The 60,948-nt window shown below is 37.7% G+C and overlaps 3 protein-coding genes across 4 annotated transcripts; 1 reads left to right on the plus strand and 2 right to left on the minus strand.

Moving 5' to 3' along the window:
* Positions 1 to 9,891: 9,891 nt before the first annotated feature.
* LOC113304551 (auxin-induced protein AUX22-like) lies at positions 9,892 to 10,896 on the minus strand. Its single transcript, XM_026553691.1, has one exon. It carries the CDS (start codon positions 10,699 to 10,701, stop codon positions 10,144 to 10,146), a length of 558 nt encoding a protein of 185 aa, XP_026409476.1. The 5' UTR covers positions 10,702 to 10,896; the 3' UTR covers positions 9,892 to 10,143.
* A 22,173-nt stretch (positions 10,897 to 33,069) lies between these two features.
* Positions 33,070 to 36,761, minus strand: LOC113303650 (pre-mRNA-processing factor 17-like). 2 transcript variants are annotated; one of them, XM_026552697.1, is made up of 2 exons: positions 34,960 to 36,761; positions 33,070 to 33,476 (listed from the first exon to the last, which is right to left on the minus strand). In XM_026552697.1, exons 1-2 carry the CDS (start codon positions 36,717 to 36,719, stop codon positions 33,470 to 33,472), a joined length of 1,767 nt encoding a protein of 588 aa, XP_026408482.1. In that variant the 5' UTR covers positions 36,720 to 36,761; the 3' UTR covers positions 33,070 to 33,469. The 2 variants fall into 2 exon arrangements, with proteins under 2 accessions (XP_026408482.1, XP_026408483.1); XM_026552698.1 differs by lacking the exon at positions 33,070 to 33,476 and having other exon boundaries at positions 34,956 to 36,761.
* Positions 36,762 to 37,280: 519 nt separating this feature from the next.
* On the plus strand, positions 37,281 to 39,443 carry LOC113306280. Its single transcript, XM_026555236.1, has 4 exons — positions 37,281 to 37,525; positions 37,647 to 37,977; positions 38,071 to 38,244; positions 38,676 to 39,443. Exons 1-4 carry the CDS (start codon positions 37,281 to 37,283, stop codon positions 39,441 to 39,443), a joined length of 1,518 nt encoding a protein of 505 aa, XP_026411021.1.
* Positions 39,444 to 60,948: the final 21,505 nt, after the last annotated feature.

The following is a 60,948-nucleotide window of genomic DNA, read 5'->3' on the forward strand; positions in this document are numbered from 1 at the left end:
TGGAACTTCATCGACAAAAAGTACGTGGTAACTTAAACTCATTTATCACTTGGAAATTTTATTTCTACTCTATCTCCTATATTGAGACATAAGTCGTGTTACGATATAGTTTTCTCTATACACATTTGAGATTTCGAGCTAAGTATATCTCGCTTACATATTTCTCGAAATATGTGTTGGTAAACTTTCACTTCGGCCAAGTTCATCCTATATCATGAGAAAACTTCCGAGTAACATCTTACATGGTTTGTGTGATACAATCACTTGGTGTAAGACTTGGAATGTTTCGATAATCATTATTTCAATATCTTGAAAATTTCTTTGATGTTAATAGTGTGTGAAAACGGCTATTGTCATTATAGAGGAATGTTTCAATGATTGAGATAAAGAGTTTAGAATCTTGTAACCATCTTTGAATATAAGCATAGTGTGTTCACACATTAGTGTATAAGTCCAAAAACAAGAGCTTAAAGTATGCATACTTGTGTGTATACAAAAAGATTGTAGGGCGGAGGTTCACGTCCGTGAATTTCTGCTGAGTTTGAAAACCAAAACCAAACTCATCCGGTTCACTAAAGTACGCGTACCCGTATGCATACTGGTGGAAAGTTCACGTCCGTGAATTTATGCCGAGTTTGAAAACTAAAACAAACTCAAATCTGATTACTTAAGTACGCATACCCGTAAGCATACTTGGTAGGCTTTTAAGGATGTAAGAAATAAGAGTAAGAGGAAGCCTACTTGTTAACCGCAAGTGCACGGTGTCGATTGTAGCTTGTGCAAGAACGGGTCATTTCCACAGGGACTAGGGTGTGTAATTCCTAAGCTAAGATTATACTAAACAGTGACAGTAAACAAGAATGTGAAAACTAACAGTGAATTGAACTAACAGAATTAAACAAGACACTAACAGGACATGAAACAGCAAACTAAATGAAGATGAAAGAAGTTGTGGATTAAGAAGATCAGTGAAATAAGGGGTTTGATTTCACCCTAGTTCATGCTATGCATTCTCTTATTGAAATGTTAAACACAACTATAGTTCTTTCCAAAGTACTAGTTGTCTTTTTAAGGTACAACTAGTCAAAGGTATGTGAATTCAGCATGAAGTTGCAGCTTAAACTAAGTTCAAGTGTTCCTAAACTTGTTTAACATTCTAAGGCTTTTGTCAAATTATTACACAGCAGGGCTAGGGCAAATGAGACTATCCTAAGAACAAATCATAAGAACAAAACATAACATAAACATGAACATGAGCTTGATGTAAATTGTAACAATCACACAATCAAATTCAATACATGTTGGAGTTCTGAACAGCTAAAATTAACAATGCATTTGAATTGAGAATCATGGAATTGAAAAGATTGATAACCCTCAAAGCTAACAGTTCATGGAAATAACAAAACTAAACTATTCTACTGATGCTCTGGCTAATCCAGGCATAGCTCTACAACAACATCCACAAGTCCTATTTATACCCAATTTACATAATTAGGGTTTACAATTTTCCCCCAAATTCAAAACAGGGCAGTTAGGGTTTATGATTTCTCACCTAATTAGATGGGACAATTGCTCCATCTCTTCGACCCACTCTTCTTCTGCTCTTCCTGCTCCTCTCCATGCCTTCCAATTACGTCTATAGACTCACCTATTTCATCAATTTCTCACCTAGGGTTTCAGGGAGAGGTGAGGTGAGAAATCGATGAAATAGATGGCTAGAGAAATAGGGTGATGATGGGTTTTAGTGGTTGGAGTGGTTGTGATGTTTCGGTGGAATTTGGTGGCTGGCAGAGACGAGGGTGTGGTGGCGATGGAGTTGGTGGATCTGTTGCAGAGGGATGGGGGAGAAGATGGAGAAGAAGGTGGTCGATGGAAAATTGGGTAAGGTCTGTTTGGCTGACGGGTATAGGTGTTAGGTGCTCGGGTGTTGGGCGGTTGTAGCAAATTGGATGAACAGCGAGGATGAGCCGTGGGATGTGGAGATGATGGATCGATCTAACGACGAGATGGAAGGAAGCGAGGAGCGACCGTTGGATGCGGAAGTACAACGAAACTGACGGCTCAAGATGGAGTTAGGTGCTATAGTGTTTTTCAGGATCTTCAGATTTTGATGCACTATGATGAAGCGACCGTACGATGCTGAGATGATCCAATCCGACGGCTGAATATGAAGGCGGGTATGGATATTTGAAATGGGTTTGGGTGAGGGTTTTGGGCCTTGGGTATGCCAAGCCCATATCTTCTTTAAGAACAATTCTTCCTCTTCAAGCCCAGTTCTAGCCTTTTGGTCTTGCGCACAACATTCTTCGCGGCTTCCTTGTGTGATTCCTCTTGGCTTCCACCACTTTTCTGCTCTTTTTGCTCCGCTATTCATCCAAACTTTATTTATTACCTAAAAATGCAAAATTAGTTAATAAAAATATTTATTCTTGAAAACCAAGAAAATACAGAATATGGGATAAAATGTAGAATTAATGCACAAAAGATGAGTTAAATGCCAACAAAAAGATATAGAAATATGCACTTTTTAGCACTCATCAATACTTAAGTAGGTTACTTTCTAAAATCGGTTGTACATGAACCTAAAACATTTATCAATAAGGAATGCAATCTTTGCAAACCGTGGCTATAATGTTCATGTATCGATTCAAGTGAATCAAACCGATTTTGATTCAATTGTGTTCTTGTATAAATCCATGAGAATATACCAATTGAACAACTCTTTAACTAGTTTCATTTGAGTCATTTGAAATAGTTATGGTTAAGATGAATACGGTTGATATGAGAGTAATCATATGGCTAACCTCGGTTAACTATTTGTGAACCAACATGGTGTACACATTTGGGTACGGTTACATAAACCTAAATGAGGGTACATTTCATTTGTGTGTAACAAGCTAAGTTTGATCTAATGGTTAAAATACATTAGCTTAGTTGAATAAGGTTTTTCATCTAACGATGGATAATGAATACTTTGTTACCAAGGTAACTTGGATTGCAAACCCTGATTTGAAAACTATATAAAGGAGAACTCTAGCAACTGGGAAACCTAATCCCCACACCTCCTGTGTGCTACTAGTTGCATAACTAGAGTCGATTCTCCTTTAACCTTAGGTTTCTTCTCGAGACCCTTTAGGTTAACGACTTGAATATTTCATTGGGATTGTGAATCCATACCCAACTATTCTCTTTGTAGTTGCATGATCTGATCTTGCCGTTTCTATCGTGATTGAGTGCAATTGTAAAATTGGCTTGAGATTTATATCTCCGATAGGAAAGATAGAAAAGTAATCACAAACACCTTCGTCTCATCGTTTGTGATTCCACAATAACTTGTTTCGCTAGTCGATTAAGTTTATTGTGAGGTGATTGATAATACTAGGCTGTTCTTCGGGAATATAAGTCCGGTTTATCAATTGTTTCATGTTCACCTTGACTTATCAAAAGACGGAATGAAACTCTTGGGTATTTTTGTGGGAGACAGATTTATTCAATCCTATAGACTTTTCTGTGTGAGACATATCTGTTTATCAAGTCTTCGACTTTGGGTCATAGCAACTCTTAGTTGTAGGTAAGATCATCTAAGGGAATCAAGTGCGTAGTATCCTGCTGGGATCAGAGACGTAAGGAGCGCAACTGTACCTTGAATCAGTGATAGATTGATTAGGGTTCAACTACAGTCCAGTCCGAAGTTAATTGGTAGTAGGATAGTGCATGTAGCGACTTAACACAGTGTGGTGTTCAATCTAGACTAGGTCCTGGGGTTTTTCTGCATTTGCGGTTTCCTCGTTAACAAAATTCTGGTGTCTGTGTTATTTCTTTTCCGCATTATATTTTGTTATATAATTGAAATATCACATGTTATGTGTTAAGATGAATTCACATAGAATATCCAACCTTTGGTTGTTGATTTACATTGATTGACACTTGAACATTGGTCTTTGGTACCGTTCAAGTAATTCCTCTTATATTCAATCGGGCTCGCAGATTTCTATTTGTTGATTGAGGATTGAATTAAGAGTTATATATATTAAACTCTTTGATATACTTTATTCTAGATTGAATCAGACTGTCTAGTTGATTCTCTAGAAAGTGTATTGGAGTAAGTCCTCTCAGATTTCCAAACGGATTGTTGGGTGTGGTTGTTAGACCCCCGCATTAAGCAAATTATGTACTTAGAGTATCAAAATGGTTTGCGTCATCTTAATTGATCCTTCTTTGTTTCCAGGATATCATACTTCTTTGAAGATAATCTTCTTTGTTTCTCTCAAGTTAATTTGTTGGAAACCTGACTAGAGACTGGATACCTATAGTCTTTCACAAAGTTACGGTAAAAGAAGAATATAATCAAATACGATTTTCCTTATTTTGACAGTTAGCTTACGATTTTCGAAAACCACTATTTTGACTCACGTCTTATAGGTTGGATCACACCAAACACAGATTGTCAGATATTATCGTGTTTTCCTGCTCTGATACCTATTAAAATGACAAGAGTATCGAGTACACCACAATATTTTTGTATCAACCTACTACAAACACAACTTGTAAAATATTAAAGAAATAATAACCGCCAAAAGGTTGCATCAACAAGATACTAACTTGGTATATAGTATAAGTTCGAAACCGAACCAACTATAGGGTCAATACCAAGTGGATTAATGTACTGGTGCATTGACCTTAATTATAAAGATAAAAATAAGTAAATTAAATCACACCGTCACAGAAGATTTTGTTAACGAGGAAAACTACAAGGCAGAATAAATCTCGGGACCTAGTATAGTTGTGATTGCTCTCAGAATTAATCCGTTATACAAATTGACTACCGCAACTTCGTATAGTCAAGACAAAGTAAAATAATCTTAGTTAACTTAGTTCCTTCATTATCCGTGCCTATAACCAATATCTAGTATATGCTACTGAATCCCAAAATAGAGTCCACTATTTCTAGTCGCTTCACCTGCTGTTAAGACTTCTTCTCTCAACTACTTTAGATCATAACCCGAAACAGTGAAGGAATAATTTATTCCAGTAAACCACCTCAATTGTGTATCTCCTAATCCAGCAATGATCAGAGATAAATCTGAGTATAAATGATCTTCCGTTTAATCAATATAAACTTCTTTTAGTCTTAAATCAAAGAAAGACAAACATTATAAAACAATCTATCTCATTGAAAAATCTATATCCAAGCAACTCTACAAGGAGAATCATCTAGAGAGTTTGTTTTATATTTCATCAAGTCTTATGTCTATCGAAATAAAAAACTTGTATGGATACCAGAGAATCAAGTGTGTGAGAAGTATAACAAGGTTCAAAAACTAAAAAGAAAAAAAATCTTTAAGTGTTCAATTATCAATCTTTAAAGTAACCGCTGCACCAAAAACTTGTTTCCTACTAATGATCAACACATATAATAGAGTTTGTTAATGTTGAATGATCACTAGTCCTATCTGAAAAAGCAGGGGTCTAACAACACCACCCAATATTTCGCTTAGCAATCTGTATGAACAAACTCGAATATACTTTTAATAGAATCAACAAGACTCAATCAATTAAAAGTATATCAACGATTTTATATCTCTCTCTTGATTTGATTTAATCAAGCAGGAACTGCGAGTTCTAACCAAATGCAAGGAATAACTTGGATGGTACCAAAGACTAATATCCAAGGATCAATCAATGACAATCGACAACTAAAGGTTGGATTACTCTAATTGATGATCTAACGCACAACCTGTATTATTTCAATTATAAAGATAAAACAATATAATGTGGAAATTGAAATAACACAGACACCAGAAATTTTGTTAACGAGGAAACTGAGAATGCAGAAAAACCCCAGGACCTAGTCCAGATTGAACACACATTGTATTAAGCCGCTACAGACACTAGCGTACTCTAAGCTAACTTCGGACTGGACTGTAGTTGAACCCCAATCAATCTCTCACCGATCCAAGGTACATTTGTACTCCCTACGCCACCGATCCCAGCAGGATACTTCGCACTTGATTCCTTTAGCTTATCTCACCCAAAACTAAGAGTTGCTACGACCCAATATCGCAGGCTTTGACAATAAATTTTTTTGTCTCCCACGGACAAGTCTATCAAAGGATCAATCTGTCTCCCACAGATAAACCCTAAAGATTTTGTTCCGTATTTTGATAATAATCAAGGTGAACAGGTACCAATTGATAATCCAGTCTTATATTCCAGAAGAACAGCCTAGAGTTATCAATCACCTCATAAAAATCATAATCGTATGGTAGAGAAACAAGATGTTGCGGAATCACAAACAATGAGACGAAGATGTTTGTGATTACTTTTTATATCTTGCCTATCAGAGATATCAATATCAAGCCAATCAATTTGATTGTACTCGTACGATAGAAGATGCAAGATCAGATCACACAACTACGATAAAATTAGTATTGGTCTGGCTTCACAATCCCAATGAAGTCTTTAAGTCGTTAACCTGGTTTTAGAAGAAGAAACCCAAAGGTTAAAGGAGAATCTACTCTAGCACGCAAACTAGTATCACACGTAAGGTGTGGGGATTAGTTTTGCATAATACTAGATGTCTCCTTTATATAGTGTTTCAAATCAGGGTTTGCAATCAATGTTATCTTAGTAACAAAGCATTCAATATTCACCGTTAGATGAAAACTTGATTTAGATTCAAGCTAATATTTCTCAACCGTTAAATCGAAAACTTAGCTTGTTACACACACTTGACAATGTACGCATCTAGGTTTGTTAACCGTACCCAAACGTATGCACTTGTTGGTTCAACAATAGTTAACCAAAAGGTTAGCCATATGAGCATTTCATATCAACCATGTTCTTCTTCACCATAACTAGTTCAAATGACTTCAAATGAACTAGTTAGAGAGTTGTTCAATTGCAAGGAAATCTTATGTACTACACAAGACACAATTGAAACAAAGATGATTTGATTCACTTGAATCGGTTCATGAACTTTTATAGCCACGGTTTGCAAACTGCATTCCTTAGTCTCTTAAGTTTAAGTTCAGAAATCATCTTCAAATATATAACCTTCTCAAGTTCGCAGACTAGGTTTGTGGACTTAAGTCACTGGGCAGAGTTTACAAACTCCAGCAGAAATTCTCGGGTTTGAGAACTTCGCCAGTTCGCAGACTGGGTTCGCAGACTTAGCTTCACGCAAGTACTCCAGCGAAAATTCTCGGGTTTGAGAACTTCATCAGTTCGCGGACTTGGCTCACGCTATTCTTCTGGTTCTCTTGATCAACAAAGTTCGCAAAATTTAGTTCAAGGAATAGGACTTATACATAAATGTTTTTCCACAATAATGCTTATGTCCAGCATTGGTTATGTAATTTAAACTCTCATTTCAATCATTGAAACATTCTTAGAGGACGTTATATAGTTGTTACACCATTTTTCGTCAAAGCAATTTTCAAGATGATTTAAACATATCATGACTTTCGTCACATGGTAAAGATAAACTTGATCGAAGCGAAATGCTTACCAACACATATTTCGAGATATAGATAGGTCAGGTATACTCGGATCGAAATACCAAATGTGTATAATTCAAGTCTATATAAATAGCATACGACTTCTTGTCTCAAAGAGTAGGAGATAGAGTAGATAGACTTTTGAGCAACAGACAAGTTCAAGTCTTCACATACCTTTTTATCGAGAAGTTCCACCGGTTCCTTGAGTAGTTCTTCTACTTGTATGATGAATCTCCATGAAGTTCTTGAGCTCAACTACATTTTTTATCCTAGTCCGAGACTTAGCTATAATAGACTAGAAATCAAGACTTATAGTTTTGATCACTAACATTGACAAACATGCTTGAGATAGCAACGCATGCGAGTTCGACCGAGCAATGCTCTAACACTATCTATAGATATTGAATCACGAGATTTGTAATAGTCAATCCTCTAACAAACTTGGACGACCTTATATCATAAGAGACGGACTGTGAAATAATTAAGTTTGATAGACCAAGGATAACTATACCGTTAGTCAATCAAATCAATAATCGAAAACCAAAATGGAAATACGGTTTAGTTTCCCACCAACAATGCAACTAAAATCTTCTTGATCCAAATTTTTTTTTTAAATGAAGGCAACGCAAAAGATTTCTCCTAATTATATTACTCTCTTTTATCAGCAAGTTGGCTTTTAACACAAAAAAGTTAGGCAGTGTCTCAAGGGATGAGTTTGTAAGAATACGATCTCCACTATTTATAGTGTTATGTCCAATTCTGAGCGGAGGACAAGGTCTTTCCATTTCCGAAATTCTCAAAGATATTTAAACAAAATTATGGAAATGAAAAAAGGAAATTCTGTTGTTGCTAACCTCGAACTGAAAGATGATGTGTTTGTTGATGCCGATACGTCTTCAGGTTCTTTACGAGTAATAAGAGATAGTCTCAAAATTTATATATCCCTCGTCTGACCTAATGAATTTGACTCTAGTTTTCAAATAAAGCATTTTCGAGTTTTGGAACTAAAATATGATACCCAAACTTGACAAACCAACACTTGGTGGTTTCAACCGAGAAATGCTCAAAATATATATGTCAGAGCATTGATCTCTTGAAAAAATAATTGGACGTATGTCAATTTTTAATTATATGACAAACCATACTGTGAGATTTTAGTAGTCTTCTTCGTCTACAAGAATATTAGGTAATAAAGTTTACTTCAGTTATGTTGAAGCTTGAGAACATGAATATTGAAGAATAACTGAAGTAAACTTTATTACCTAATGTTGAAGCTGCATGGTATCTATCCAATTCAGAATAAACTTAGTTCGATACGCAAGCAAAGCTTGGGTCTTTGCATAAAAAAGAGGATCACATGTAGTTTTTCAATTTATCCATTATCCTTACGGGAAAACTGTGTAAAAGTCGGTACCTTCATACCTGGTTTGATCTAAGACTAGAGTTAAGAAAGAAAGACTTCTCTTGTAGCATCGGGGAGCATATGTGATACCGTTAGTTCCGTTAAGACTTGTGTCGTGGAACAAAATTAACTTGGTTGCACCTAATGGGACTGAAACCCCTAAAATTATTCTAGTTCGACCAATGAGGCTTTGGAGTGGTTACTAGGAGTTAACACTAATATAGAACACCTAAAATTTGCGAAACAATGTAGCTAGCTGGAATGAGCCTCGGAGGCTAGGTGTAACAGATTTGTGAAAAGGATACGTTAAAACGCTAGTGGTATTGAAGTCATGTCGACATGCTAGAGAGCATCTCCTAGCTACAAGCAAGTGCATATAATGTGATTCAGATGCGTTCACTTGGAACAGGGTATCGCCAGAATGGGGTAACTAGAATGAGATTCTTTGAGTTAGCATTAATAGACAAAGTAGTAATATGCAATCTCTTTTCTTAGTGAGTATGAGTTCTGAAATAGATTTCAAAAGTTTTTACACTAATCGGTAATTTTCTCAAACAAATCTTTGTATCATTGTTTTTACTATTTTGGCATTGTAATTATTCTACCTTTATAATTAATTAAAGTTAATTGGTATTAGTATATTGAAACTTGTTGTACGCAATATATCTCTTTTTCCTCTCTATTTTTTAAGAGATGTGTTACACCTCTGGTTTCATATTGGTTTCAAAGGAAAGTGGATGGGATTTAACCTCTTTCAACATGTAGAATATGGTATGGTATTTTTTTGGCCCCCTAGTTATCGGGGCCGAATTTAGAACACTGCCTACGTAGGCCTTGGGCCTGCATAGCAAGAGTGGAATTCTTTTATTAATTTAAGTAATGACTAAAGAGAGATGGTTCGCCGCTTCGCCAATAATGAGGATGGTAAACCAAATCCATTTTAGTAACTCAAATTCATTGATATAAGTTGTATAAACTTTACATCCAGTGTTCAAGAAAACAACTACTAACAAGTGTTTTCAAGTATGAAGATATATATGTTTTATATAACATTGATGGACCGTATATACAGTTACAGGACGATCGAAAATCAGTTAATCATTTACATCAGGGCTCGTTAACTAATACAGTATTCTTTGGGAAACAGTAGTTAATGTCCCTATGAGCTTAATCATTAGCGGGCGCAAAGTCATTTAAGTTTCGCCTCAGCGTATGAATCAAACTCAAATCATGGCAAGTTTGTCACAACGTTAATCCGAAACCTTCCGCCTCTGATCTCTTCATAATCCTCAACCTTTTGCAAGATTCCGTAAACATTTTGTAAGGAACATCTCCTACAAGCATCCAGTCTCCATCTTTATCTTCATATATTGAAATATATTCCGAATCTTGACCAGTCCCGAAACACCCAAATAACTTTTCGAATGCAATGGCAAGTTCTGAATACCCTTTGTGAACGTTCAAATCGATTTTCCGAAGGTACGGTGCACCATCCATGGAAACTTTTATGCTTAATTTAGCAGTTGAATCAACAGTCACATCTGTTTTGGTTTTCTTTCTGTATGAACAAACTGGTGGCCATCCCACAACTTGACTGCTGTTCTTGTTCTGTTTTCTTGGATATTCTTCGGTTATGGTCGAGTTGCTTTCTTCATCGTCAACGATTTCAGAAAACGCCCTTTTCTTGTTGTTATTAGCTTTGATGATCTCTACTGATGAATTGTTAGGACAAGCACCAGGTAGACCTAAGCTCAACTCTGTGAATATGGTCTCAGACAGTAAACTTTCAATTCTTGCCATTTTCTCTTTTCAAAAAAAAATAAACGATTCTTCACGTAAATTGTGATTTTCTTTTTGTAGTTTTGGAACTTCAAAGTTGTAATGATGATGAAGATTGTTTTTGAGTTTGAAGAAATGAAGATCTCTAGTTTTTATACATGTTATGAAGAGGAGAAAATGGGACATGGAATGGACACTGTAAGGTCAACAAGGTGTCATTTGTCTGTTATTCGAGTGACAAAATATGCACCCACTTCATAATAGTACTACTTATAAAGCCTGGATGAAGTTGGAAACTAGACAAATCATATTACTGGTGGGTTTGGATATTTAAATTATTAGAAAATTATTAAATTTAGGTTCCAAACTGATTATGATGTTTGATATTGAAGCATTACATGTGATCGTGATTGCTCAATTTGGGGCCATTCCGTTTATTGTGGACGATGGACACCTTTCGTAATGTTTTCTTTTTTTAATTTTGTGCAGCACGCACAAGGAAAGACTAAATAAGTTAATGAACATCCATGCAAAGTTTGGAAATGCGAAGGAAGAAAGAAGAAAACCCATAATCTACTCCTGAAAAATAACGAGAACACTAAACGCAGTCTAAATTCATAGTCTAATCCCTCTCCCATAAGTGGCCTTCAGTACATAACCTTTTATGTGTGCAAGGAGTAAGAAAATTGATTCGCGCACGTCCAGTGGGTTGCAAAAAGAAAGGTTAGAAATGATAGCATGTAGTGTTCTGACTTCATGTACTAGGTACTGTCGTATGGGACAATGGGGTTCAATAGCCTAGAACGCCATTTCTCATCTTGAACAGCTACAATTTCCACATAGACACTCCTGCAAATTGGCCAGACTGTTACGTGGTGTTGGAACTGGGTTATAATCATATTCATGCCCACATGTATGCTAATCACTAATAAATAAGATACATATATTTATCAAAACAACACAAGAGTTGGTTGAAGCAATTTATTGTTGGAAAACGATTAATAAAAAAATATATTTTTAAAGTTTTAATAAAAATTATAATTTATTGTTTTTTTTTGAATGAAACTTTTTAGTCCCACATCGTGGAGTTTCCAATTTTTAGTAGTTTTAAAAACTATATAAACTTAGTCCCACATCGGGAGTTTCTTCTTAAGTTGTTTATTCATTATATAAAGAAATTCACTACTTTTGTAAAATCTATGGGAAAGGGGTTGCTCTATATTTTAGAGGGACCCCTAAGGGAAAATATTTTATAGCGTTTTTAAGCATTCGCGATTTTCCTTAACGGTTTTTTCGGAGTTGCCAAGCTCAAGTTGAGCATCTACTACATATGCTAGTAGTAGGTGTATTAGGGTGTTTTATCCTGGAGATATCCGTCCTGTGAGGGCTATAGCATCACTCTTGAGTGTAGCCGGGCGCTAATGTCTTAGGAGGCACGTGTTGAACACGTGACTCACTCTATTTTCCAAAGTTTTGCCTTGTTGCTGTTGCGGAGATATGGAGCTTGTTCGTTTCGTCAAAGCTCATTCCATTATAAAGGAGCTAAGTATCAATAACTTTTGCTTATTTGATTTTTCTTTGTTTTTGATTATTGCACCCAACAATCTTAAGACATTAGTATTTGTAATAATCGAAAACGATTGATTGGTTTGTGAATCATGGATGTTAATTGTGGAGTGAAAAACAAAAACGAATTTCTGGTCAGCTGTAGAGTTTCAATTTTATCTTTTAATCTAGAAGGAATTTCGATGAACCCTTTTGACACAACGTAGTAGACATCCTGATAGTTACCCGCGTAAAATTTCAGAATTTTTGGAGTTGTAAAAGTATTTTTTGATATTTTACAAAACAGAAAAACGTTTCTGAAAAATTCTGACGAGCAGAAAATTGTTGTTAACTAAATTAATTTTTGTGGGGTAACCATGAGTTTTTTGAAACGCTGATTCAAACGAAGTTTGTATATATAGATGTTATCTTCAAAACTCATATTTTACTTTCTGATTTGGAATTGTGATTTGTGAATAAAGGTGTCATCTCCGAGGGACATGGCTAATAGCCGCATGTGGTTGGAAACAAATCTTCCAAAGATGGCAAAGGTGAGAACATCGAACGCAACTCTAAGCATGGTCTTCATGATAAAGGTATATTTCGTAAACCTGAATCCGGAATTACTTTAGTTAAGGGTGAGTGTTATGTTTGTAAATTCCTGGCCACGCGGCAGTAAATTGTAGACAACATAAAAACCTTAATAAGTAGAAAGTTAATGCTAATTTAGTTGAAACAAACTAGAACGAGTTTGGTGGCATGATGTCGGAAGTTATTTTAATAACCAATGTGAGAGACCAGTAGGTGGACTCTGGAGCCACCAAGAATGTTTGTTGAAACAGAGACCTGTTCACCTCCTATCATAGGATAGGGGATGTCGAGAAACTCTTATTGAGTAACTCATATGCAATAGAGGTTGCATAAAAGGAAAAGGTCGAGCAGAAGCTCATATCTGTAATATTCTCACATTGAATGAAGTTTTCATGTTCCGAGCATATGCGAAAATCTTGTATCTTGTTCTGTTGTAGATGGAAAAATATTTAAGATCTTAATTGAATCTGGAAAACTTGTTGTAACTAGGCAGTGATTTTTTAAGCAAGAGTTATAGGACTTTGGGTCTATATAAGCTTAACGGAAAAACTGATGATGTGAACGTAGTTGATTCTTGTGATATCTTTGTGTGATTGATTGTTTTACGTGGTAGACTTGGAACCGTAAACTTATAAGTCAATGCTTAACTGGCTAGCATAGGCTTCGTACCCAAATTTAGTTTGGATTTTGAACACAAAAGTGAAATCTGTGAAGAATCAAAATATGCTATAAAATCTTTTAGCACAAATGTTCAGAGTAATTCTAAGCCTTTAGAATTAATTCAGTTAGGCCTAGTTGACATGAGTTCAACCCAAAACCACTGTGGTAAAAGATGGTTATAACTTCCGTAGATGATTGTACGAGGTACTATCTTGTATACTTGCTTAGGATAAGGATGACGCCTTAGAAGCCTTAAGATGTTAAACTTGAAGTTGGAAACCAATTAGAAGCCTTGAACATAACAACCGTATCCTTAAGGAGATGATAATTTCCATGTTGATTAGTTCAGGATTACCTGCGGCCTTGTGGGGGGAGGCAGTCCTCTTAACTAGTATATCCTGAATAAAGTACCCTTTTAAGAATCAGATGAAACTCCATATGGTTTATGGAACGGTAGATGACCTTCTTATGAATGTGTCAAAGTGTGGGGGCGTTTGACTAAGATTGTAATTCCTCTTCCTAAAAGAACTAGATTGAAACCAAAAATGTTGATTGTGTTTTCGTATAGGGTATATTGAGTATACTTCTACAAATAGATTTTTGGTTGTGTGTTCTGATTTTTTCTGACTTGGTGTGATTTTACGGAATATTACTATCTAGGGATGCTGAGTTCTTTGAACATGTTTATTCTAAACCTGTACCTCATTAGAGATGTGTTGTTGATCCCCTAGATTTATTTCAAATAGTCAGAACTTATTTTAAAGGAAGATGAAGTTGATGTTGAGCCTAAGAGAAGTAAAAAATTAGACTTGAGACTTCTTATGAAACCGACTTCATAACATGCCTAGCTTAGTCTAGCCACAGACTTGTAAAGAAGCCTTATATCTACTGAAACCCCATTCTGGTAAGAAGCTTCATTTAGTGAAATGGACTCAGTCCGTTGGAACCAGACTTGGGAGCTTTAGTTTACCTCCAGTAAGACCATGGGATGTAAATGAGTCTTTAAGAGGAAACGATAGGTAGATGAAACTGTGGAAAAATATTAAGCTAAGTTGGTAGCTAAAGGCTATAAACTAAAAGAAGGTGTAGATTTCCTTGATTCTAATTCAATTGTGACGGAAATTACTTCCGTTGAGATACTAATTGTTATTGCTGCCATAAAGAATAGAGATACATCAGATGGATGTTAAGACAGCTTTTTCTAAAACCGTGAATTAGGTAAAGAAATTTACATAGATCAACCTGAAGACTTTGTAGTGAAAGGTTGTGAATACAAAGTTTGTAATTTGAAAAATCTTTGTATGGTTTTCAAATAAGCACGTAAACAGTGACATGGAAAATTTAATCATGTGATAATGGATAGTGGATTTAAATTAATGAATCTGACAAGTATGTTACAAGTAACTTGTTAAGGATGTCTGTGTAATTGTATGCTTGTATGTTGATGATATGCTTGATACAAACATAGATGTGATCAATTCCACTAAAAACATGCACTGAATGAGAACATTGACTTGAAAGACTTGGGCCCTTTTGATGTAATCTTAGGGATGAGGATTAGAAATAATCAAACATTTAGTCTTAGTCGTTCTCATTATGTTGAGTTGTGCTTAAGAGATACAATCAGTCTGATTGTAAACCTGCTTGTACTTCGTACGATTATTCTTGTAGTCTCAAGAAAAATAAGGGTAGTGGAGTATCTTAACTTGAATACTCAAAAGTTATAGGATGTCTGATGAATTTAATGAACTGTAAGAGTCCAGACATTGCCTATATGTGAGTAAGTTAAGTGGATATAATTGTAGTCCAGAGCAAGAGAATTCAGATGCACTGAGTAGAGTATTATGGTACCTAAAATACTCTTTTGATTTATGAAAGGTATCTTGTTGTCCTTGGGACTTTATGATGCAAACTGGATAGTTGACTCAGAGGAGTCTAAGTCTACGAGTGGATATGGTTTCACTCTAACATGTGGGTTTGTTGTTGGAAGATTTCCAAACAAACATATCGCTCAATTCATTATGGAATCTGAGAGTATTGCGTTAGATAAAGCATGAGAGGGGGCCGAGTGCCTAAGATGCTTTTTAGAAGACATTCCTCTTTGGCATAGGCCTGTGCCAGCTATATCTATATACTGTGTTAGCAAGCTATAATAGCTAAAGCTAAAAATAACTAATCTCAATTGACGTTATTTCCATTGATTGGATAAAGTCCAAGGAGAATATCGCGCAACCTTTGACGAAAGGTTCATCCAAAGAGATTGTTAGAAACACATCGAAGGGGATGGGGCTTAAGCTCATAAATTAAACTTGCCATGAAGGATACTCAACCTTGCTGACTGGAGATCCCAAGATCAAGGTTTCGAATGAGACAACTAATTTATGGTGGGTAAAGGTAAACACTATCAGAGAATTTTATTCTCTGTCCCTTCCCTATGGTGTAGACGTGATAGTGTGACTGCATGTGAAGGATGACTTTTAAGAAGTCTTAATGAGTTCTATAGTTTCAATTTAAGATTGAAGTGGGGTGTAGCAGTAACACTCTTTATGGAAACTCACCTATCTGAATGAGGAAGTGGGCCGCTTCCTATGAGAATATGAGCTTTGATTCTCTAGAGCATTCTGAGAAACAGGATATGTCCAGGGCCAAATTGGACAAAACGGCACGAGCTTGGCAGCAATCTTGGAGATATCAACTGTGGTTGTTATCGCGAATTACATCAAATGCTAGCAGTTCAAGACATAGTTCACTGTCTCTAGCAAGTAATTCTGGTAATATCTCACTAAGCAAAGGTTCAAGACCTCATGGACACCTCTGCCTAAAATGGTATTTCCTGCGCTTTTTATGTGATTTTCGTTTTGATGGTTTTGGTATTACTGGAACTTAGGACCTAAAGGTCACTAAGGGTTCACTAGTTCATGCTTTTTCACTTTGGTGAAAGATACCTATAGTCTCACCATGTGAGAACTAAAGATGAAAGCTCTCAATACTATTATGATTTATGCAATCCATAGTATGACCCTGGGGTTAACACACTTTTGTGTGAGGGAGAGGACGTAGAAATGACTAGTATGATTTCAACACTTGCACGATCAGTCTTTTTGGATCGTGAGGTTCGGATGTTGATTTACCAAGATCTATCTGTGTTTTCATGTTTTATTGAGTTTTCATTCATGTGGGGGATTGTTGGAAAACGATTAATAAAAAAATATATTTTTAAAGTTTTAATAAAAAATTATAATTTATTGTTTTCTTTTTAGAATGAAACTTTTTAGTCCCACATTGTGTAGTTTCAAATTTTTAGTAGTTTTAAAAAACTATATAAACTTATTAGTCCCACATTGTGGAGTTTCCACTTCTTAAATTGTTTTATTCCATTATATAAAGAAATTCACTACTTTTGTAAAATCTATGGGAAAGGGGTTGCTCTATATTTTAGAGGGACCCCTAAGGGAAAATATTTTATAACGTTTCTTAAGAGTTCGCGATTTTCCTTAACGGTTTTTTCGGAGTTGCCAAGTTCAAGTTGAGCATCTACTACATATGCTAGTAGTAGGTGTAGTAGGGTGTTTTATCCTGAAGATATCCGTCCTGTGAGGGCTATAGCATCACTCTTGAGTGTAGCCGGGCGCTAATGTCTTAAGGGCAACGTGTTGAACACGTGACTCACTCTGTTTTTCCAAAGTTTTGCCTTGTTGCTGTTGTGGAGATATGAGAAGCTCGTTCGTTTCGTCAATCGATCAATTCCATTATAAAGGAGCTAAGTATCAATAACTTTTGCTTATTTAAATTTTCTTTGTTTTTGATTATTGCACCCAACATTTATCAAATACGTCCAACAATCTTCTTTTTCAATTTCAGCAAGCCAAAATGTCCACAATTTTACGTAATAGAAATATAAATACATTCGAGAATAACAAGGGTAATTGCTCGAGAATAACATCAGTCAATCCAATGCAATCAAGTTGCATAAACACTCTATATAAAATTAAAATAGAATTTTTATTGTGTAAAACTGAAGATTTTTCCGGTATATTTTGTAGAGTTATTTTGTAAAATGATCGTATGTTTACGGTAAAATTAGGGTCTGGATCGTGAAACATGCCATTGATGCATTAGGGTCCTAGACTGACCATTGACGGTTAGCTAACAGTTAGCTGATTTTTTTTTTTTGATTTTACTAAACCCCTTGACAATCAGTTGACTACAGTTGACCGGTTGGATATTAAGCTCTCGTCCTCTTTCGTCTTCTTTCATTTTTGTTAAATTCTTTTTTTTCTTCCGTTCTTATTGCTGAAGCCTGTGCGGTGCCAGTCTTTATTTCCGTGGACTTCCAAACATCTACCACGCCACTAAAGTAAGCCATCCAGATTAAGAACAGATACCAATTACCAAAAAGTGAAAATTGTTTGCTTAATGGCAGTACTACTTTGATGGTTAAGTGATAATCATGTTGATCTTTAGATCTGGGCAACATTTTCTGATTTTCACATGGATACTAATGGTGGTTATATATGGATCACACCTAGTTCTTTCCTTTAAGATACTAGGTTCCCTTACATTATCACATCGTTCTGGATTTTTGAGAAAATCGGTTATCAAGGTGTTAGATGAAATGTCTGTGTATAAATGGTCGAGTTAACTGGATAGTCCCAAATTTTAGATGAAATTTTGAGAAATTGATATCCATTAATTTTTAAATTTTTGGCAGCGTAACGAAAGCATATCAGGTGACGCGATTAAGGGGGCAAAATAAAGATCCTTTTACACTGTTCAAGTTGTCAACGTGGGTCTACCGGTGGTCAGGGTGTTTGGCTTAATAGAAAAAGTCAACCGATAATTTTTTAACGGTCTTCGGTCAGTCTACGAACCAAATACATCAACCGCATTTTTTACAACCGAGATCCTAATTAGGTGCTAAATGATGTTTTATATGTTGGAAATGTGATGTTTTGTTTTATTTCTTTATTTTTATAGGAAAAGAAAATTTTGTTAGAAATTAAATAAAAGTAAGAGTTATCATTCCCCAACTAGAATTGGATGGGGTGCTGCTCTTAACCAGCTATTACCAAAGTTATCGACTCTTGTATATTTTGCTAAATAATTCATTAGCATTTCCTGAGATGTAAAAAATCTTTTAAAAATCTATGAGTTTTAATCTAGCTTGACAATCATATATGATGTCGAGAATTGTCAACTATATAGTAGAAAGTTTTTCTCTGATTACCTCCCTCATATTCTTACAATCTCCTTCCAAATGAAGCTTCCACACCTTCCTTTCGATTGCCCAGTTTATAGCTTTTAGAGCTTCTTAGTCCTCTGCTCACTCCCCATCTATTGCATAGGTTGTGTCACACCTTGCTCCATCTCGGATTTCTGCAAAAAAGCCGTTGATTAGTTCTAGACCAACTAGATTAGAGTCTTTTAAAAATGAGGTATCAAAGTCGATCTTTGTTTCTTCATCCTCAGGAGGTGTCCAATGAGCTCTATTAGTGTTCAAAACTTGGTTACCTCTGCGTAACAATGAACTTTCTAGGTCACTATGGCATCTATTTATTGGGATTATTAGTCCATTTAGTTTTCACATTGTCAAACACTATAGAGCATCTTTGTTTCCATATAAACCACATAATTGGACATGAATCTAAAAGCTTTCTGATGAGAGCTACAAGAGAAATTGATAGAACCAAACAAAGAAAATAACCAATCATCAAAATTCACGTTAGTAAGTTGTTGAGCATTATCCGTGTTCAAACCAAACCCTTTTGGTTATGTGACAGTCCACAAATAAATGTTGCATTGTTTCATTTTCCTGTTGATAACGGGACGAATCATATTAATATTGTGTATTATCTTCCCTATCATGCCTCTAGTTTGAAGGCATTTGTGGACACATTTCCATAAAAATGCAACACTTTAGGTGGAAGCTGTAACTTCCGTAGATTTCCCATGGAAAGTTGAAACCTCCAGAATTTTTGCCCTGCAATTTCTTGTTTAACAAGAGACTGTAAGCATGTTCAATAGAAAATAATCCATTAGTAATATAGATGGTGGATTTTCGACAAGGGTTGAAATCGTAAAATCATAATTATACATGCTCCTGATCCAGCAATCATATGAGTATTGAGACTCATGTCTCTCATTGAAACATGAAATCTCGTGCCATTAAATCTTTGACTGAGAATACTATCTCTCAGAGTATATGTGGATGTGTAGTCTCTCAGCGGAGGAAACGACACATCTCATGAATACTGAGCAATTTCAGTAATTACTTCTATATAGAATCGAAAGATTGGACGGCTCCTAGACAGCTTGCCTGCTAGTATAGAGCAATAACGTCTTCAGGATGCAACAAGGTTTTCCCTGACTATATAAAGAAGATATGACGTTTCAACAAACTCATATTTCTCAATTCTCAGATAATTAATTCTCCTAGACAGCATGCCTGCTAGTATAGAGCCATCAATTAATTATCTCTAATTGTTAACTGAATATTCAGCAATTTTCTACGATTCTTCATAATATTTCGTCACTTCAACTTGTGGTTACTCCCAGCAGAATTCCACGGGTTAGTGATAAATATTCAACGAACGGGCATCTGAGCTGCTATCGAGTAAGACCCGACCAAAATGGCGCAAGTGTACTCAGTAATAATGCACAAATGAGCACCTGAATGCACGAACGAGCATTCCAAAACACGAAGGAACGATGAACCTATGCAAAATAGGAAGAAAATAATTAATAATAAAATATTAATTGAGGCGCAAGGGGACTGGGCCCACCGGCCGGCCGGTCGTGCCGTGGCCAGTCCCACGCACCCAATTTTATATTTTATCATATTTTATTATTTTCCTTGATCTCATGAAAATCTCTTCATTTGAGCAAATATCCTTCGTTTCATGAAAAGTCCTTAAATTCATGAAATTTCCCTCAAATCATGAAAAATAATATAAAATTAGGGAAACCCGTGGGACCGGGCCCTAGCCGTCCGGTCATTCCTTAGCCAGTCCTACATGCTCCTTTTTTTTATTATTATTTTTATGTTTCCCTCATCTCATGGAAACTCCTTGATTTCAACAAATTCATTGGTTTCAACAAACTCCTTGGTTTTATGATATTTCCCTAAAATCATGAAAAATATTATAAAATTAGAAAAAGTGCCTTGGGACCGGGCTCCTTGGCCGGCCGGCCATGCCTTGGACATAAAGGTGTTGCGGGACCGAGCTCGCTAGCTGGACGGCCATGTCCTAGCCGTGGCCGGTCCCACACCTTGCAATCCCCTATTTTATTAATTATATTTCATCATCTCATGAAGATTCCCCAGTTTCAGCAAAACCCTGAATCCTTCATATTTTCTCAAAGTGTTGCTCAAACGCGCATCAGAAAATATCGAAAATCTCAGGACTGAGACACGAACATTATAGTGACACGGGCATGTCTCTTTGACCGACCAAGGACGGCCCTAGGGATTGCAAATAGCCGGTCCCACATGTTTTAATAATTTTGACCTAATTTGCTCAATTGCTCATTTTAGGTCCAAACTCTTCTCAAACAACTGGAAGTTTGCTCAAACGACCATCAGTTGGTCCCACGACCGCCAAGAGCCGGTCCCATGACCCCTTGGTCGGTCCCTCACCTCTCCATAATCAGGTTTTACTACCTAACGCTCACATGAGCATTATTTCAATAAATGATTAAACCAGCATTTAATCATCTTTTCACCAACTAGTCTTCAAGAGACTTTGGTATTTTTCTCATTTGAGCATCTGGGCCTTACATGGTCGACTCCTCATCCCATGTATCCGGTCCCTCCTGCACCATGTGGTTGATTTTCAATAAATCATCAATTGATCAAGAAATTAGGGTTTCGAATCCAGAGCTCTGCAAAAACATAATTTTGGGCAGATTCAAACACTAATAATTTTATGTTGATCCCGTGACCAGCACTTTTACTATTATGCTCGGCCTAGCTGCCAGTATCTTAAATTAATATTTTATTTTATATGGTCCTGACACCGACAATTCATCAAGCGAGCAATATTTGCTCAGACTAAGGAATATTGGTTCAACTATCAATATTCAACAATTCAGCAACATTTTCTCACCTTAAATTATCAACATTTATTCGACAATATACCTTTATCTCAGCAGACATGTTCAATTAATGAGTCTCAGAACATTTGCAAATCACGTTCGACTCAACGATACAAGGACTCATCGTCCCATAAAGTCAGCAACTGACTCCACAATCACGAGATGTCAATCGTGTCACATGGGGGATATTAACTAGGGCTTTGGTCTGGCGGTCGATGACACGTGTGTTCATACGCACGACGAGAATATGAGCAAGTCGTGCAATCAGTTGGAGGAGTTAGCAAAGTAGTGGATGGGCAATCAACCAAGTTTCTGCACTATGAGCAACTGGTTTTGACACGACTTCCCACTTCCCCACTCTTTGACTTCAACAACTATCACACTTCATGGATCAAGGTGTTTACAATTCCATCAATATAAAAGGTCTCTGAATCATGATTGAAACAAACAAGAATTTCTCGACAAGTTCATACAGACAATATTTCGTCTGCACGAACTCATCGTCTGAGCAATCACTCTCAACTGAGTAAATTCAATCATTCAGAACTTTCTTACGCAGAATACAAAACACACCTACAATCTCGATCACCATTGATCTCACATATTTCTCAGCTTCCCTCCTACAGACTGACCTATCCTCTCTTGTGACCGAATTGATTCTATAACTCCATTGTCTTGGTTTAGGCCGGAGTCCTACAGATTGATCTCTCTAATTTAAAGCACTCCCTTCTTGCAGCATCTATGTGAGGTTGAGCATTTTCTCGGTAAGGAGTAGCTTCTGCAAGGTCATCTCCTCGATTCCGTAAAATCCAGCAAATCATTTTTCCCCATCTACAGATTGGCGACCACAGTGGGACATCATTCTCTCAGTTGCAATCTCAGTATTCACAAAGATGGCTGGTATTAGGTATGGGTTAGTTACAGGTTCCAACACAAACGACGCTAGCACTAGAAACAATAACAATGAGGATATCCCGGAAACCATTCCGGCCTCTAACACTGACGGTGGTGATGTTATTCCTCCTCACGCTAACATGGAAGGTCACCCCCTTTTCGGCCGACACCCTGAGGAAGTCAGGGGAAATCCACCACCTACCATGGATGATCTCATCAAGGTGCAAGACACTCTTGCAAAGAATCAAACTGACATGGCTGCAACACAAAAATAGTTATCCAATTATCTCAAGACTCTCACTGACAAGATGTCAGAGAAGATTCAAGGAAAAGGAAAAGAAAAGGAAACATCCTAAGATGCTGATCCTGAAGTAGTTCCAATTTATACAGTGGATAACAACGAAGTCCGCAAAGCTGCAGACGATCCATCATCGAAAGAATCATCAAATTTCATTACTCGGGAAGATTTGGAACGCCTCTTGGAGAACCATGAAAAAGACAAGGCGTCACATATCCATCGTCACCAACCTCCATACCCTGCTTCTACGATAAGGATTTCTCTTCCAAAAGGTTATACCTCTCCAACCTTCACTTTATATGACGGAACAGGCAATGCTCGGGAGCATGTTTCTCGGTTCCTGGAATCCTTGGGCGAACATGAGAATAACCATGTTGTTCGCCTCAAAGAATTTTCAAAATCCTTGAAAGGAAGGGCATACACCTGGTACAACAACATTGCACCAGGAACTATCAACAATTGGGGAGAAATGATTAACGCTTTCTACAGAAAGTACTTCTTTGTGTCAGAGCAAGTTACCCTCTCTGATCTTGGAAGAATTTTTCAGAGGAACAATGAACATCCCAATGACTACGTGAAAAGATTCATAGTCCAGGACCTGGACTGTCATGATCCAAACGTTACGGAGCAACAACTTGTAGACTTGTGTATCAACGGCATGATCCCGGTCTACAGAGCTTTGTTGGAAAATCTTCGTCTATATCCTTCAAGACTTGCAAGGCTTCCTTCTCCGTGTTCAGCTCCTCAGTCAACTTAGAAATCTTGTCTTCCTTCTCCATCACAGCATCATTGGGAAATGGTATGTTATTCTCACACGAGTTCTTGATTGCATTTATTTTCTTACGAAGTAACTTCACGTTGAAGCCAAGTCTTTCAGAATTCTCCAAGTTGAACTCCCAATCAAAGAGTACATCTAGAGTCACAGTATTTCTGGCCCTAACGCATATATCACTTACAACACGCAAGATGACACTTACTTGCATTGTTAAAGCATAAGCGCGTCCAGGGTCTCTGGTAACAATGATGTGACCAAACTTTCTCCATATCTTCTCGTACAAGCCTGCATATCCAATAGGAATGCTGAATCCACCAACTAGTTCATGATGTAGAAGTGATGCGTCAAATGGAGGATCAAAAGCAACTCTCGCACTTGTATATTCATGCACCACTATATGGTTCTCAATTACTGGAGCAACTTCTACGGTCATGGCAGCAGTTTCTTCAGTCTCCCTACTTGTGGCTCAGTTTCTTCTACTACTGGAGTAGCAACAATCGAGGTTTCCATAACTTCAGTAACAACCATCTCATGGCCTAGAAGTTCAGGGGTGGTTGTCTCTTTATCAATAAATCCAGGGCTGCTCGCGTTATCATAATTGATTTTAGTATCCTCAACTTCGGTATTTGGTACCTAATACGAAGTTTACATGAGGTTAGACCAATCTAGACATGGAAACCAAATAGGATCATAAACTACAGCATAAAAGAAGTCCAACATCATCAAGGTTCATCATTATGAACTCAAGACGCGAGCAAATAGCGTGAAAGTCATAAAAACATGCTTTGCGGCAAGCTCATCTGAAGAGATTTTACTCTGCCCTGTACAAGATAGCGAACTGGGAGCAATCTATAAGGAATCCGAGGATATGTTATATACCATTCTCTTCGTGTGGATTTTATCTACAACATATCAAAATTTCATAACAATCCGATGAACGATCAAGGAGATACGGTCAAAACATTGGACAACATACAGTCTGAAAAAGTTCTGAAAGTCTCTGGAAGTTTACTATTTTTCCTTTTTCAACCCCTAAACATGCCCAAACCTTAAAAAGCTTGAAAATTTTCCGGGCTTGAAGATACATATGCAGACCGTGAAAATCCGACTTCATATGAAGATTTTATGGCGTTTTTTGCTAAAAGACTGAGTTCTGAATTTTCTGGCGACGTATTTCAGCAAAGTTTTTCGTATATGCACATGGATTCTCGTTCACTCATTCATAAATCAACAATTTCATGTTTCTATGGGTAAAATTCAAGGGAAATACTTACTTGGGTGGTCTCTGAAATGTTCAAAGGATTGGAATTGCCCGCGTCAACATCAAGAGTCTCATTACTTCCATTCGGTTTTGAACCTTGGGAATTTTCTTTATTTCTATTCTCCGAGGATAAACGAGTATCATCACTCTCCACTTTCATGGCGACATCCTCCTGGACATATTTTCAAACCATTAGCATTTTACCTACGAAGCATCATATTTGACTATGTGGAAGAGTACTCACATCATTCTCTTCTTCAACACTCAAGTCAGAAATCGTCTTCCCAGCAGCATAAAATTGAAGACCATCAATACCTGATGGAGCAAAGTTCTGTAACCAAATAAAAAATTTTGGTTTACGATCCTAGTAATACAGATAGGAAAAAGTCACGGCAGAAAAGTATTGACAACTCACCAAGGAAACAACTTGGGACTTTATGATGTTAGGAAACAACTTACAATTCTTGTTCCTGCCTTCTCCACCGTGAATGAATGTTTCTGCCTCCGAGAAGTTTACTTCGATTCGAGGTCTCACAGCACGACCGTCCTGCAAAAGAAAATTGATGCGACAATCAAAAGAAGTTAGTTTAATCTTGTGAAGAATATGCAAAAGATGCATACTGGAGAACATCCTGGAGATTCCTTTTGCTTATCACCGCCAGAGATATGTTTCAATCTTGGTCGAGAAGTAATCATATCAGCAGAAGGATGCTTTTTCACTAAAGGTTGGCCAACCTTTACAAAATCGTGTAAACGCTTAAGCTGCGAATCCCAGAAATCTATGTAACCTGGAGTTACATATGTAATTCGTTCAGAACAAGGAAACCAGTAAGAACCTCCTTCCACACGTGTGCGGTCTAAACAGGTCTTAAGCTGTTCCACTGATGGTTTCCTTCTTCGAAAAGTTGGAACGCATTGATCCATACCCATCTGACGAGCTTCTCTATCGATGTTGTATTCCTCTACTGAAAAGTTTTTATATACTGTTGATATCAAGTGACCTGGAGTACAACTCAACATGAAGGATCTTTGCCATCGTTCAAGTCAACACCAGATTTCAAAGTCATACTTTCTTCAGTATTGAAAGTTTTCATCTGAGAAACATAAGAAGGAACTAGCACCCAGGGACGGAAACTAAACTCAGATTCATTGTCTAACATATCGATAAGACATGTCTTGGATTGAGGTTGCTTTGTGGACCAGCGCATAATCCGGGCATTATCCTTCTCAGGAAAAATACGACGAGAATCAGCATCATTTAGCCCTTGCAAGATATTACGAGGAATAAGTGCATAATTTTTGAAGCGCTCCCGCATCAAGGCCTGGAGAAACATTGTATTGGCATAGCATTCAATCTTCATAAAGCCATTCGAAACGCTGGAGTCTATAACCAAGGAGTCCAGGTTAGAGTACAAAGAACCCAAGAATGGACTACGTATGGGAAGTTTTTCACCTTGAGCCATCTTAATGGCAAAGGGGATTACAAACGGCTTTAGCAAAGTTCTGAGGACTTCAAACACGTACCTGGACAACCATAAACACAAGAAAGCAGCAATAGATAACATACTGTCAGGTTCGTCAAGACGGGTATCTCGTGTCCACCAGTGTGTTAAACAGTGGGCGTAACAACCTTTGCCAGACGCCTTATTAATTCTCTCCATCTCAACTGTCAAGATGTTGGAAACTGCTGTCTCCTCTGCTGAAATCTCTTCAGGGAAGTTACCCGTGATTGGGAGGTGCAACAAAGCAACTACATCCTCCAAAGTAATAGTAAACTCTCCCCATCTGCATATGAAGGTATGAGTTGGAATGCACCAGCGAGCAAGTAGAGCTACAATACCTCGTGCATCATGGAAAATGAACAAATCTCCAGATGCTTGGATAACCCTGGTCACCTGTGCTCTATTCAACATGGCTCTAACACGAGGAAAACCCAGCATATGTCTCGCCCACCCATAGAATTTTTCTAAAGGTCGTCGAGAAAGCTTGAATTATATAATCTACGCAAGAAAAAGTCCTCGTTCAAGACAAAATCGAATAGTTTCTCGAGGAGTCACTATTTTTTCTGAACAACTTCTATGGGATTTATCAGAATGCGAAATGCTAGATATTGAAGACGTTTTTCAGTTCCCTGTTGAACCACGAAAAATGCATCATCTATATTTGGAACGTTCTTGAGTCTAGGAGTTTCTTCTTCTTCTTCACCAGCAGAAGTCTCATCCATACATGTATCTTGTCTGGAGGCATCATTTTCCTGGGAGTCAGACATCTTTGCGAAGTAGCTGTAATGTGCGCAAATATTATTTCAGAATATTGTCATACAAGATGCAAACTTCGACAGTATGATGGAGCTATACAATCTGACAAAAAAATATTCATGCAGGCATCTACAAAAATGGTAATCCTTAACTCTTACCTTTTTTACAATTCCACTAACAGTAGTTATTGTGATACGAGAGCTAGCACTTCAAAACCTTGCTCGTTTCTTCGAATCTATAAAAGACGAACAAAACTCAGGTTTTCAAAAAATTACAAACACTTGCATCATGAGAGCATTAATCACCGGATTATAAAAAACTAAACAAATATTTCATCACAAATAATTGTTTGTTTTTAAATATTGCTCAACGTGTTTTCGAAAATATATATACATATATGTGTATAAATAAGTAAATAAATAACGTAAGTAACTCACGTAAGAAATAAAATCTGTTTTTTGACATGAACCCAGGCTCACGTGATTTTATCAAAAAAAAGAAATCTTTGTGGAGGCTCCACAATTTGATAAAAGAAAAACTTTTCCTTCGTACAATCGCCTTTCTTTGAAACGAAAGTTTATTTCGATTTTGTGAAAAGTTCACACCTTTTAAGATAAATTTTTGGTTTCCATGAAAGCTCATAAACAAAATTTTATCACAGGACACAGGTTTTATTTCAAAAAAAAAATCTCTCTCAAGGTAGGGATTATTGCTAGTCTCTTGAACTAATGATCGAATGAACATACGTTTAATAAAATAAGGGTTTTCTACAAAACTCATACTCATATATATACATATATATATATATATATATAATTTTAGCATGAAAAAATCCCCAAACTTTTGGGATTTTTTTTTTGACGTACCTGTCGGCGCCAGAGTTGGCCGGAATTTGGCCGGCGGCAGATGGCGACGGTCGGCTCCGGCGTACACACACAAAAAAAAAATTATCTGCTCGGACGTGAGGATGAAGAAGGTATGAAGGTGGTGGTCGGTCATGGGAAGAAGTAAAAAAAAAGGATTAATTCCCTTTTATATCAAATTTTATTTCTAAAACCTAATTTCACAAGGATTTCCTTATTGGGCCCGACCCGTGAATCCTAAAACGACCAAGGTTCCACCATCAAATCAACGGTTCTAAACCAATTCATGCTCATTAGACGATGCTCTATAATTCCACTGGGATCTCTGTTCAAGCCGTGGTTCGCTCGCACGATCGAAAATCCGGTAACATCTTATCTTACGACTAAGTTCAATTACTTATTTCGTTCATAACTGGAAAATCACCATTCGGTGCTGACTAAGGAACATGATTGTCCCTCACTAAGAAGGGGACTTAATGTAGATGGTGGATTACTTTGGCTCCGTGACTAAAGTTAAGGATTGGCGGCATGGCCAAGGCTAGGGCTTGGCTTCGTGGCCAAGGATAGGGCTTAGCGGCATGGCCAAGGTTAGGGTTTGGCACTGTGGCCGAAATTAGGCTCCGTGGCCAAACTGGGATTTGGTGTCGTGGCCAAAGTTTAGGGTTTGGCGGCATGGTCGCTCAAAAGTTGCCACAAGCTTGTTAGTTTGGTGGCGAACTTGGATGCCTGAGATTGCATCTCAGGAGGAAAGGTAGCCGTCGATCATGGCTACCTTTAATTAGCAGTGGTTCCTTTAACTTGCGCTAGCGGTATTGTGGAATGGTTGGAATGGCTCGTGCATGCCTTTAGCACAATTGCGCGCGTAGCCATATCCACTGAAATTTTGGCTCGTTGGTGTGGAAATCTTTCCTAAATTAGGGGTTGACTTGTCGAAACCCTAATTAGCCTATATGGAACGTCGCATGGGGTGAGTGGCCATGTTTGGCGCGTTTGGCATGTTCATCTGGCATGTGTTCCTGGTATGTGCATTTGGCATGTTTGGCATGCTTCTTGGCATGCTGGTGCGTTTTTGGGAAGCCAATTGGCTTTGCGGCCATCTGGCGTGATTTCCTTCTTTTCAACACTGTTGCGAGTTTAAAGTAACCTGATTGGTTAATGTAAGAGGGTCGTCCAGGCATGGGCGCGGCTACACTTCTGTGTGAGTGTGGCGGATTTAAAGCGACCTGATTGGTCGATGAGAAGTGGGGCCGGAAAGCTAGGGAGCGTGGCCACACTTCCAGTGCGTTGTGGCGGATTTAATCGCCTAGTTTGGCTAAGCATAGTTTTTCGACCAACGGGGTCTAGTGTACTGCGCGGGGCGCGAAACCCTAATTTTGCAATCGGGTTTATGAGTTTTTTGTGAGTTATCACAATAATTGGGTGGATTTTATATGCTGCCACAAAAATCCTTATCTACAGAATGCAGTGTGCTTTCCATCTGAGCATTTCGTGTGATGGTCTTAACTTTGGTACTTGGAGGTTCATGCTACTCCGCTGCGAGTGAACACAAATCCGTCATGCCATATCGATATTAAGGGTTCTGCCGGGGAACATAGCACAGGAAAGTACTCAGTGAGTCTTGTATTGGCGAGGTGCTGAAATTTATAGAGTGTTTGAGATGGTTGCTACATTTTCCAGTATGGATAAATTTCATGTAAATATATTGAATGGCTCAATAAATATGTTGGTGGAGAGGTTAGCACTCACGTCACCGTTTCCTTGCAGAGTGACGTCATATGAAAGGTTTTACTATTTTAACCCTAAGCTAAAAACCACCATCAACAGTCGGTTATGTATTTTTTGGTCTTATGCCCTTTTGCTAGTCGTGTTTGGTTTTTATCTTCTCTGTGCGTTAATACCCAGGCCTTTAATAACTGAAAAACTAGGGGTCAAACAACCACACCCAACTCAATCAAGGAAAATACATCCAAGAGTTATATCTCAATTTCTCAAATCAATCTGCAATCGAACAGATAGAAATCTGTGAGCCGGAATAATATGAGAAATAACTTGGATGGTACCAAAGACCAATATCCATGTGTCAATCAGTTTATATAAACAACCAAAGGTTGGATTATCTAATTGATTGAACTACGCACAACCTGTGATATTTCAATTATATAAAAATATAATGCGTAAAATAAACAACACAGACACCAAAAAATTTGTTAACGAGAAAACCCCAAATGCATAAAAACCTCGGAACCTAGTCTAGATTTGAACACCACACTGTATTAAGCCGCTACATACTCTAGCCTACTACCAATTAACTTCGGACTGGAATGTAGTTGAGGCCTAACCAATTTCACACTGATTAAGGTACAGTCGCGTTCCTTACGCCTCTTGAACCACGTCGGATTCTGCGCACTTGACCCACAACTAAGAGTTGCTACGACCCAAAGTCGAAGACTTGATAAACAAATTTGTCTCACACAGAAAAGTATATTGAATAGACAAGTATGTCTCCCACAGAAATACCTACGAGTTTTGTTCCGTCTTTTGATAAATCAAGGTGAACATGAACCAATTGATACACCAGACTTATATTCCCGAAGAACAACCTAATAATATCAATCACCTGACAATAATCTTAATCGTATGGAAGCAAAACAAGATACCGTGGAATCACAAATGATGAGACGAATATGTTTGTGACTACTTTTTATCTTACCTATTGGAGATTAAATCTCGAGTAAATCTTAGAGAATATAGTACTCAACACGATAGAACAAAGTAAGATCAGAACGCACAACTACAGAGAAAATAGTTGGGTCTGGTTTCAGAATCCCAATGACATCTTTAAGTCGTTAGCCTATAATGGTTTTAGGAAAAACCTAGGTTAAAGGAGAATCGACTCTAGTCGCAACTAGTATCACACTGAAGGTGTGGGGATTAGGTTTCCCAGTTTCTAGAGTTCTCCCTTATATAGTCTTCAAATAAGGGTTTGCAATCAATGTTACCTTGGTAACAAAGCATTCAATATTCACTGTTAGATGAAAACCTGATTAGAGTCAAGCTAATATCTTTTAACCGTTAGATCGAACTTAGCTTGTTACACACAAATGAAATGTGACTTCATTTAGGTATGAGTAACCGTACCCAAACGTGTGCACATAGTTGGCTTAACAATAGTTAACCGAAGTTATCCATATGAACACTTTCATATCAACCTTGTTCATCTTAACCATAACTAGTTCAAATGACTCAAATGAAACTAGTTCTAGAGTTGTTCAATTTTTTATATACTCATAGAAGTATACAAGACACAATTGAATCCAATTCGATTTCGATTCACTTGAATCAATTCATGAAAATTATAGCCACGGTTTGCAAAAGATTGCATTTCTTAATATATAAATGTATTAGTTCATGAACAAACTGATTTTAGAACTTAACTCACTCAAGTGTGCAAATGGGTATGCATACCTCCAAACTCAGTTGAATTACCGGACTTGAACTTTACACCGGTACACATACGGGTATGCATACTAAGTTCCCGGACTTTCAACTACCAAACCAGTACGCATACCGGTATGCATACTATGGTTCCCGGACTTTGAATAACTTGCAACAGTTAGCATACAAGTACGCATATTGTGCTATATTCAATCAATGGTTAATCGTCCTAAACTCCATCTTAATCATTGAAACATTCTTTGAAAACGAGAATAGTTGTCTCACAGAAACTATTAGCTTCAAAGCAATTTTCAAGTGATCAATAGATCAATACGAAACATTCTGAGTCTACATCCAATGTCTGTCTCACACAAATCATGTAAGATGTTACCAGGCGATTTTCACATGATCATCTTTTGACTTTCGTCAAGAATAAAGATGAACTTGGTTAAAGTGAAAGCTTACCAACACATTTTTCGAGAAATATGTAAGCGAGTTAAACTCAGCTCGAAACATCAAATGTGTATACTATAAAGTCTATATAGCTATACGACTTTTTTCTCAATAGGTTATGGAATAAAAATAGACTTCTGAGTGGTAGATGAGTTCAAATCTCCAGATAACTTTTGTTGATAAAGTTCCACAAGCTCCCCTTAGTAGTTCTTCGTCTTCATTTGATGAACGTCGTGAAGTCTAATGCTCAACTACACATTATATCCTAATCCGAGACATAGCTATAAATAGAAATCAAGACTTATAGTTTTGGCAACTAAACTTGACAACAAGCTTGAGATAATAACGCTTGCAAGTTCGACCGAGCAGTGCTCTAACAATAACAAAGCCTTTTTTGAGTGGTTGATGTTCTGGCTAACTGATCCTAATACTAAACTGCCTGATGAATCCCAGTGTTTGTTTGTTGCCATTAATGAATCCCATTTAGTTGTCCTAAACGTGCTAGAGCTATGTTGTTAACCAGAAAACCCAGAATACATATTATCCCTTCTATACCTATTGGTTTACTGGACAAATGGATGATCCCACCTTCTGGATGGATAAAATGCAATACTGATGGAGCCTTTGATGATTCTTTTTTGGACAATGGAGCAAGCTATGTGATGAGAGACTTTACAAGTAAAGCTTCCTTTTGTGATGCTATGGTTTTCGAAGTGGAATCTGCTGAAGAGGCTGAAGCTAGAGCTATCTGGGTGGTGTTAAAGAAAGCAGTGGAACAGAATTTTTCACATATCATTGTTGAGTGGAACACAATTTTCACATATCATTATTGAAAGTGATGCTCAAGATCTCATCAATCGTTTTTCTTCTGGGAATTTTGATGGACAAATGCTATTTTCAAAGACATTAAGTTATTTGCTTCTAGTTTAAATGCTTGTATTTTCTCGTTTCAACCTAGAATTTGTAATTCTGTTGCACATGACCTAGCTCAATGGGAAAAAAACATAAGTCTACTATGTACTGGCCTATTCCTCCAATTTGGCTATTTTCAGTTGTTGAGGGAGATCATTAGCCTTTTTTTGAAGGTCTTCATCTCTAAAGAAAAAAAAAAGATATGGCCGGGGTATGGGTGTGGGGGCTATAAAATTTTCGGAGATGCTATCCGAAATTGATTATGATGATAATAATGATGCTTAGTGCAAATTATCCTTTTTACGAAGGATTTTCTCTTGATGAAAGAAAAGAATTTTCCGAACGGTGGATGCATAATCAAAACACCATCTTTCTAATTACACGTATTCCTTTTATGTGCTTTTGAGGTTGTCTTCCTATAAACTGAACTGTTCTTTTCTCTTTGTTCTTCTGCCGGGTTATTTTCTAATAAACATGGAAAATCAACAATAGACCGACTCTCTAGTCTGTACTGTCCATGAAGAAGAAGCTTAGAAGCACATAACAGAGTTTCTCTAGCAGCTTGACTAAGAGGACGAGAGGTTTAGTCATCCTCAACGACACAAGGATATCATAAAATTCTAGTAAGCATAGTCGGGGCAGTCATTTAACACTTTCGTGGTTCCAGCTCTGTACACAGTTCGTCTCACTCTGTCAGGTGTTGTGGTCGATCAACTGCTATCCGAATCTGAGAGTCAACGGTTGAATAGACTAATCCCTGCAAGACAGATAAAGAGGATGAGAGGTTTAGTCATTCTCAATGATACAAGAATATCATATAATTCTAGTAAAGATGGGTAGTGAAAGCCTTCAATAGAAAACACTAAGAGATCCAGAGGAACACACTACGCTATCAACAAGTTTTGCAACGAAGAACAGCAAACTTCATCGCAATTCCAACACTAGTAATGAGCAATCATAGATTCGACAACAATGTTGTAAATCTCATGTTACATCTAAATTATAAAAGCAATTAAAAGCACAACACTGCTCAGCATATTCAGACTCAGCAGATTCAGATAATGCTGTAAGCACAACTATGCATTTCATAAATCAAATAAGCACATTGAATACATCTTTTTACCATTAGCGAAGAATTCAAACATCATTAAGAAACAACGTTAAGTTTAGGTTTCAAAAAGATAAAATAATGATACTGCGGCGTTACCGCAGCAATCTGTATACAGGGAAGTGAAAAAGCCAACTACTGATGAAGACATTGCCTTTTAAGTCATACAGGTTTTTATAATGGCGACTTCAAATGCAAGTGACAAAACGATTGTCCTGCATCCTGATTGCTTTCTAAGTCATTCCTATTGTTCTCAAATTAATAGGATGCCTGAGGTATCGTAAAGCGAAGTAAACCAACATCCAAGAAGAGGCGTATAAAGAGAATTAAACCAACATCCAAGAAGCGGTGAAAAATTCAACACAATGTTCTACCAAGCTGACTCGCCAAACTGAGTCGCGAGTTGAGCTAGCGCGAATTGTGCATCAGCATCACCCAGCGGTCAGACTTTCAACAGCAAACCACTCCGCATATCCCCGCATTGGGAGATCATATCTCATTCACACGGTCCATTTCGTGAAAACGTTACAGGGATGTCCTTATTGTGATATTTCCGACCATGCAAAGATTTCACAAAATGGAGAATGAGTGAACGAGAGATAGTCTCCTAATATCGGAAGTGCAATGGTTCGCTGGGACATCTGACGTCTTGGAAATGGTGATGTGAACTGTACACACTGAGTTAACTCGCCCATCGGATTGGAGGATCAACACGGCAGAACAATGTTTAGAATGATTCACCTCTTTTTTGTAACTTAGGTTCCTATGTTATGAAACCAACCAACTGTGATAATTTCCCCACCCCGCACAAAATACCCCTAATATAACTGCACCCAAGATGCATTTATAGGATGCCCATAACGGGAACTTTGGGCATTAAAAAAATATTCCAATACAGTCTAACACTTATGTCTATGTTACCGCGTGTTCCTACTTGAAGAACTTAGGGAATCAACACACAAGTTCTGGCTAATCGAAGCAGCAAATAAATAAATAAGACAGTTCTACAGATGCAGCAGTATTATAGTGCTGGCAATGTGATTATAAGAGGATGTTGGATATTATCCTAAAACTCAGGCTCTCAAATTATGCATAAACAGAAAAAATATATTCCATTTAAAGTGATTCTTACCAGTATTTGATCAAGCCGTCCCAGCCACAAGTAGCCACTTTACTTTGTTCCAGCGGGTGCCACTCAACTCCAATACAGACACCTTCATGACACTTCAGAGTTCGTGAAACTTTGCAAGTCTTCCAATTCCAAAACCAACACTTGCCCTCACCATCTCCAGACATAACATACTGTCCGTCAGGTGAGAAATTAACCTGGCAAGCATACCCAGCCACAATGTGCCCTGCAAACATCTTTTTCTTGTTAAGCTGAAACCTCTCTCTTGTACTGTAAATCATAATCTTATTGTCTAAGCTCTGTGCTGCAAGCCAATTGGAATTAGGGTGCAAGGAAATTGCAGGCATTGAGTGCATATGAGGTTCACTAATGTACTTAATAACAACTGGAATTCCAAATTCCCACACTCGAAGAGACTTATCATCACTTGACGTAACAAATCTCCGGTTATCATCAACAAATGTGATAGTATTCACTGCCCCCAAATGCTGATCATACTCTTGTGTTATCTTCCCAGAATTCATATCCCACTGAACTATCTTCTTATCATGCATTCCAGCTAGTAAGATGTTCTGCTTATCATCATCAGGATTTTGTTTAACCACATATGGTACCTTCCCAGTTGAAAAAGTGGATATCACCTGCCCAGTTTCTGTATCCCAATACTTAATATTCTTATCATACCCAGCACTCAAAAACTTAGTCCCGTCATTAGAAAACGATATATCACGAACCGCCTTTCCATGCCCCATATATGTTCTCATACACTTACCAGAATTGTGAACATCCCAAATCTTAACCTTTGAATCCATTCCAGCTGAAAGTAGCAGATGGCCTTGTTTCGGAAAGAATCGAATGGCAGAAACACCCTTTGTATGACCACTCCAAGTATGAATCCATCTTTTTGGCATGTAACATTGATCGTTTTTCGCTTTTGCATCTTTTGGTGGTGCAATCCATGACCTACCCTGATAATCCTTCTCTTCTTTCCCATGAAACGTACTCTTTTCAGCCACAACTTCCCCAGTATTATTATCACTTCCCTTCTCCTTCTCAGCCTTTTTCACCGCATACTCTTCAGCATACTTCTTTTGCTCCTCTGTAAATTCAACTTCTACCCCTTGCTTCTTCCCAGCCCAAGGACTCTGTCTATTCTTCTTTAACCAGTTATCCGATGCAGGATTATTAACATCATCATCCACATCAACATCATTAGCCTCATCCTCTTTCCGCTCAATCTTTTTCTCGAGTTTTCTCTTTCTCTGTCTAGATTGAGGAATATTATAAACAGAAATTCCATTGTTTTTCTGTAACGCATCTAAATCACCAACATAATTGGTTCCAGATGAACCCGAAGGATCAGCAGCATAACCATATTTATGAAACGTATTATATTGTTCATCAAAAACAAATGTATCAATTGCTGCGTTTTCAACAAACCCTAATTTATGATTTCTCATACCTTGAGCTAGACCATCCTTTGCATAAGGATGAGCAGGGCCACAAATCGGTGCCCATAGTTGATCATAAGTTGGATTGTAAGCAACTACATGTTGTGCTGGATCAATAGGTTTACTGAAAATTCGATTCCTACCTGCTACTGATAAAGCAAGCATTGTATCATCGACGGTAGGAGCTGAAGATTTTGATGGAAGAGAAATTCTTGGTGGAGATGAATCTGGTGAAGGAGGGTTCTCTTCTAGATTTACCTGTTCTTCTTCGTCTTCACCATCACTCTTTGCATAGCTCTGTAGAAGATCCATTGCTACTGGTAGAGATTTCGGAGAGGTTTTAGAAGGAAGAATTGAGAGGGGTTTAGGAATTCGTTCCGGTTATTGTATTTAGTAATTTATAGAATAATTAACAAGTCCGAAGGTTGTTGGGCTTTAGATTATCCGATCCTTTCCTCTTAAGCCCACTAAAAAATTGCAACTTATTCAGAGTGACCGAACAAAATGATATTGAGTGTGAAGCACAAACATGGAGAAGTTCCAAAATACAAACATTTTAATATGATAATCTTATTTCCAGGAATTAGGGCGAATCCTTCTTAATGGAAGCTCTGTGAATCGGGGGCTAAATCGGAAAAAACTCACTTTCGTTTTTTCTACATTTCTCGAGAGTAGCATTCATTCTTCTTCGTTTCAGGTGATTCAAAGTAAATATTAATGATTGGTGGTACGAATCATGGTATCGTTAATCATTAGATGGTAGTTTTTTCGATTGAAACACACAACATTTCATTAGAAAATGGATTTATAATTAGGTCAAATCTTAAACATTCTGATTCAAATTTTGTGACGAATTATTTTGATTCTTCGAAGATGAATTCAAATTCGAAGGATGATTATGTATCTGTGTTCATTCCTGATGAAGTTATAGAAGATTGTTTGAATGAGTGGAGATACAGCTTGATCGGAAAATTGGATTTAGTGAAATTAAAGATGGAAACAGTTGAAGCATCATTGAGAAAACAATGGATTGTCAAAGGTAAAATTAAACTTATTCCTTTAGGTAAAGGTTTTTTCATCATCAAATTAGATAATGAAGAAGATAGAAGTTTAATTTGGTAAGGTCTTTGGATTGTTGAATCTCAAACATTGAAATTAAGAGCATGGAAACCAAACTTTAATCCAGATAATCAAAAAACTACTACTGCCTTTGTTTGGGTTATGTTTCCTGGTTTTAAGTATTGAGTACTGGAAGGAGAATATCATCCTGCAAATGGGTAATAAAGTTGGAAGAGCAATCAAAGTAGATGAAACTGCCTTGAAAAGAGAGAGTGGTTTTTATGCAAGTGTTTTAGTAGAAGTGGACATGGAAAAATCAATTACCAGTAAAATTAGTATTGAATCAAAGTATGGGAAATTTGAGAAGTATATCCAGATTCCTAAGCTGCCTAAGTTTTGTAATCATTGTACAGTGATTGGTTACTTAGTTGCTGAGTACAAAATGAAGAGAAAAGAACAGCAACATGAGCCAGCTAAGGAGGTCCAACCTAGAAAAGTTTGGAAACATAAAGTAAAAGAAGTTTAGATACCTTCTTCTGTTGGTTTTAATACATGTTTTCCACCATCAGAAGAAAGTCAAGAAACACCAAAATTTGTTATTCAGGTGGAGGAAATCTTTAGAGAAGAAGAGTCTATTGATGCTATAATTCATCCCATACTTCAAATTGGAGAATCTTCTCCTTCAGGGAGTTTTCACATACTACAAGATAAATCTAAAGAGCTTACAGAACTTCTTGAGGCTCAGAACTCAACTTTACTAGTTCAACAAATTCTTGATGTAAGTTCAAATACTCCTTTTGTTCAATAATGTAGTACATGTTAAACAACTAGTTAATGCTCTGCCAAAAAGTGGAGATTATGTTCCTCAAAGCTCTACGGTGGAAGTTTTGAAAGAAGGTACTAAAGAAAAAATAAAGTTTAATAAACCAGTGAGAAATGTGACAACTAGAAATCAGGAAACTCAGAAAAATGACAGTTCATCTGGTAGTTCTAAATTTTCAGGAATGAGGGGTCCTTTTTATCCTCAACATTCTTCTAAATGAGAGTATTGCACTGGAATGTCAGAGGCTTAATAAGATCTAAAGCCAGAGACAAATTGAAGAGTTTAGTAAGTAATTTTTTTCCCACTTTAATTTGGATTTCTGAACCAAAAATAAGAGTCAACTCTGATTCATGTACAAAGCTTAGACTTCTGGTAAGAATAAAAAGGTAATTCATAATTCTACTGCAACAAATAAAGGAAATATTTGTCTCTTGTGGAGTGCTTCAATAAAAGATCCCGTGGTGGTATCTATTACAAAGCAAGCAATAACAGTGGACATTGGTGGGCAACTTGTAACTGGTGTTCATGCAGACTCTTTAACCCTCAATAGGAGAAGCTTATGGGAAGACTTAACAGTAATATCTTCTTTAAATAAGCCATGGATTATAATTGGTGACTTCAATGCAGTTTTCTCTATGGAAGAGAAGAAAGGAGGCAGAAAACCATTAACTACAGCAATGCTAGACTTTAACAACTGCATTCAGAATTGTGAAATAATCCAAGCTCCAAAAACAGGATTAGAATTTTCTTGGTGTAATAATAGAGCAGGAAAGAAAAGAATTGTGTGTAATCTGGATAAAGCATTTTATAATATGCAATGTCTTGAAGCTTATCCAAGTTGGGGATATAAAGTTGGAACAATAGGTATATTTGATCATAGTCCTATGTTTGGAGCAAATGTTACACTTCCCAAACCATCAAATGTTCCATTCAGAGCTTTAAAGGTATGGATGACTCGTGAAGGTTTCAAAAAAGTTATTGAAGAATCTTGGAAAATTGAAGTAAGGGGAAATCTAGGTTTCATTTTTCTAACCAAGTTAAAACATCTCAAAGTAACAATAAAGAATTGGAACTGGAATGTTTTTGGAGATGTGAAGAAAAAACTTAAGCAAGCAGACATGGAAGTAATGAGACTATCTCTTATCTCAGATTAGTCTCCTAGTAACGTTGTTTTACTAAATCAACTAGTAACTGCTAGAGGGGTACAAGAGTTAATAACTTAACAGCAACAAGATATAGAAAGACAAAAAGCTAGAGTTATGTGGCTTAAGTATGGCGCTGCCAATACAAAGTTTTTTCATGTGAATATGAAAATAAGGCAGATGCATAATGCCATAGTGGAACTTGAAATGAAGAGGGTGAACTTATATCAACTCAACAGGGGATTGCAGACATTTTGGTGAATCATTTTGAAGCAAAATTTAAATACAAAGAAGTTAAAATTTCTGAGGAGATTTTTGATTCGGTTCCAATGGTAGTATATAGGGAAGATAATAAAAAATTAGAAGATACCCCTTCAGCAGAGGAAGTGAAGAAAGCAGTGTTTGATCTAGATCCAGATATCTCACCTGGACCAGATGAGCGTTTGTGGGTGAAAACCGTTTCTGCTGATTTTGGTAATTTTTAGGTGTGTGGATGAGAAATAAATCTAAACCATAAACAATGCACTGCACGGGAGTACTTTTGATTCGAGAGATCAATTTGTACAATCCTGGCCTAAACCAAGAAATGGTCATTCCAGGCTTGCTTCGATCACAAAGTGAAGGAGAAGGGTTGGTCTTAGGGAGGGAAGAGAAGAGAGTGTTGAGACCAGAATAGTTGATTCTGAGGGTGTGGTTGTTTATGACTTGTATCTGAAATTAGAACTGGCTAACAGAATGGAAAGCTACCAGGTGATTTCTAGATACTGTATTGTTTCTGACCAAAACTTGTTGTTTGGTGAGAATAAGTGAAGCCTATTTATACAAGTCGTATATAAACGTACCTTGGTCTCGTAGAAAGTGGAAACAATTGAGTGGTGGAAGAATATGGTAACGTATAACTTTCAGACGTTATGCTTCCATGATGAAGGAAGTGAATTCGTGTAACCGTCAGACATTACGCTTCCATGATGAAGGAAATGAATTGTTTACACAGTTACTTTTACCACCACTAATTGTCCCACTTTATGACACTTTCTTGTAATGGGTGCATTGCACGCCGCACACTGTAAACCGCTAGACCAATACCCTGATGAGCATCCCCCAGTTTGTGACATGTTTGATGTCTCGAGTGTTTTCATGGAAAACATGTAGCACTTTGCTACGTGTGGTAAGTCAAAGTCAAGGGGCTTACCGCAGGAAAATAACATGCAAGGCTATTAGGATCGTTTTGGCTAGTCGCATAAAACTTGCCACAAGTTTGTCAGTTCGGTGGCGAACTTCAATGGCTGAGATCGCATCTCATGAAGGAGGGTAGCCGTTTATTATGGCTACCTTGTATTGGCGTCTGATAATGGCTCAGTGGCGTTTTGGTATACGCCAATGGCAATGTGGCATGACTGCCATGGCTCGTGCATGCCAGTGGCATGTTGATGCAAGTGGCGCCTGGGGTAGCCATGGCTACTAGATTTAGGCAGCTGGTCGCCTGAAACTCACTACAAGTCGGTCAGTTTGGTAGCGAACTTGGATGGCTGAGATTGCATCTCATGAGGAAGGATGGCCATTGATTATGTCCATATCTTTTCGTATAGAAAAGTGGCGCCATTGGCATTAGGGGCACCTGGCATAGCCACGACGTAGCGGCATTCCAGTGGCGTAGCCGTGGCATAGAAGAATGCCAGTGGCGTGGCCGTGGCACAGCGACATGCCAGTGGCGTAGCCGTGGCAGCTGTTTTGGCATATTGGTGTTAGACCCAAATATGACTCTGGTAAAACTGGACCTGTTACCACATCAATCCCAGCGCTCTGGGAAACATTTGGCTTTGGTAGCAAATTTCCCAAATTAGGGTTTGGCATGTCGAAACCCTCATTAGTGCGTGTGGCATGCGACCGCGACATGGCGATACTTTTGTGCGAATGGCGCCATGGCTATGCCAAAGGAACTATGGAAAGGCCGTAGTGTGGAAATGTCCACAGGAGTAGGGATTGCCGTGTGGTGGCTATTTATGGCAGGTTGCCACGAAGTGGCATGTTACCGTGGCAGACTGGCGTGTTGGCATGTTACCGCGGTAGAGTGGCATGTTGACATGTTACCGCCGTAGAGTGGCTGATAGGTGTCTAAAACACCTTAATATTTATCTATTGTTTATGCTTTCTTTGCTAAGTTGTAAATTATGTATCTTATGTTTTCTTTTGAGTGTTTAGGTACTTTGGAGTCATTTAGAACAAAAGAAGAAGAAACAGCGCAAAAGTCTCATTTCATGTGCAACTGCTATTGGAGGCGGATTATTTCTCATTATTTGCTTTTATTTCTTTATTTCTATCTGAAAATCATGTCGTCTTTAGTGATGCAAATTCTGTCTGAAAAGCATGACAACTTTAGTGATGAAGAGACATTGAAGAGAAGAAGTGGATATGAGAAATAAGAGTCGGATGTTTTTGGTGGAAGAATCAAGGAAGAGCTAAGGCGTTACTACTCACATACAGGTGCTATTGGAAGCACAATGGAGGAACAAGAGTTGTCGTTCTCTGGTGGCTCGTATCAATTCTTAGGGTGCCTGGAGTCATTTGGGTATCCCTTATCTACTCTCCCTGGGTGGTCATATCCACTGCCATTCCAACACAAAACCTAAAAATCAGAGAAATATATTTGTCTTATCATAAGCTTTTATTTCTGCTCTCTTTGTCTGAACAATGGCGGATCCATTAGCTTTCATAAGGGAATCAATGGAAGAAGTGATGGGGATTTGCTGGAATTAATAAACACAGAGTTAATGAGATGGAATTGAGATAGAGATGGAGTTATTTATGGAAATGATATCGAGAAACTCACAAAAGAGGAAGAAAACTGTGAAGGGAGCAGATCGGATGCCGTGATTTGGTGATGAATGAAGTGGTTGAGTGGGATTTTCAAGTTCTGGAAGGTTCATGGAGAATGGGTTTGCCCTGAATTCTTGTTTGGTTGGAAGATTGAGAAGAATTTTTGGAGTTAGGGTTTGAACTCAGGAGAAGATGCAGGGGAATGTTCATGGTGGTTTTGTAGAGCTACAACTACAGCTATTGATTATGGTGGTTTGATAACAGAGAATGGTGGAATCTGGTGGTTGTTGTTGCAGTTAAGAATATTATGATGATGAATTAAGAATGGGTTTCGTTCAGATTCAATGAAGATTGGTTATTAAGACGATGAGCTGATACTGTATTAGCTTGAGGAACTGAGCAACAGGTGTTGCTGATAGTTAGTTAGCCATGGCTGGAGCTGAAATGCTCAGTATTGAAAATAGATGTGGTTTGTTTGCTTATAGATGGATGGATCAAGGAGGAGTTATGTGTCTTGTTGCAGCTGAGATTACAGGTACGAGTAAATATCAAGTGTTGTGGTTCTGATGGTTGAACTGGTGGGTCTGTGAGAAGTAGGAATTACATGCAAGGGTCTGAATTGCAGGTGGAGTTGTGAGGCATAGTTGAAGTGTGTTAATGAACTGGAATGTAAGTGATGATCAAGATGGTTTAAAACAAATTGGTTATGTTGTTGTCAGGTATGGGATGGAGAAGCTGAGACTGGTACTGTGGAGTTGCAGGTGAAGTAAAGTTGACTTGAATTATGAAGTGGCAGGTACAGTTTGGGTGGAATAGCTGCGAGTATCAAGGTGTTAAACTGAGTTGGTGGTGAAGCTGAGTATTGGTTTGAATTGTAGAGAAGATGGACCTGATGAATGAAGTAGAATGTTATATGCTGTATGAACTGGTGATGCCACAATTGAGTCGAAGCAGCGACTGAAATTGATAGTGCAGGTGGCTTAATTTGTTGCTGCCGGTCATAATGGTTAAGTTGGTTTGGACGAATGTTTAGGATTAGTTGGATCTGTTGTTGTTGCTGGTGCTCGGACGCTGAGAATGTATGAACTGCAGCTGAACTGAAGCAATGATGATAATATTGATGTTTTGCGAAGGAACAGGTATTGGTAGGATGGTTTACAGGGAATTACTTTGCAGGAAAAAGTGAAGCTGCAGTTGCAAAGGTGGATTTGTGGCTCGAATGTTTTGAGGAGGTGAACTAGCTGAGTACGGGTAGTAGCAGAATGGTTGTGGCAGAGTGAACGAATGAATGCAGCTACAGATGGTGCAGGTGATGATAAGACTGCAAGAATAAGCTACAGGAAGTGAAATTGCAGGTGCTTGAGAAATACAGCTGATTTGGAGGCAGATGTTTCTGTTTTGAGGTTGTGCTGCGATGCAGTACTGCAGGCAAGGAAGGAACTGAAGCGGTTAAAGTGTTGCAATGTGTAAGTTATTAACATATGGTGTTGCAACTGTAGAAGGGATAGGTCTGATGATGCCATGGGATATGAAGTTGTTTGTTGGTACTGAGAGGCACTGATATACATGGAACGATTGAATGGCGATGATTAATTGGAGCCGAAGTTGTAACTGGTGCTGGCAATAATAGTGCAAGTGAGCTGCAGAACTATGAGCTAAATATGAGGAGTGAAGCTCCACCATGGCTGCAACTGAGGGTGAAGTGCAATCAGTGTGCAAAACAAGTTTAGCATGTGCAAGACTGCAACTGTCCTAGGCCTAACTAATTCATATCAAGACCAGACAGCTTCCTACTCAGACCTGACTCACCCAGTTAGCCTCTGATTGGACCTTAGCAGATTTTCACATGGGTTTTTCTCACACATGGGCTTGGTGGACTTTTATCTAGTGGACCTTTGAAGACTTAACCTAAGAAGAGACATAAAAGGGAGGATTTCTACAACTTGGGATATCACGTATTGTACTTGGAGCTTTTGGGGAGATAGCCGCAGCTAGGGTTTGCTTTCGTTTTTATCTTTCGTCTTCTTTACTTTTATAATATGATGATGAACTCCATAATTATTATGAGTAACTAAAAAAATATTTTATTGAGGGTGATTTCAAAGCCCGAAATATGAACTCATAATTGATATGGAATATCTCGTTTTCTCGCAAGTTTAGTTATTGTTTGATTTGTACCATGCTAATAATGCTTTTGGATTGTTCCTTAATTGTTTAAGTTCGAAATTAAATAGTTATGTCACAATCTTATTGCTAGTTTAGATTTTCTTCGACCCGTAATTGTCTAGAGAATTAAACACAAGTAGCAATATGTGGATATTGATGATGGGACTTTGTTAAGTATCCATGTGTAGAAATTGACACTAGTAGGTGATTCATGATTTTGAGTTCATCACTAGGAACAACCTTATCTCACAAAACTTAGAGCATTTGTTTAAGTCACACCTAGAGAGCGTACTTCTAGGAAACTTGGCAAGTAGAGTCCGGTGGTCGAGCGCTTCCGTATCCGGTGAGCTTAGGGGATAATAACGGGATAGTTGAGCGTACTAATTATCCTAGGGTTTTTAGTAACGAGATAATGCGAAGAACGTGGTTATATATCAATTAGGTTTATATTCTGTGGTCGAGAATGATTCCTTAATCAATTCCATCTCATATTTGAATACAATTTTACAATTTCCAGAATTTCTATAACAAAATCATCTTGCTAAGAGTAATTTCAAAACAACTTTTACTTCATACCTCCCTTGGGACGAATCTGCTTTCATTATATTACTTGCTAGTTTAAAAAAAAGTAGAAAAATATTATTTGCGAGTTGACACCTCGTCAAAATTGGCGTCGCTGCCAGGGAGGCAGTGGCAAGTTTAGTTGTTATTTTTATTATTAGTTTTTATTTTTGCTTTTCGTTAATATTTCAGTTTACTAAATCAATCTCTTAGAATCTGATTTTCAGGTACTATTTCTTTGGTGAATACGTGGAGAGTGCAGACCAAGTCCTATTGGTATACGTCTTCGTTCGGGCACTTTACTAAAAGACTTCATTCGAGCAGTGAATACTCCACTTCCTCCTAGTTCTTCGTCTAGTGATTTCTCGGAATCGGACAAAGAGGAAGACAACACAATGGGAGGTCGACCACCTGCTCCGAGAACACTCAAGGATCTCACTTCTCCAAACCTTGATCAACAGCCTTTATGTATTCAGCTGAATGGAACCATTGAGTTGAAGCCGCAATTGATTCACTTGCTTCCAAAACTCAGAGGTTTAGCGGGAGAAGATCCTAATCGTCACATGTAATAATTTCATCATGTTGTGACTAGTTTGAAGCAAGCAACTGCAGATGCGGATATGGCTATGATGACAGCATTTCCTTTCTCACTTATCGATGTTGCGGGAGAATGGTTCTTTTTTTTACCTCCCGGGAGTATAACCACATGGAACGGGATGAAGAAATTTTTCCTTGAGAAGTATTTTCCAGCATCAAAAGCAGCAGTGATTCGCAAGGAAATTTGTGGTATTGTGCAAATATCGGGAGAGACTCTCTATGAATATTGGGAGCGGTACAAGAAGCTTTTGGCTTGATGTCCACACCATAAAATTATCGATCAACTCATTATTCAATATTTCTACGAGGGGTTGCTTTCTAATGAGATAAATTTGATTGATGCCGCAAGTGGTGGTGCACTCATCAACAAGACCATTGATGAAGCTACAAGCTTGTTAGAGAACATGGATGCAAACACGCAACAATTCTTCACTAGAGATGAACCAATGGTAAGGAAGGTGAATGAAGTTGGTAACTCTTCACATTTGGAACATAGAATGGGTAACATGGAGAGGATGATGCAACAAATAGCAGCTGCCGTCGTATCATCATCATACACCGAAGATGTTGAGCAGGAAAGTGCTATGTACCAAAATCAGCAAAGGCCGAGGTATGATCCGACTCCAACACATACAATCCAGGTTGGCGAGATCATCCCAATTTTATCTCCACACATCCTTAGCCAGCATCAGTTACACCAACAAGCAAGCTGTAACAAATCGTACTTTCAATCAACAAGATGGATACCAATTCTTGCAAAGGCCACGTCAAGAAACTCAAGGCACGAGTATAGATGACAAGTTGAATCTTATTCTCAACACAATGACGCAAGATAAGCAAAAGGAAGAGATGGATATGAAGGACATTTGAACACAAATGGGACAACTAGCTACTACCGTGAGCAAATTGGAAGCACAAGCAGCTGGAAAACTTCCTTCACAACCATTAAATCATAAGGAGAATGCCAATGCTATTGATCTACAATGTGGGAAGCAAGTAGAGAAGCCGGCAACATCACCGGTGTCCCATGAACCTGATTTGGAGAAATAAGAGGGTGAAACAGCCCCTAAAAAGGCTGACCCGGTAAAAATTCTAACTTTAAAACTCGTGTTTCTACTTATTCTACTCCTCCGCTTTTTCCTAACAGGTTTGCAAAGTCGAACAAGCAGACATTGTACCAAGATATTTGGGAGATCTTTAAGAAGATTGAAGTGAACATTCCACTAATTGAGGCGATAAGGAAGGTTCCTCGCTATGCAAAGTTCTTGAAGGAATTGTGCACTAACAAGCACAAATTGACCGGTAATGAGGTAATGAGTGTGGGGGAGAATGCTTCGGCATATCTTCAAAAGAAACTCCCACCTAAGTTGAAAGACCCCGGTAGTTTCACCATACGATGTACTATTGGTAAAATCAGGTTTGAACGTGCTTTGCTAGATTTAGGAGCATCCATTAATGTTACGTATTCCTCCATTTATGAATCATTGAATCTTGGACCTCTTAAAAATATCGGTATTGTTATACAACTTGCTGATAGGTATAATACTTACCCGAAAGGGGTTATTGAGGATGTTTTGGTGCACGTTAACCAACTCATATTTCCGGAGGATTTCTATGTTCTTGACATGATGGACGAAGATTCACCATCGTCTACCCCCTTGCTGTTGGGTAGACCATTCATGAGAACCGCAAGAACAAAGATAGATGTTTTTAAAGGCGCCCTAACTATGGAGTTTGATAATGAAATCATAAGTTTCAATATCTTTGAGGCTATGAGATATCCTAGTGGTGTGCATTCTTGTTTATCAATTTATATTATTGATTCTCTATCTCAACATATTTTTGAATTGAATGGTGATGATGCTTTAGAGAACACCATAATGGAGGGTTTAGGTAATGGAAAATACAAAGACCTTGAAAGTGAATTGTCTATTTGTGATGAGCTTAAAGAGGCTCTCTTAACTCATTACAAGAAGTTCCACAAAAGTATAATGCGTCTTATGTTTCTTTGCCACTTATTAATGAGAGACTTTTACCGTCGATTGTGCAGGCACCTATTATTGAGTTGAAACCTCTTCCGTATCACCTCACATACGTATATTTAGGTGATAAGGAAGAGTTTCCAGTGATCATTGCCAAAGACCTTACCAAGGTGCAAGAGGAGAAACTTGTTCGAGTGCTAAGAGAGTACAAGTCTTCCATTGGGTGGACCATTGCCAATATCAAAGGAATCATCCCTTGCACATGTATGCACCGAATAATTCTTGAGGAGGGGGAAAAACCAAAAAGAGAGGCTCAACGACGCTTGAACCCACCGATGATGGAGGTAGTCAAGTAGGAAATCCTGAAGTTGTTGGATTTCGGGGTTATCTATCCCATATCCGATAGCAAATGGGTGAATCCGGTTCAAGTCATTCAAAATAAGTCCGGATTCACGGTGGTGAAAAACGATGATAATGACTTGGTTACAACTAGAATCCAGACCGGCTGGAGATTTTGCATTGACTACCGAAATCTCAACTCTACCACCCGAAAGGACCATTTTCCCTTACCATTCATTGATCAAATGCTTGAAATATTGGCTGGACACTCTCACTATTGATTTCTTGACGGTTTTTCAGGTTATATTCAGATTGTAATAGCTCTGGAAGATCAAGAAAAGACGGTGTTTACTTGTCCCTTTGGTACTTTTGCATATAGACGTATGTCATTTGGCTTGTGCAATGCTCCAGCCACTTTTCAACGTTGTATGGTAAATATATTTTCAAATTATGTGGAAAGCATCGTAGAAGTGTTTATGGATGATTTTAGCGTGTATGGTGATTCTTTTGACAAGTGCTTAGATAACCTTGCACTTATTCTTAAACAATGCGTAGAAACTAATACTGTGCTTAATTAGGAAAAGTGTCACTTTATGGTGAATCATGGGATTGTACTAGGCCATGTTATATCCTCTAAGGGGTTATAAGTGGACAAGGTTAAGATAGATTTGATTTGGAACTTACAATACCCCACAACTGTGAGGGAGGTTCTCTCTTTTCTTGGTCATGCAGGTTTTTATAGGAGATTCATCAAGGATTTCTCCAAGATTGCAATGCCCCTGTGTTGACTTTTGTAGAAAGATGTGGCCTTTGATTGTGACAAGGAATGCAAGGAGGCTTTTGACACCTTGAAGGAGATGTTAACTACCGCACCAATTATCAAACCATCGGATTGGAGTAAGCCATTTGAGTTGATGTGCGATGCAAGTGATTATTCCGTTGGAGCCGTGTTGGGATAACGAGATGGTAAAGTTCCATATGCCATTTATTATGCTTCTAGAACTCTCAACGGATCACAAATCAACTACTCCACTACTGAAAAGGAGCTCTTGGCCATAGTATTTGCACTAGAGAAGTTTAGATCTTACTTGGTGGGTATAAAGGTGGTTGTCTTCTCCGACCATGCTGCACTACGATACTTGCTCACAAAGAAGGATGATAACCCAAGGCTCATAAGGTGTATACTCCTTCTTCAAGAGTTCAACTTGCAAATCAAGGAAAAAAAGGGCAGTGAGAATACCGTAGCGGATCATTTAAGCAGATTGGTTGTGTCCGAAGAAGCAATTCCTTTGCATGATAGCTTCCCGGATGAGCAACTCTTTGCGGTTGTTGGCACAACTCCATGGTACGCTGATATTGTTAACTTCTTGGTGACGGGACAAGTCCCTAGTTCCATGTCTACATGTCAGAAACACAAACTCAAGAAGATTGCCAAGAAATATATATGGGATGAACCTTATTTGTGGAAGCATTGCTCCGATCAAATGATCCGCAGGTGCGTTCTCGAATCCGAGTTCCAATCAATTATGAATTTTTGTCACTCATATGCTTGTGGTGGCCATTTTGGAGCCAAGAGGACAGCCCTCAAGGTTCTCGAAAGTGGTTTTTATTGTCCTACATTGTTTAAGGATGCATATTCATTTTGCAAGGCTTGTGATAGGTGTCAAAGGACAGGTAATCTAGGTGCTAGAAACCAAATGCCGCAAACACCAATTCTCGCTGTTGAGATTTTTGATGTTTGGGGTATCGATTTTATGGGGCCTTTTGTGAATTCCAATGGGAAATTTTATATACTTCTTGTTGTAGATTATGTTTCTAAGTGGGTGGAAGCTAAAGCCACGCTACTAAGGATTCTCAAGTTGTTTGTGAGTTTGTGAAGGAACATATATTTTCTAGATTTAGTACACCACGAGTGGTGATTAGTGATGGAGGTTCGCACTTCAAGAGATCCTTTCACGCTCTTCTTAAGAAGTATAACATTTCTCATAAAGTTGGCACACCGTATCATCCACAAACAAGCGGTCAAGCTGATATTTCCAACCGGGAGATTAAGTTCATCTTAGAGAAGACGGTGAACGTTACAAGGAAGGATTGGAGTTATAGACTCAATGACGCTTTGTGGGCATATATGACAGTTTACAAGACACCCATCGGTATGTCTCCTTTTAGGCTTGTCTATGGTAAACCTTGCCATCTTTCGGTCGAACTTGAACACAAAGCTTACTGGGCTATCAAGGTATGTAATATGGAATTAGATGCAGCTGGTGAATATAGGAAACTTCAACTCAATGAGTTAGAAGAGATACGTAATGATGCATATGAAAGTGCACGCATTTACAAAGAAAAGACCAAGGCTTTCCATGATAAAATGATTTCCCGAAAAAGTTTTGAAGTAGGGCAGAAAGTTCTTTTATTCCATTCTCGTCTTAAATTGTTTCTCGGTAAACTTAGGTCCAGATGGGTTGGACCATTCGTTGTTACTAATGTGTTCTCTCATGGTGCAGTTGAAATTGTTAGTCCCAAAACAGGCTGGTTTCCAAGGTCAACGACCATCGTTTGAAACCATACTATGAGCATTTTGTGACGGAGAATCACGATATGGTCACATTGAGTGATCCACTCCCTCTGGAGGAGTAATTGGAGCTGAAAGTCGGGCTGAACTTTAACCAAAGCGCTAAGTGGGAGGCAACCCACCGGTTTTGTATCTTTATCTTTTTATTTTTAAGCAAGTTTATCTTTGTTTTTCCATATCATTTACGAAATTTCCCACCTTGAACTTTACTTTGAATGACTAAATTTTACATTGAGGACAATGTAAAGTTTAAGTGTGGGGGAGCATTTATATGTTTGTAGAGTTTCATGCCTTTAGTAAAAAAAAATAAAAAATAGAAAAATGAAAAAAAAAAATTTGCTTTATACACTCCGAAACCTAGAAACATGTGCCTTTAGGATGACATTATCAATCTAAATGGATGGAACCATCTTGGCTGCAGGAGTTGAGGAACCCATTAACTAAAAGGACAGAATTATTCAAGTGATTAGAAATAATATGATAGTTGTTACCATATCTCGGAATGTCACCATATCACCTTCTGTTTTTATTTTTGCCAAATTTTTGTTTATCTAAGTGATTTGGTGGGTCACTAACATCGAATTGTTATTACTGCTAGGATGAAATAGAGTGATTGAGTTACTAAAAAAAAAGACCTAACCAATTAGACCAACCGGAATAAAAAATGACACTTTGATAGCAATATGTGTGTGTTCTCCCTGTCTCTGTCGCCTAAGCAAGCGTGGAACGCAGGATCCACGGGAATTACCATGTAATCTGCTGACAAGAAGCATGCGCTTGGATCCAAAAGATATAATCATGTTGTCAATTAAAAAAAAATGAAAATGAAAAAGAAAAGAATTTTTTTTTGTTATTGTTCAATAAAATCGAATCCTGGTTCCCTTGTATATGCCAGTTGTGTTGACAATAGAATTCAGACCAGCATCTCAATCAATAGGATTCATAGGTTCATCTTGACGGTGACCTTCAGACAGATATGGGAAACATCGTTCACTTAGACAACATTCGCAAACATCTATTTCTACATCCATCTTCTGAAACTATTCATATGTGATTGTGGTTAGTCAGATTCCAAGTATTGTGGTTTGTTCAACTTTCTGAGTAGAGCTTAATTTACTTATATATGAATTGAATTTGCATCAGGGTACTTCCACTTGTAGCCATTTTGGATTCGTTCATAAATTTGTCATAGGTAGCTGGAGTTGGAAATATAGGTTTTGTAGGTAGACCTCTTGTAAACCTTCACGAGACTATAAATCATCCACTAGGGACACCTAGGGGTTCAAAGGACTGTTATTCATGCTAAGAGTAACTGTATCTTCGGCGACATGGAGTTATATGTATATTTTAGAATTATTTTGTTTGATTTGCTCGAGGACAAGCAAAGTCTAAGTGTGGGGGAATTTGATAGGTGTCTAAAATACCTTAATATTTATATATTGTTTATGCTTTCTTTGCTAAGTTGTAAATTGTGTATCTTATGTTTGCTTTTGAGTGTTTAGGTACTTTTGAGTCATTTGGAATAAAAGAAGAAGAAACAACGCAAAAGTCTCATCCCATGTGCAACTGTTATTGGAGGCGGATTATTTCTCATTATTTGCTTTTATTTCTTTATTTCTATCTGAAAAGCATGTTGGCTTTAGTGATGCAAATTCTGTCTGAAAAGCATGACAACTTTAGTGATGAAGAGACATTGAACAGAAGAAGTGGATATGAGAAATAAGAGTCGGCTGCTGTTGGTGGAAGAATCAAGGAAGAGCAAAGGCGTCACTACTCATATACAGGTTCTATTGGAAGCACAATGTAGGAAAAGGAGTTGTCGTTCTCTAGTGGCTCGTATCAATTCTTAGGTTGCCTAGAGTCATCTGGTTATCCCTTATCTATTCTCCTTGGGTGGTTATATCCACTGCCATTCCAACAAAAAACCTAAAAATCAGAGAAATATATTTCTCTTATCATAAGCTTTTATTTCTGCTCTCTTTGTCTGAAAAATGGCGGCTCCATTAGATTTCATAAGGGAATCGATGGAAGAAGTGATGGGGATTTTATGGAATTAATCAACACAGAGTTACGGAGATGTAATTGAGATAGATATGGAGTCAGTTATGGAAATGATATCGAGAAACTCACAAAAGAGAAAAAAAAACAGTGAAGGGAGCAGATCGGATGCCGTGATTTGGTGATTGAATGAAGTGGTTGAGTGGGATTTTCAAGTTCTGGCAGGGTCATGGAGAATGGGTTTGCCCTGAATTCTTGTTTGGTTGGAAGATTGAGAGAATTTGTGGAGTTAGGTTTTGAACTCATGAGTAGATGCAGGGGAATGTTCATGGTGGTTGTGTAGAGCTACAGCTATAGCTATTGATTATGGTGGTTTGATAACAGAGAATGGTGGAATCTGGTGGTTGATGTTGCAGTTAACAAGATTATGATTATGAATTAAGAATGTGTTTGGTTCAGATTCAATGAAGATTGGTTATGAAGACGATGAGCTGATACTGTATTAGCTTGAGGAACTGAGCAACAGGTGTTATTGATAGTTAGTTAGCCATGGCTGGAGCTAAAATGCCCAGTATTGAAAATGGATGCAGTTTGTTTGCTAATAGATGGCTGGAGCAATGAGGAATTATGTGTGTTGTTGCAGCTAAGATTACATGGATGAGCAAATATCAAGTGTTGTGGTTCTGATGGTTGAACTGGTGGGTCTGTGAGAAGTAGGAATTACAGGCAAGGGTCTGAATTGCAGGTGGAGTTGTGAGGTATAGTTGAAGTGTGTTAATGCACCGGAATAGAAGTGATGATCAAGATGGTTTAAAACAAATTGGTTATGCTGTTGTCAGGTATAGGGTGGAGCAGCTGAGACTGGTATTGTTGAGTTGCAGGTGAAGTAAAGTTGAGTTAAATTATGAAGTGGCAGGTACAGTTTGGGTGGAATAGCTGCGAGTATCAAGGTGTTCAACTTAGTTGGTGGTGAAGCTGGGTATTGGTTTGAATTGCAGAGAAGATGGACCTGATGAATGAAGTAGAATGTTATATGCTGTATGAACTGGTGATGCCGCAACTGAGTCGAAGCAGCGACTGAAATTGATAGTGCAGGTGGCTTAATTTGTTGCTGCCATAGTCATAATGGTTAAGTTGGTTTAGATGAATGCTTAGGATTAGTTGGATCTGTTGTTGTTGTTGGTGCTCGGACGCTGAGAATGTATGAACTGCAGCTGAACTGAAGCAATGATGATAATATTGATGTTTTGCGAAGGAACTGGTATTGGTAGAATGGTTTACATGGAACTACTTTGCAGGAAAAATTGCAGCTTCAGTTGCAGAGGTGGATTTGTGGCTCGAATGTTTTGAGGAGGTGAACTAGCTGAGTACGGGTAGTAGCAGAATGGTTGTGGCAGAGTGAATGAATGAATGCAGCTACAGATGGTTCAGGTGATGATAAGACTGCAAGAATAAGCTACAGGAAGTGAAATTGCAGGTGCTTGAGAAATACAACTGATTTGAAGGAAGGTGTTGCTGTTTTGAGGTTGTGCTGCGATGCAGTACTGCAGGAAAGGAAGGAACTGAAGCGGTTAAAGTGTTGCAATGTGTAAGTTATTAACAGATGGTGTTGCAACTGTAGAAGGGATAGGTCTGATGATGCCATGGGATATGAAGTTGTTTGTTGGTACTGAGAGGCACTGATATACATGGAACGATTGAATGGCGATGATTAATTGGAGCCGAAGTTGTAACTGGTGCTGGCAATAATAGTGCAAGTGAGCTGCAGAACTATGAGCTAAATATGAGGAGTGAAGCTCCACCATGGCTGCAACTGAGGGTGAAGTGCAATCAGTGTGCAAAACAAGTTTAGCATGTGCAAGACTGCAACTGTCCTAGGCCTAACTAATTCATATCAAGACCAGACAGCTTCCTACTCAGACCTGACTCACCCAGTTAGCCTCTGATTGGACCTTAGCAGATTTTCACATGGGTTTTTCTCACACATGGGCTTGGTGGACTTTTATCTAGTGGACCTTCGAAGACTTAACCTAAGAAGAGACATAAAAGGGAGGATTTCTACAACTTGGGATATCACGTATTGTACTTGGAGCTTTTGGGGAGATATCCGCAGCTAGGGTTTGCTTTCGTTTTTATCTTTCGTCTTTTTTACTTTTATAATATGATGATGAACTCCATAGTTATTATGAGTAACTAAAACAATCTTTTATTGAGGGTGATTTCAAAGCCCGAAATATGAACTCATAATTGATATGCAATATCTCGTTTTCTCGCAAGTTTAGTTATTGTTTGATTTCTACCATGCTAATAATGCTTATGGATTGTTCCTTAATTGCTTAAGTTCGAAATTAAATAGTTATGTCATAATCTTATTGCTAGTTTAGATTTTCTTCGACCCATAATTGTCTAGAGAATTAAATACAAGTAGCAATATGTGGATATTGATGATGGGACTTTGTTAACTATACATATGTATAAATTGACACTAGTAGGTGATTCATGCTTTTGAGTTCATCACTAGGAGCTACCTTATCTCACAAAACTTAGAGAATTTGTTTAAGTCACACCTAAAGAGCGTACTTCTAGGAAACTTGGCAAGTAGAGTCCGGTGGTCGAGCGCTTCCGTATCCGGTGAGCTTAGGGGATAATAACGGGATAGTTGAGCGTACTAATTATCCTAGGGTTTTTAGTAACGAGATAATGCGAAGAACGTGGTTATATATCAATTAGGTTTATATTATGTGGTCGAGAATGATTCCTTAATCAATTCCATCTCATATTTGAATATAACTTTACAATTTCCAGAATTTATATAACAAAATCATCTTGGTAAGAGTAATTTCATAACAACTTTTACTTTATACCTCCCGTGGGACGAATCTGCTTTTCATTATATTACTTGCTAGTATAAAGAAAAGTAGAAAAATATTATTTGCGAGTTGACACCTCGTCAGTGGCATGTTGGCATGTTACCGCGGTAGAGTGGCATGTTGACATGTCGATCAATATGTTGTCGTGGCAGGGGACGTTTGGCTTGCCAGTTAGTATGGTGGCGCGGCAGGGTACGTTTGGCCTTTAATGTATGGTGGCAAGTTTAGAGCAACTTGATTGGCCACGAAAAGGGGGTCGTCCAAACATAAGGCGCGGCTACACTTATGGAGAGAGTGTGGCGGCTCTAGAGAGACCCGATTGGTCGATGGGAAGTGGGGCCGGCAAGCATGGTCCTAGCCACAACTTATGTGCGCGTGTCGAGTTTAAAGCGACCTGATTGGTCGAGGAAAATAGGGCCGCATTAGGATGGGGCGTGGCCAATGGCAAGTGGCGCCAGCTGGCCTAAAGAATGGCCACGCCTCTCTTTGCTGTTGCAGCTCCCTATTTTTCTGATTTTTGGCGAGGTTTTGCACCTGCTAATCTATGGAGGATTAATTACCTAGTTTTCCTAAGCTTAATTTTGACAAGCAAGGTATGGTATACTGCGCGAGGCGCGAAACCCTAACTTCTGCAATTTAGTTAGCACAATTTATTAAATTATATGTTTTGACACAGAATTCTTTTAAGTTCGTTTCCAGAGAGCAGCATGCTTTTCTAATTGAATACCTTATGCAAAGATCTTATCCTTGATATTTGGAGATTCGTGCTACTCTGCTGCGAGTGAACACAAATCTTCATGCCATATCAACATTAAGGGTTCAGCCGGAGAACATAGCATAGAAGGCATTCAAAGGAACTCAAGTATAGGCCAGGCGCCGAAATTTACAAGACATCTGAGATGGTTGCTACATTCGCCAGTCTGGGTAAATTTCATGTGGATATATTGAACGGCTCAATAAATATGTTGGTGGGAAGTTAGCACTCACGGCACCGTTTCCTTGCAGAGCGACGTCACATCAGATGCAAGGTTTTACGATTTTAACCCTAAGCTAAAAACCACCATCAACAATGGGTTTGGAGGATGGTTCTATAGGATGGCTGGGAAATAATCAGTGAAGATTTTACTAAAGCAATCCAATTTTGTTGGGAAAAAGAATTCATCCCAGCAGGTATGAATGCTAATTTTTTAATGTTTCTTCCAAAGGTTAAAAATGCAAGAACAACAAATCAATTTAGACCAATTGGTATACTGAATTTCTGCTTCAAGGTTTTTACCAAAATTATAACAACTAGATTGAGCCTTTTGGTGCAAAAGATTGTTTCCCTCAACAAGGAGCATTTGTTAAAGGAAGAAATATTCAAGATCAAATAGTTCTAGCATATGAAATGATTAATGAACTCGACACTAAGAGAAGAGGAGGTAATGTGGGATTAAAGTTAGATATTTCACAGGCTTATGATTCACTCAGATGGGAATTTCTTTTCCATGCTTTGAACAAATTTGGTTTCTCTGAAAAGTTTACAAGATGGAGTCATATTCTGTTAAAATCAGCTAAGATCTCTGTATTTGTTAATGGAGGGACAATAGGTTTTTTCAATGTTAGTAGAGGGTTAAGGCAGGGAGACCCACTATCTCCTCTGCTCTTTGTTATAGCTGAAGTTGTCCTAAGCAGAAAATTAACATCTATGGTGTTAAATGATAATTTACTACCAATGGTACACAGATATGGAGTGCAATCAACTCACATAATGTTTGCAGATGACATCTTCCTTTTTTGTAATGGTGGTAGAAGAAATTTGAGAAATTTATTGAAGATTCTTGAAGTTTATCAAAAATCACATGGTCAATCAATCAATCAATCTGTCAAAGAGTAAATGCTTTGTGGGAGGTACAAGTGATGCAAGAAAAATCTAATTGGCAGAAGGTTGTGGTATGAGCTTATCAGGTTTCCCTGATAAATACTTGGGAGTTATGCTAACTCCAGGAATTCTTAGAGTTAAACATGTATGGGGATGTATAGAAATGTTGCAAGAAAATTTAGCTGGATGGAAGGGTAAAATGTTGTCATTTCAAGAAAGATTGGTCTTAGTGAAATTTGTAATTATCCGCATTCCAATCTTCTATATGTCAGTTTATAAGTGGTCAAAAAAAGTTCTAAAGGAGAGTGAAAAGATCAAAAGAAATATTTTGTGGTCTGGAGATCCATTTATCAGGAAGATAGTCAAAACTTGTTCTCCTCTGGCTGAATGTGGTTTGGGTATCAAGCAGTTAGAAGTCATAAATAAGTCAATGTTAATGAAACTGTGTTAGAAGATACAAAATGGCAATGATGAATGGGATAAATTTTTTCAAGGAAAATTTCAAGACAAAAATGGGAATTGAATTGAGTATTACAAAAAAATCTTCTATTTGGTTAGGAATCAAGTGGGTTGATGTTGATGTTTTTGAGCACACTAGGTCGCTAGTAGGAGAAAGAACAAATATTTCAGTTTGGAATGACATTTGGATAAAAGATAAACCTTTAAAAGATATCTTCCCTGAGAATCTTACTATGTTACAAAACCCAGCAATGAAGGTGACAGATTTGATCAGAGATGGGTAGTGGCAGTGTAGCTCCCCCTAAGTTAGCAGCTGACTAATCCAAGAGATTAACTATAAACTGAGGCACTAAGAATCTAAAATATCTAATTAAACACTAAGAAATAAGTTCTAAACAAAGATTAAACTGAATCTAAACCCTCTCTCAAATAAATACAAGAAATCCTCTCAAATGATACATATTCTATAGTGAGTTGGTTTACAAATAGAATATAAACACAAAAATAATATAGCGGAAGCTAACTAACTAACTAACGTAAGAAACTCCTCGAAGCTTTTATCGCCGCGTGCACATCTTGATCTGTCACTGAAACTAAAAGTGGGAATTGAGTGAGCACATCATCCCTAAGGGTTCCCAGTAGATATAACAACTAACTTTCGAGTAATCACTATAATGATTTGTAAACAATGCAGGTTTTATTAAAAATCGATAAAACACGGAAAATAGTTAAAACATATTAAAATAATATCTGTACTGAAATATAAAGTTCTACCAACCAATAAACCGGCACATATTCACAACATAAATAATAGTTGAGCGACGTCTTCCTTTGGAGTATCAAGGCATGACTGTTGCGGATTTTTCAATGATCATTAAAGCCTCCTCTGAGATTTCCGACCTCGAATTCATAAACGATGTGTACCTTACCAGTACCTCATTCTACACGCACTATACATATCAAGTATCTAAAGAGATCTAATGGTGATAATATTATATCCGACAGAAGAACTTAATCATGGAGAACCATATACCTCTCGCAAGACAAGTCCAACAATCATATATAAGATTCTCAACATCATTCACTCCAAATACCAAAACATAATAATAGGTTTTGAAAGTAATTTAAAAGAAAATAAACATTCATGTGAGACATGCGTTGCCCGCTCAGAAATAGGGAAAATAATATTCAGTGACACGAGTACACACCTATTAATTTATTAGCGGCAACAATTTTCACTCCTTTAGCACATTAAAAAATAGATATAACTTTTAGGGCACACATTTCACACCAATCAAAAGGAAACCTTCTCCCTTTCATGCTAACAATAAATAATAATTGTAACCACTTTCCAGTCAATGGAAAGAATCACCTTTTGAAAATAAGTAAATATTCCCAAAACACATATATTAGTTGTTACTAAAGATCCAATCTCGTCCCAAAATATAAAAGAAAACTAGTTTGTATTACACACAAATAATACATGCATACACATATCATATACTAGCAAAGATATGCATGCATTTCATAAGATATAGATTTGTAAAACAATAATGAATACAAGAGAGTTCGTTATCGATTCCCACCTCTTTTGATGACAAGCCTCGCCTACCTTTAGATCTACAATTCACTGGTTCGTCTTTGAATCGATCGTTGTTAATAAAGAGTAACTGTTAATCATACAAGCACCCTAAAGATTAGCCAAAAGGCTCACACAAGTCTCATAAGATAATTTCATACAATTCTCTAGTTACAGACTAAGTGAACTATTTAATGGTTCTACACATTCTCATTATTTAACTTTAGCATATCTAAAGGTTTACTGGTTCAATTAGATTGATTTTATAGTACACTGGATGCGTCTTATGAATATATACAACTTTGTAGAAGGAACCAAAAGCTAATTCAGACCATTAGAGTCCAATTCATCAAAATAGAAAAACTAACTCTAAGCCCAGGTCCACTAAACAGACCCATTAACTTAAGGCCTGGTCCATCTGAGTCAACTGAAAGACACTAACGGTGAAAGGTCAATTAACAGTCAACACAAGTCAATGTCAAGGTCAACAAGCCAACTGGTCCATGTCAAGTCAATGGTCAACTGGTCAAGTATGGTTTTGGCTCACTGATCCAGTTCTGAGTCGAACCGATTCATTTCAGTCAGATATCCTGGTCAGCTAAGAAACAGAGTCATTCAGACAATCTGACTAGGATGACTAAAAAGTCTAAACTCAAGATACAAAAGTTCATACAATTCAATTCCAACAAAACAACTCTAACAACAACAACTTCTTAATAAAATGCACACTAACTCTGACTAACACCACAACCTCAAATAGAACTCTTACAACTTTAACATAATCACTTCAACTAAGCTTCAGTATCAATTCAACATCAACTTATTTCCACATTCAAACACCCCTGCAATATCCTAATTGACATTCATCTAACTCTTAACTCCAGTCAAATACTTTACAATATCAACACCATCTGTAACTTCAGCTCCATCTCTGCACAATAACCACCAACAAAATCTATAATTCATCTTCTACAATCACCATCAATACTATCTTCATCAGTTACCCTGCATATAGAACAACAACATCCTCTTCAGAGATTCTTCCATGTCTAACATTCATCTAATTCCATTTCTCTAATTTCAATTGCACAACAACCCTCATTTTAGGTTCATCTGTAATACCAAAACTTCATTATCCCCTCTAATTCACTTCACTGAATATTATTTTCTCTATTTATGTGCGGGAAATGCATGTCTCATACACGAGTGTTTACTGTTCTTTTAAATTACTTTCAAAAGCTATTATTATGTTTTGGTATTTGGAGTGAATGATGTTGAGAATCTTATATATGATTGTTGGACTTGTCTTGCGAGAGGTATAGGGTTCTCCATGATTAAGTTCTTCTGTCGGATATAATATTGTCACCATTAGATCTCTTTAGATACTTGATATGTATAGTGCGCGTAGAATGGGGTACTGGTAAGGTACATGTCGTTTATGACTTCGATGCTGGAAACCTCAGGGGGGATTTAATGATCATTGAATAATCCGCAACAGTCATGCCTTGCTACTCCAAAGGAAGGCGTCGCTCAACTATTATTTATGTTGTGAATATGTGCCAGTTTATTGGTTGGTAGAACTTTATATTTCAGTACAGTTATTATTTTAATATGTTTTATCTTTTTTCCGTGTTTTATCGGTTTTTAAAAAAACCTGCATTGTTTACAAATCATTATAGTGATTACTTGAAAGTTGGTTGTTATTTCTATTGGGCA

The sequence above is a fragment of the Papaver somniferum genome, chromosome 8 (genome assembly GCF_003573695.1).
Source record: "Papaver somniferum cultivar HN1 chromosome 8, ASM357369v1, whole genome shotgun sequence".
NCBI classification, from domain to species: Eukaryota; Viridiplantae; Streptophyta; class Magnoliopsida; order Ranunculales; family Papaveraceae; genus Papaver; species Papaver somniferum.

Coding starts and splice junctions, on each gene's coding strand:
- LOC113304551 (XM_026553691.1), bottom strand. CDS start 10,701: ATGGCAAGAATTGAAAGTTTACTGTCTGAGACCATATTCACAGAGTTG.
- LOC113303650 (XM_026552697.1), bottom strand. CDS start 36,719: ATGGATCTTCTACAGAGCTATGCAAAGAGTGATGGTGAAGACGAAGAA.
- LOC113306280 (XM_026555236.1), top strand. CDS start 37,281: ATGAATTCAAATTCGAAGGATGATTATGTATCTGTGTTCATTCCTGAT. Junction 37,526..37,646: donor GAAGATAGAAGTTTAATTTG/GTAAGGTCTTTG, acceptor CCTGGTTTTAAG/TATTGAGTACTGGAAGGAGA. Junction 37,978..38,070: donor GAAAAGTTTGGAAACATAAA/GTAAAAGAAGTT, acceptor TTTGTTATTCAG/GTGGAGGAAATCTTTAGAGA.